General features: G+C 42.0%; 2 protein-coding genes across 2 annotated transcripts in view; both read right to left on the bottom strand.

Annotated features, from left to right (window-relative positions):
- Positions 1-2385: 2385 nt before the first annotated feature.
- On the bottom strand, positions 2386-32828 carry IDO2 (indoleamine 2,3-dioxygenase 2; the record flags this gene model as incomplete). The annotated part of the gene is made up of 9 exons (XM_083368879.1): positions 2386-2741; positions 4584-4732; positions 10761-10812; positions 14118-14415; positions 15973-16072; positions 20418-20536; positions 21132-21251; positions 23965-24060; positions 32730-32828. The coding sequence occupies 9 exons, from the start codon at positions 32826-32828 to the stop codon at positions 2386-2388; spliced, it is 1389 nt and encodes a 462-aa protein (XP_083225005.1).
- Positions 32829-45316: 12488 nt separating this feature from the next.
- LOC310644106 (disintegrin and metalloproteinase domain-containing protein 2-like) overlaps positions 45317-62783 on the bottom strand; it is a gene marked incomplete at its 5' end in the record, with an annotated part of 36623 nt that continues 19156 nt past the window's right edge. Inside the window, 9 exons of the mRNA XM_083368878.1 lie at positions 45317-45373; positions 46845-46883; positions 48326-48509; positions 49804-49915; positions 53760-53840; positions 55147-55330; positions 56972-57077; positions 59481-59679; positions 62251-62346. Of these exons, the coding sequence (XP_083225004.1) occupies positions 45367-45373; positions 46845-46883; positions 48326-48509; positions 49804-49915; positions 53760-53840; positions 55147-55330; positions 56972-57077; positions 59481-59679; positions 62251-62346 (1008 nt within the window). The 3' untranslated portion in view covers positions 45317-45366. The remainder of the gene's footprint in view (positions 45374-46844; positions 46884-48325; positions 48510-49803; positions 49916-53759; positions 53841-55146; positions 55331-56971; positions 57078-59480; positions 59680-62250; positions 62347-62783) is intronic.

Here is a 62783-nt window from a genome sequence, read left to right as displayed (position 1 = left end):
CAAGAGACTGGACAACCATTTGTCTGAAATGGTATAGGGCAGTGATGGTGAACCTTTTAGAGACCGAGTGCCCAAACTGCAACCCAAAACCCACTTATGTATCATCAGGTGCCAGGTGGGCATGGTCCTTTGGGTGGGTGTGGCTACAGTGGTAACGGCAGACTGGGTGGGACTAAAAAGTTCAGTCAATCAATTCCAATTTTGTGAGATTTTTTTTTCCCCACGAGAAGTTGAAATTGATTGATTGAACCTTTTTTTTGTACATGGCGGTGGAGACCTAAAGCAAAAAGGTTTTATAAAACCCAGCTGAAGGCCTAGGCCTAGGACTAGGTGACAATGCATGTACCCACAGAGAGGGCTCTGTGTGCCACCCGTGGCACCCGTGCCATAGGTTCACCACCACGGGTATAGAGTTTCCTGCCTGAGCAGGGAGTTGGACTAGAAGTTCCCTTCCAACTCTGTGATTCTATTCGATTCTATTTTTGATCGCCATTTGTCATCTTCTCAACTGGCTTCCAACAAGCAAATTCAATGGGGAAACTGGAGTTGCTTAACAAACAGGTGATTCCCTAAACAACTGCAGTGATTTCCTTATCTGTCATGGCAAAACAGGTTGCAAAACTGGGCATGATTCAACTTAACCACCACTTGCTTAGCAATGGTAAATTCTGATCCCAATTCTGTTGAGGACTACTGTACATTCCAACACCTGCCCAGCATTATTTTCTGCAACAGAGAATTTGAGATGTGAAAGGTGGGTTACTCCAAGCTGTAGGTATTAAAGCCAAATGCAATTTTAAAATATAAAATTCAATCTAAATGGCAGAAGCGTATCCATGTCAATGGTTTTCCATTTATAGCTATCAAGAAGATTCAAAAGGGAGAATAGGATTTATGGTATGGAGCAAAGTAAGAAGACTTTGAATTGCAATTGGGTGGCAATGACGTATGTATAGTATAAAACGTATAAATGTATAAACTTTCATTGAAATTTGAAATGGAAGAACAGGTTAAAGAGTGTATGATAAAGTTGGCTAAGAATTTTGATTATAATGTACAGATAGATCAATGGGAAAATATGTAGGGTTAAAATTTACATTATGCTATGATCTTAAGTAGAACATTTCCTAAAATAAAGTATCGTTGGCATACAACACCAGAGAAATAATCTAGAATGTATAAAGGCATTCCAAATGTGTAGTGCAAATGTAAAACAACGTGAAGAGATATTTTATCATGCTTGGTGGACAAGTTAAAAAAGCTTTAAAATTGGCTTCAAATACACATATTAATACAGAGGATTTTAAAGATTAATATTCAATCAAAACAGAAGTTTTTCTTTTATGACTGATGGATTAACAATTAGAAAAGAGTCAAGGAAGAGTATTTCAATATATGATTATTGCAGCAAGATTACCATACACAGAAAGATTCGGCATTACCCACAATGAAGGAATGGTTGATGAAATCGATAGAATTTGTTGAGAGGGCTAAACTGACTTCATTAATTAGAGAAAAGACATTACTGATGCTCCAATGACTGGAAACTGCTTATGGATTTTTTTTTGCATAAAAAAGAAAATGATTTTGTGGCTTACTGTTTTGATTATTAAAAAGACTAGGTTATAAAACTGAGGAAAAATTATGCCCTCTTAGAGAGACTGGTTTCATTGGAATTGTATATATAACTGCCAAGAGGAAGAACATTATATGCATTTTTCATGCTTTATGTTATTTGATTTTTATGTTTTATTTTTTCTCTGTCTCTTCATTTCCTTCCTTTTTCTTTTTTTCCAGATTTACTTTTCCATATTGTTTTTGTATTTGAATGCATTTCTTATTATATATGCAAAGTCTTTTAATAGAAACTATTTTTAACAATTGGTGCCTTCTGGCTGAAGATACGTCAATGAAGACTCAATCATCCAGGCCAAAGGGATCTAAAGGTTGAATCATGGCAACTGGATCAAACTTTGTTAATCTGAGACTTTCATCACTCATCCAAGCAACTTGATCAGTCAGAGCAAAGATTAACTGTTAATTTAATGTCTCAGATTAACAAAATTTGGTCCAGTTGCCATGATTCAAAGTTCAAACCCCTTTGGCCTGGATGATTTCACTGCTTTTTGGGGAGAAGTTGGTGTAACAAGAGTTGGTACATTTCAACGACTCTCTAACTCTGCCTAATTGAGATTGCTCTGACTGATGAAGTTGCTTGAACGAGCAACAAAATATCTCAGAATAACAAAGATTGGTCCAGTCGTCATGATTCAACCTTTAGACAGTCTGGGTGAAGAGTTGCTCACTCCTATTATATACACATCAAGAGATGTTGACTGGCTGGCTCCATAATCCTAACTTTACTTGACCAAAAAGGACAGTCTTTTAGAGTTGTACCATAGCTTCTTTTGTTGAGTCCCGGACGCTTTTTAAGAATTTCAGTACCTGTGAGCCCCCAGTTCCTACCCCTTCCAGGAAAGATGGAGGACTTGTGGTTTGAGGAATTTTGTTCAGCTTGTCCTTGGCTTTTTTAGCTGCTATGACAATGTACTTGGTGACCATGGTGATATGATAGGTCCTTAGCTCGGAAAGAGCAGCCACACATTTGTTATACATGGACTGAAGGTCTTTGTTTCCAGAAGATAAGACGTGATCCTTCAGTGGAGGGACAGACTGGATTTCTTCAATGAAGGCTTGATGAGGAGGAGGCATATATTTTCTCATCCTGTGCAAAAATGCAGCTGGTAAAAGATACCAAAGCAATGGATAAGTGGGGTTCAAGGCAATTTAAAATGATTGAGTCAGCCTGCTCAACAAATAGCCCTTTAGATATTTTGAAATCCCTCATCGTTTCTAGCTCACAAAGCTGATGGAAGAGAAGAGCAGGAAGAGCCAGGGTCAGAGTTAAGCAAGTCATCAGCCTAGAACAGGGGTGTCAAACTCAATTTCATTGAGGGCCGCATCAGCATTTCGGTTGCCCTCAAGGGGCCGAGTGGATGTGGCCAGGGTGGGTGTGGCCTACTGGGTGGGTGTGGCTAGAGTGCGTATGGCCTACTGGGTGGGCATGGCCAGCTCTACATCGTTCGCATCAAGGGTGCCTATGGGGGCCTGGGCAGGACAGATCTGAGGGTCTCTGACAGAAGGACGGTCTCTGGGCCAGGGCCAAGGTAGTGGGGGCTGTTCCCCCACTGTTTCCAGGATGGCTTCACGGGCCACATGAAACCACTTCATGGGCTGAATCTGGCCCCCGGGCCTTGTGTTTGACATGTCTGGCCTAGAATCATTATGTTCCCATAAACGTTCTAGGTCCAACTCCTCTTGAGTTCTGTTAACTCTTATCTATTGCCAATTTAGCACTAAACATCAGTTGACTAGATTCTTGTGCATAGGTTTGAGCAATAAATCTTCTTAACACCTTAATGTTAACATTATGGTGTTGAACCCTAACTATATGGTGTGGATTCTTTGCACCTAAAACTGCAACTGGCTGAGAGCTACAGAAATAGGCATATGGCTAAGGAAAGCTCTCCTACCTTATCAGCAGCTGAGTCACTATAGAGAAGCCAATACTGTACACGACGGGATTGTTGTTCAAACTCTTTCCCTCTCTCTTTGTTTGTCATTTTGCGTAGCCTCTTTGATCTTTGTCAACATTCATCCTGAGCGCCAAAACTAACTTGGGCCAAGGAAGAGCTAGATGGGAACTCTTCTCCCTGACTTCTGATTTTCAACTTTTGAGGGGTTGTACAAGAATTTCAATTAGAAGCATGGAGAAAACATCTGCAATTTATCTCCTGACGGTCCTCATTCATTTTGAAGAGAAAAACCTTGCTTCTAACCTACAGTGGTACCTCAGTATTCAACTGCTTCAAAACTCTTTGAATTTGATACTCAATGCATTTTAATGCAAAATTGTTGTCCCGGTACTCGTAGTTTCTTTGGTATTCAGTGTGCTGCAAAAGGAAAAGGGAGGACAGCCGCAGAGGGTGGACAGGAAGTCAGCCATGCTGGGAAGGTCACTGACATAGGAAAAAGGACAGTTTTTCCCGGCAGGAACAAAGGGTCACGTGGCAAGTCACCTGGTTTGTTTGGCACTCGTAGTTTTTAGTGCCTGTTGTGCCTTCCAGAACAAATGAACGTTGAGTAGCAAGATACCACTGTACCTTCAAATTCTCATGGATGAAATGCATATACAGTATATGTTCATTTTGTTAACTAGGTGGCCAAGGAATCGATATAAATACTCTGGCTTTGATGGTCTCTTCTGCAGTTCACAATCTTTCTGGCTTCCCACATTTCCATTCCATCACAATGGAACGTATCAGGAGGAAAACATTCCCAGTGGGGTAAAAGCCCCACTGGGAATGTTTTCCTCCTTTCTGTATCAATAGAAGCTTCACTGTGATTCCAAAGGGGGGGGTGGGGGAAATCCTTCTTTCTTCTCCCAGAGAAACCGTGAGAAATCATACCGCCGGTTCCTCCGTCCACATGTTTAAGGGAAGATTTGGAAAAACCCACTGGTGTTTTATCCTAGTTTTGACGTACAATGGCGGATCTAAATGCAAGCAAAAGACAGCTCTTACCACTTTCTTTCCGATGTTGGATACCAAGCAGCTCATCGAAGGAATGCAGGGTGGAGCTTTGGGCTGCGCTGCCCCCAGAATACTCCAGAGGCTGTTCACAAAGGCCTTCATACAGCAGCCCTTCTGGTAATACGGGATTGTCTTTCCAACTGAAAAAGAGGAAAGGATGGCACAAAAGAGGACCAGTAGACAACCTTCTGCAGCAAATAATAATAATAATAATAATAATAATAATAATAATAATAATAATAATAATAATAATAATAATAATAATAATAATAATAATTTTATTTATATACCGCCCTTCTCCCGAAGGACTCAGGGCGGTGAACAGGGCAGACATATAAAAAATACAAAAATACAAGAGTTAAAAAAAAATTAAACATATGCCCAAGCTAAAAACAGTAAATACATATATTAAAATGACAATAAAAAACCCAACCCATCACCCGTCAGGCCAAGCCAGCTTGTTCAAATAAATGTGTCTTCAGATCACGACGGAAGGAGCGAAGGTCAGGCGCCATCCGGAGCTCAACCGGCAACCGATTCCATAGTTCCGGGGCGCCCACAGAGAAGGACCTCCCCCTGGGGGCCACCAACCGACATTCTCTGATCGGTGGCACCCTGAGGAGGCCCTCTCTGTGGGAGCGCACAGGGCGGAGGGAATTTGATGCTCCCTAAGGTGCTCCCTAAGGTGCTCCCTAAGGTACTCCGGACCCATGCCATGTAGGGCCTTAAACACCATTACCAGTACCTTGAATCTCACCCGGAAGACAACTGGTAACCAATGCAGCTCACGGAGCAGAGGTGTAACATGGGAGTATCGGGAGACTCCCAACACAACTCTCGCGGCTGCATTCTGTACCAGTTGGATCCTCCAGGTGGTCCTCAAGGGCAGCCCCATGTAGAGAGCGTTGCAGTAGTCCAGGCGAGAGGTCACGAGCACATGAGTGACCGTACATAGGGCATCCCGGTCTAGATAGGGCCGCAACTGGCGGACCAGGCGGACCTGGGCGAAGGCCCCCCTAGTCACGGCCACCATGTGGTCTTCCAAAGTAAGCCGTGAATCTAGGAGGACTCCCAAATGCCCAAGTAAGCAGAAACAGCACCAGCTAATCAATAATGGTGAAACCTTAGCCTAATCGAGGAACTGTCAAGGAAGAAACTGAAGACTGGTAAGGCAAGCTATGTGTCAGGATCCATTTATTTTTCATTTCTAACCATCTTTTCTGTGCAAACCCAAATCTCACCCACCCCCCTGGATTCTGCCATTCCCAAGGAGGAGAGGGAACAAGAATGGGTTTTTATTGCTTTCACTTCCTTCCTCAAATGTAACCTTTTGTTTATTCCGCCTGCCTGCTATCCCTCACAATAAGACCAGTTACTCTCTCACTAGGCATTTTCCCTCTCCTCTTACAGGCAACTAAGAAAGGGGGTGGAAAGGGGCAGGAATAACACCCTCCGGAATCTGGTTTGTTTCTCCAGATGGAATGGGATGGGGTGGAAATAATCCTGCTACGAATGGACTGATGTCTCTCCTCTTCCCACGAGGGCCTTGCCACCTGGAACTTGGCTGATCCGGCACTGACTGAACAAACTGTGGGGTGGGGCTTGCTTGGGAGCATTTAAAAATATCGATCTGTGTAGGGATTTTTTTAAAAAATTCCATTTATATCCCGCCCTTCTCCGAAGACTCAGGGCAGCTTACAAGCTTAGCAGTAGCCTTCATTCTATGTATATGCCTGCTTATTAGGGCTTTCACACACACCCCAAGAGGCATTATTACAAAGTCAGCTTAATTGCCCCCAACAATCTGGGTCCTCATTTTACCTACCTCGGAAGGATGGAAGGCTGAGTCAACTTCGAGCCTGGTGGGACTCGAACCTGCACTAATTGCAGGCAGCTGGTGTTACTTAAGGAGGCATCAGCCCACTGCTCCACCAAGGCTCTCTCAGATCCTGTCTATTATGCCCACTATTTTCTATTTCTTAGTAAAAGTTCCTGCTTGGACAACCTTGTCTCCAAGAGTTCAGCTTTCTTAAGGTGTGGATTGAAGTGGGTTCTTATCAACAACCAGCAAAGTCCACTGGTCTATGCATGAATGATAGTAACTAATCTGATAATGAAATATCTCTGGAAAAACAACCAAGTTCAGAGAACACCAAGAACCCAACAGTGTGTGTGAGAGAGAGAAAGAGGGAGAGGTAGAGGGGGAATGGGGGAAGGGGAGGGGGAGAAGGGGAGGGGGAAGGGGAGAGGGAGGGATCCTGTATATTTTCTAATACTGAAAACTTTTCTACACTCAGGTTTCAGAAATGTCTTACTTTTCAGCAGAGGTGGGTAGCATCAGGTAGCCCTTAACCTGATTCCTCTACAACGAGAAGAAAGCTGTAACTTTCTTTTGGACTCTGCCCATTTTCATGGTCTGCTTCCACCTTAGCTACAATCACCTTACTTTCCCTGGTCAAGGATAATGGCTCTTGATGAGAAAGAAAAATATTCTCATTTGCTATTTTGTTGGTCACTTGGCCTAAAATATCAATAATTCAAGCTTTTTCCGAGCCATATGCATTCCAAATAAATGCCACTTGTTGAACGCAATTGGGTTTTCAGATGTTCAGCAGAAGTCCAGGTTGGGAACAAGAAGAGCCAACTCATTGACACCCAACCTTAACTTCAATTAGGTGTAATGTTCCCAATTCAGCTGCTTTCATACATAAAACTTAAACTGGTTCCTGAAATTACCCCATGTTCTGTTTTTGACAGCATGTGGAATTCTAGATGTATTAAAACAGGCTATACACACACACACACACACACACACAAACACACAAAATGAAGGTAAGGCTAGCCAAGCTTAGCAAATTGCACTCTCAGATTTTAACCCAGGGGTCTTCAAACTTGGCCCTTTTATGACTTGTGGACTTCAACTCCCAGAATTCTGGGAGTTGAAGTCCACAAGTCATAAAAGGGCCAAGTTTGAAGACCCCTGATTTAACTTGATCTAGTTAAGGATGGTTTGTGGCCACAGTTTATTTGCAACTACAAGTATCTTCCCTCCCCCACTGTTCTGAACCTTTTGAATCTGGGAGGAGGAGGAGGAGGAGGAGGAGGAGGAGGAGGAGGAGGAGGAGGAGGAGGAGGAGGAGGAGGAGGATGGTGGCAGCTTCACAGCCTCCAATTCCTCTGCCAAGTGATGCATTGCAAGAGCCACAGATCAACTGAGGGAGGCTGGCGCTCACACAGAGACTCAGGCTGTGTGTGCAGCTCATTAGCTGACCTGTGCCATCTGCCCTTCCTGCCAGACGTTACAGAAGCACCAGGGAGCGATCGGATTTATTTTTAGGCTGCTCTTTTATTAAAATGCTCACACAGAGCAAAACATAAGCTGAGAAGCCCGCTTCCTAGCAGCTGCTCAGAAGACCCAAGTTGTATGGAGGCATTTCTCCAAGCAACAGGGAGTTTTTAAGAGGTGGCGAGATTGTATTTTGGTATGCGGCAGCCTCTTTGCCCAGCAACAGGTGACCGTGGAGGAGTCCTGCCAGGTACTGTGAATGCACAGCCTCCGTTCAGACCTTTTTCTCATCAGAGTCAGAAGAAGCCCCCTGGGGCCCTGTGTTCTCCATCTCCCCAAAGCCATCAGCGATCATAATAAAGTTAGCAGATGAGCCAAAGCCATTCTTTATATTTCTGAGGCTCAGAGGTGAATTTCTTTGCTATTTAAATCTAAGGCAGCGATTAACAGCTCCAGGCTGGTGGGCTTTTGTGGCCACCCAAACTCTGAGCACCTAGAACAGAAATGGAGAAGACAAAAGTCAACCTTTTGCCCTGCTTTGTTGGTCTAGGTCAGGGGTAGGCAACCTTGGCTCTTTTATGACTCGTGGACTTCAACTCCCAGAATTCCTGAGCCAGCATGGGGGAACTATGGCCTCTTCATGACTGGTGGACTTCAACTCCCAGAATTCCTGAGCCAGCTTGGCTCAGCTTGGAAACCTCTTTCTTTCCCCTCAGCATGGCTGGCTCAGGAATTCTGGGAGTTGAAGTCCACGAGTCATAAAAGAGCCAAGGTTGGCTACCCCTGGTATAGGCGGTTGATAGTGCTTTGCAGAGTTTGGTGACACTCGAGGCATGCATTTTATCCCATTCATTTTACAACATCTTCAAATTTGGGCTATTTCTGGTTGGGGGAAAAGCAACGTGGATACTTTAATCCTCCATAAACTTTAATACACCTATTTCATTTTTTACACACACACACACACACACACACACACCAACACACACACACAAATGGGCCACTATTTTCCTAAGGAAGGGGTTCCCAACCAGGGGTGTGAGATGATATTCCAAGGGGTGCGAAAACTTGGGTTTTCAAAATTATAGTCTATGTGCATAACTCGTTGCTGTTACTTTGAACTTTTGTAAGGGGTGCGACAATATATCAGAAACATTCCAGGGGTGTGGAGTATACAAAAGGTTGGGAGCCGCTGTCCTAAGGATACAACAACTTATCAAAAAGTGCTGTTGAATGCAGGTAACACAATTTTTCAAGTGTGTCCTTACAAAATGTTCAAAAAGTCAAGTTGGTGATAATGGTACGTTCAAAGCTCTGGTCGTATCTTTACGGTTTCCACCTTGACATTTATTTTGGTTTAGACAAAAGAGAATCTGACAACTGAACTCAGCCGGGCTGAAGCACCAATAACAGGCTAATCCATTGTTTTTGCCTAAAATAGATCTTAGGAGACTTTCTCTCATTCGTTCAGTGTTCGGGCTGCTACTGTTAAACCAGAAAGATCGCTCCTGTTTCAGCCTCATCTTGAGTCAGTCACAAAGGGTGCCCCATAACCCACTTTTACACTGGCAATCTAGCAACAAGTTCCCTTTGTAGCCATTTAGGGATTCTGCAATGCCCAAAGGGAGATTTTTGCTTTATAGTCAAGTTTCATTTCCTTATCATTTCTTCCCCTCTCTGCTTCAACACATCCAAATTTTAATGAAGGTTTAATGAGGGACCCTGATTAAGTGAAGGCAACACAATTAGCTAATGTGGCCTTGGGAAACTAAACATTAAGGAAGAGATTAACAAGCCCCCCTGGCATGCTTCGTGCAAGAGAAAGGGTTGTAAAGATTTGGATTGAGGATGTGCTGGTCAGGGGTTGAATTCATCCATTCTCCTCCCTCGTTTCTGATCCAGGAGCTTTCTCAAAGCAACGCTAAGGAGTCAGCGAGATCAGGGGGGTGTATTCATTCAATTCAGATGTTGATGCAAATTCTGCACGGTTAACACATTCCAAACGGAGGGAACAGATGAAAGTGTCCTTTATGCTGAAATCTGTTCTCTCATACCTAATGATGGCAGTTGCAGGGTTGAAAAGCACCGGGTATGAAAATGTACATATTAATAGAAAATGCAGACCAAAAGAAAGAAGGGAGGGAGGGAGGGAGGGAAGGGAGGGAGGGAGGAAGGAAGGAAGGAAGGAAGGAAGGAAGGAAGGAGGGAGGGAGGGAGGGAGGGAGGGAGGGAGGGAGGGAGGGAAGGAGGGAGGGAGGGAGGGAGGGAAGGAAGGAAGGAAGGAGGGAGGGAGGGAGGGAGGGAAGGGAGGGAGGGAGGGAGGGAGGGAAGGAGGGAGGGAGGGGAGGGAGGGAGGGAGGGAGGGAAGGGAGGGAGGGAGGGAGGAAGGGAGGGAGGGAGGGAGGAAGGAAGGAAGGAAGGAAGGAGGGAGGGAGGGAGGGAGGGAGGGAGGGAAGGGAGGGAGGGAGGGAGGGAGGGAGGGAGGGGAGGGAGGGAGGGAGGGAGGGAGGGAAGGGAGGGAGGGAGGGAGGAAGGAAGGAAGGAAGGAAGGAAGGAAGGAAGGAAGGAAGGAAGGAAGGAAGGAAGTAAGGAAGTTTAGTCCCTCTTAAGCAGATGAGAGAGCTTTGTAGCCTTATGTATCACTGGAGAATAAATGTGCTGTGTTTCACAACTTAAGAAAAAGTTGTGAAAAGGAATACTACATCAGAAAGGAAAATGATAGAAGGAACCCTTGTTTGCTTAATGCCATGTCCTAATCGGTCCAGAAAGCCCCCAGTTCAGTTGGCAGGGTGGTTTCTTCCTTCTCAATATCAGCAGTTGCTTCTCCCTGGGGTCCTCTTTGGAAAACGCTTCTCAAACCAAAGGAACATAGCTGTACTTACCCGGAGAAAAATATTCTTGTCACTCCGTAAAATACTGAAGGATCAACACAATCTAGAAGTTAGAGCACATAAAGATCAGATCAGTTTGCTAGGTATGCTTAATAACTGTAAGGTTAAATATAAATGTCAGGTATTACACTTAGGCAAGAAAAGCCAAATGGACGAGTCCCTGGCTCAACAGCAGTAACTGTGAGAGGGATGATTTAGAATAGAATGGAGCTGGAAGGCACCTTGGAGGTCTCCTAGTCCAGCCCCCTGCTCAAGCAGAAGAGCAACAGAGACAGGACTGGAGGTCAAAGCATATGATGAACGGTTGCAAGAATCCTCAGCGTCTAGTCTAACAAAGAGAAGGACGAGGGATGACATGATAGCAGCGTTCCAATATTTGAGGGGGGGGTCTCACAGAGAAGAAGGGGTCCACCTATTCTCCAAAGCAACTGAGGCCAGGATGGAAGATCATTAAAGAGAGACCCAACTTGGAACTAAGGAGAAATTTCCTGACAATGAGAACAATTAATCAGTTTTTAAGAAGAGACTGGACAGGCACTTGTCCGGAATGATATAGGCTCTCCTGCTCTAGCAGAGAGTCGGACTAGAAGATCTCCAAGGTCCCTTCCAGCTCTGTTATTTTGTAATTCTGTATGCCTGCTCTATGGACCATCAAATATGGCTGCTATTTGTTTTCTATGGAAGACAGAGAGGATATTTGTCCTAACCCAGGGGTAGGCAACCTTGGCTCTTTTATGACTCATGGACTTCAACTCCCAGAATTCCTGAGCCAGCCTGGCTCAGCTTGGAAACCTCTCCCTTTCCCCTCAGCGTGGCTGGCTCAGGAATTCTGGGAGTTGAAGTCCACGAGTCATAAAAGAGCCAAGATTGCCTACCCCTGTTTAACCAAATCAATTATTATATTATATTATATTATATTATATTATATTATATTATATTATATTATATTATATTATATTATATTATATTATATTATATTATATTATATTATATTATATTATATTATATTATATTATATTATATTGTATTGTATTGTATTGTATTGTATTGTATTGTATTGTATTGTATTGTATTGTATTGTATTGTATTGTATTGTATTGTATTGTATTGTATTGTATTGTATTGTATTGTATTGTGTTGTATTATATTATATTATATTATATTATATTATATTATATTATATTATATTATATCATATTATATTATTATATTATATTATATTATATTATATTATATTATATTATATTATATTATATTATATTATATTATATTATATTATTATATTATATTATATTATATTATATTATATTATATTATATTATATTATATTATATTATATTATATTATTATATTATATTATATTATTATATTATATTTATTATATTATGTTTATTATATTATGTTTATTATATTATATTATATTTATTATATTATATTATATTTATTATATTATATTATATTATATTTATTATATTATTATATCATATCATATCATATCATATTATTCAATGCAATCTGTTGTTCATTTTCTATGCAGGATACAAGTATGACTTGTTTCTGGTTCTGCTCCCAAGCAGTCTGGCTTTTTAAGATCTCTCTCTTCCTTTTTTTTTTTCCTATTGACCTTGAGGTGTGAACCAAATGCAGTACTGAGATTGGAGGCAGGACTGTCTAGGATAGAGGCCAACATTTGGAAATCAATTTTGTTCCTTTGGCTAAGCCTCAATCTAGCCCCAATGGGGTTGCTTTCACTAATCGCAAGAGATAATTACAGAACTAAATGGTGGGTAAATCTTACAACATCAAAGGCTTTGTTAATGCCAAGGCTGCAAAAGGCCAAGAAAATAACCAAGCAATGAATCAAGAATATTGAGCAACAATACTCGGTTTCAGAAGCTGCTGAGATCTGTCAAGCACTGAGGGAAACTCCAAGGCTCATTGCAGCATTAAAGATTTACGCTCTTTCCTATCGCAGCTACTGATGCTTTTCGTCTGGAGTTCTTTTTAATGTTCTCCCCTGAGCAACCCTTGAGGGCAGATTCAGCAAAATGATTTTATTACTAAAATTATCCCTGTGCAGTTCAGGTGCAATTGGAATCCATGGGCTATATTTTTTCCCCTCTTAGGTATTTTATTGCAGTTTGAAATTAAGACAACTTTGACTGCATCTTTTTTTTCAAAAATAAAAAATCAAACACAGGGATCTTACATATGTAAACCATGGTGGTGCAGTGGTTAGAATGCAGTATTTGCAGGTCAATTCTGCTGACTGCCAGGAGTTTGATCCTCAATCAAAATAGAGCTGGTAGGGATTTTGGAGGTCTTCTAGTCCAACCCCCTGCTCAAGCAGGAAATCCTATACCATTCCAGACAGGAAGCTGTCCAGTCTCTTCTTAAAAGCCTCCAGTGATGAAGCACCCATAAGTTCTGGAGCCAAGCTGTTCCACTGGTTAATTGTTCTCACTGTTAGGGAGTTTCTCCTTAATTCCAGGTTGCTTCTCACCTTAATTAGTTTCCATCCATTGTTTCTTGTCTTGCCTTCTGGTGCCTTGGAGAATAGGTTGAACCCCTCTCCTTTGGGGTAGCCCCTCAGATATTAGAACACTGCTATCATGTCTCCCCCAGTCTTTCTTTTCTCTAGATTAGCCACACCCAATCCCGCAAATGTTCCTCATATGTTTTAGTCTCCAGGCCTTTAATCATCTTAGATGTTCTTCTTTGCACTTTTCCCAAAGTCTCAACATCTTTTTTGTAATGTGGGAGACTGGCTCATCCTTCCGAGGTCAGTAAAATTATGACCCAGATTATTGGAGGCAATATGCTGACTCTGTAAACCACGTAGAGAGGGCTGTAGAGTACTGTGAAGCAGTATATAAATCTAAGTGCTATTGCTATATAAGTACATATCAGAGGGGACACATTCTACTGAAGACATGAACAAACAAATCATTGATAAAGAAAGGGCCGCAGGAACAATGGAGAATCCTAGTTTGCAGGAGGTTGTGGACCAGTGTGTGCTGGACCCCAACTGACCTGGAATATCTACCTGTTTTGTATCAACTTCTTTATAACATTACCTTGAATTTAATGCTAAAAAAATTTTTGTACCTCTTATATACAGTATTTTTAAAGAATCATTTTGAAAGCATCCAATCAATTTCAAAGAAGAACGAGAAGACCTAATCAATCTCATATGAGCTGTAAAGAATAAAACATTAATATTCTCTTAAAGTTGATGTTTTTAAATATGAATATTTTTTGTTGCCAGCTCATGAAGAAGAGTTGGAATGGTAAGGTCTCCTGCTCATGCAGGGGTTGAACTAGAAGACCTCTAAGGACCCTTCCAACTCTTCATTCTATGTCCATGCCTTAAGTGTATGTGGATCACAAGCTTACCATGTATTTTCTTCAGAGTTTGGGTCATTTCTTGTAATGTGTTTGTCACTTCTTGTAATGCTTCAGCCAGGATTTTGTCATCTGGTTGAAGAAGTCCATTCACAGCCTTGGCAATTGCCTGCATGAAATGGGAAAAGTGTTTAAATTTATATGCCACCCTGCTTCCCAGTGACTCTGGATCGCTTTGCAGGAATCCATTGGCTGCATATCCCCAGCTTTCTAACTCATAGGCCAAAGAGCCAACAGGTGTTCAGTTTATTAACTGATTAACAATCACATCAAAAAATAAAATAACAAAATAAAATAATAAAATAGATTAATAATAAAATAAATTAATAATAAAATGAAATGAAATAATAAAATAAAATAATAATAAAATAAAATAAAAAAGATCTGCTAAAAAGTGCACGTTTTCCTAGCTCAAAGAATACCTTTCAAAATTTCACTTTAAATATTCAATTTATGTTTAGTTTGACCCTGAAAGTCATTCTAATGAGCACAGTATGTATAGCAGGCATTCCAATTTAATTAGTGAATTTGCTCTCACACTATCGTGTTGTTTTTTCTCGTTGTTTCCCTCTTCATTCCCTTTTCTTTCATTCTTTTTTTTAATTTAATTGTCATTTAAAGTTTTTTCAAGCAGATTCTTCTCATTAAAAAAGTAAAGCTAGATTTTGATTCTGATAGTTACTTGGATCTTTCCAGGAAGCACCACAAAAGAAGGAAAGATAGCTCAGCCTTTCTGGGGGCTTTTTAAAATTTAATAAGCACTCTGGCTGACCCTCAGGCATCCCACATGCATTAAAAGAAAGTTCAACCTTTCAGCAGATCCCTTTTTGGAAGGAAAAAAAAAACCAGAAGATCAACCAGAGATTGCCTTGTCTTCCTGCAAACCATGAATTCTTCTGGAGATAAATTCCCAAATTCACTTCCCAAAAAGCCATTGCAAGAATTCTTCTGCATCCCAACACACACACACACACACACACGAGCATCCATGTGTACGTCTCAAAACATCCCAAGATTTATTTATTTTTTTACAATCCTGTAATCCCTTGAATCTGGGTGAAGTCAGGGCAAATGAATGGAGCTGAGCATTTACTGGCCAGATGCCCTTCCTGACACCTATGCAGAGTTCACAGCAGATATTTTCTCTTTGCGCCCTGCTAGAGAAACATCTGCCACTGCCTACGATTGACCTCTAGGCCACTGCGCTGCTCCAAAGCACCCTGAGATATTACTGCCAAATCTTGATGCTGAAACGGGCAACTTTTTTTATTATAGAATTTTCTTGTTCATTTTTTCCATACATACAGCATTAATTTTTCAACCAACGTGCTGTCTAAGTTTACATGCTAATACATATTTGATTCCTAATCCTTTCTTCTTTCCTCTAGCCAGTGGTAAAATAAATCCCAGGTTTGGTAATAGTCCATTTCTTCTTTTTCTTTCAGTCTCATAGTCAATCTGACAATCTCTGCGCATTCTAGTATTTTTTTAAATTATTTCTTCATCTGATGGTATTCCTTCATTTTTCCAGTGTTGCGGAAATATAATTCTTGCCGCTGTTGTGACATGCAAAGTCAAGTATAAGCTTTGTTTGTTAGTCTTTTCTGGCATTATACCTAATAAAAATGGGCAACTTTTAGCTAAATTACAGACCTCTTGCTTGTTTTAGCAGAGTCTAGCTTGTTAGGTGAACTCAACATGTTTTCAGAATAGCCAAAATGCTGGGGAATGCTCACCTTGATCCCTCACAAAAACATCCAGAGCAAACATTGATAATTAATTTAAGGGAAGACTATACCTTGAGTCCTGGTGCGGCGGCTTTTTCAGTCAGGAAACTGATGAGGATGAACCCAACTGTGCTTGTTCCTCCAGGCAAGCTAACTATGGGCTCCAGATTCCTGTGAACCACAACAAAATCAACAGTCTGGGAAAGGAAGTACAAGTATTTATTAGTGCTTGCAAGGGAGGGGTTGTTTCTCCTAAAAAGCCCAAGGTGTACAAAACAATTGATCTATAAGCTGTGTACGATCGCTCTTTTATTGCTTTTGTTCACAGTTTGGCAAGTTTTGACAATGCTTCAAAAATCTGCACTAGCAGTTTGATGCAGGAATGTAGAAACAAATGTAGGTTTGTGACATTTATTGTTCACTTTCCAAACTAAAATCTCTACTGATTCATACGTATACCTTCTCAAAGTCTATTTGGCCAATGGAGGCTGGAGGCCCAGAAGAAGTGAGGCAGTGCACAGAACCTCATTCTGTGTGACAGTTCCAAAGGATTTCATTTCCTATTGATTTTTGTAACTTCCAACAAGGCTTGACCACTTCATAATCTTTTGACCAGACTCATCCTGGCAGTTTTCTCATACTTCCTGGAACTCCTCTACTAGAATGCCATTGCTTTAGACCAAGGGTCCCCAACCTCTGGTCTGTGGACCAGTATCAGGCTGCAGCATGCCAGCAACCGGTCCGCACAAACAAGCAAAGCCCCATCTGCGCCATGCAAGCAGCACACAAAACCACACACTCTCCAGTCCATGGAAAAACCTTTCTCTACGGAAGCAGTCCCTGGTGCCCAGAAAGTTGGGGACCTCTGCTTTAGGCAGTTCACATAGGAACCATCTAATGTTCTGAGAACCATCTTTTGTTGTGAGAAAACAAAAGATATCTTTATTCTGGTCCTTTGCCACATTCTGCATTAGTTAAAATCATCCTGAGCAAATCTTCAAATCTCCTTGACTTATATCTCATTATTCAAACAAACGCATTGCCTTTAACTACATGTCAGTATATCCTGACATTACATATTAATTGTATCAAACACTAAGGACAATGTAAGGTAAAGCTAAAGGTTTCCCTGTCCAATCGTGTCTGACTCTAGGGCATGGTGCTCATTTCCGTTTCTTGGCCGAGGGAGCCAGTGTTGTCCGAAGACAATTTCCATGATCATGTGGTCAGCATGGCTATATGACAAAGGCACATGGAACACTGTTACTATCTCACCAAAGTGGTCCCTATTTATCTACTCGCATTTGTATGCTTTCAAACTGCTAGGTGGGCAGGAGCTGGAGCAAGTAATGGGAGCTCACCCATTGCTTGGGGCTCAGGTCTCAAACCTGGGCTGTCAGTCCTCCAGCTGACAATGTAGAGGCACTAATATACTGATATAGAGTCCTCTCATTAATAAAGCTATACATCAGACATGTCAAACACAAGGCCCGGGGGCCGGATCCGGCCCACAAAGTGGTTTCATGCGGCCCGCAAAGCCATCCTGGAAACAGTGAGGGAACGGCCCCCACTGCCTTGGCCCTGGCCCAGAGACCCTCCTCCTGCCAGAGACCCTCAGATCTGTCCCACTCCTGCCCAGGCCCCCATAGGCACCCTTGAGGGGAACGATGTAGAGCTGGCCACGCCCACCCAGTAGGCCATATGCACTCTAGCCATGCCCACCCAGTAGGCCATGCCCACCCTGGCCATACCCACCCGGCCCCCTGAGGGCAACCGCAATGCTGATGCGGCCCTCAATGAAATTGAGTTTGACACCCCTGCTATACATGGTTAACATATTCTAACAACACAACTTGGAAAGGGACTTCTTGGAGATGTGGTGGTCCAAGTGGGTCATTTTGGTGATCAAAATTAGTCCTATAAGTAAGAGAATCCCATTTTTTGCTAATCATTGATGATGAAACCTCTCACATTTTGTATTAAGATTTGGCCATCTGGCCAGTAAAGAGCATCAAACATTTCCTAAGTGTTAAATGATATTCTGTCTTATTATTACAATTAGAGGCAGCTAGAAAAACTGTTAGAAATTCTGTTTATATATAGCGCCACAGAGCAAACAAAAAGTACAGTCACCATGTGTTTTACTACTCAACTATTTTAATTGTAACAGGAAACAAGAAACTCTACTTAGAACAAAAGAGCATAGCGTATATACCAGGCATGTCAAACTTGTGACATCACGTGACGTCGCGTGATGTATTGTGACTTTTTCCCCATTGCCGGCAATGGGGTGGGCACGGTTTCGGTGTGACACATCCGGCCCAAGGTTTGATATGCCTGGTATATACCATAGATACAAACTTGTAAACACTGCCCTCTACTGGCTGAATACTTTTGTAGTTGTTGCATAAAAATACATTCCAACAATGAATTCCAACATAAAAAATATTGTATGTTGTTTGTTAATTGCTAGCTGACCCTGTACAAGTCTATTCACTACATGTGCTCCCTCTCACAAGGCACTCATGCCTGATCCATAACCTTTACTTCTTTCCACCAAGGACCCAGTTTCTTTATAAGTAACTTAAAAAGGGAAGTGTAGCAATGAAAAGTGGCGCTGAAATAAACCAGAACCACTGAAGGCATACCTCAATTTTACATTAGATTAGAATTCCAATCTAATTTTACATTAGATTAGAATTCCAATCTAATTTTACGTTAGATTAGAATTCCAAGGAATCATAAGCCAAGGAAAAATGAAGCTACGTGAAATAAAGCATCAAATACGCCTTGGGGTTCAGTAATGGCCTGTAAAGGGGGCAAGCAATTGCTTGCTAAACAAACCATTTCTGGTTAGTTTGCCATTTGCGCTGGAGAGGAAAGCTGCACCTACCACCAAGCAGCTGTTTGATGGAGAGAGATGATTCTCCTAGATCTCAATTTTCTATTCCGTGGGAGCATAAGTGGCAAAAAGAGGAGCTCGGAACAATGTAAACATAAGCTGTCTTTCTAAAAGTAGCAACTGATTGACTTCAAACAGCCTGAAAATTGACTCCAAGGTGATAAACTAAATCGATCTTGTCCTGCAAAAAGAAAGAGGGATTCTCAAAGACTTACTCAATTTCCAGAGGCCTTGGACAAATTGAGGGGACATCCGCCAACACAAGGAAGCAAAATCAAGAGAAGAAATCAGTTGAAGGGTAAAAGTCCACCGTGGTACAACTGCGCTTTAAACAACAACATTACCCCCAGGTATGCATGTCATGTACAGAGGTTAGAGCAAGCAGATGTAGGCTACAAACATTTGACTAAATCATCCAGATGTGGGCAGCCTAGATCTGCTAGCCCTGCAAAGCCCTTATCCCAGACTGCCTCCCCAACTCAATCCTGAGCCGTGTTGATCATATAACTCACTCCATCGGTTCTGCAACCGCTGGCAATTCAAGTTACTTTAAATCTGGTTTTGAAATTTCTCCCCAAGTATGTTTTTTGCAATTAGGGAACCTAGCTGGTTTCATTTTCTTTACGATTATATTATTATTTTTATTAATGAATATATTAAATATTCATATAATTAAGATTATATTCAATTGTATTTTAATATATATTATTCTTATACGATTATGCTTAAGATTATATTATTCACATAATATAGATTATGTGAAATGGTATAGGTTTTCCTGCCTGAGCAGGGGGTTAACTGTAACAGGGGTCCCCAACCCCCGGTCCGTGGATCGGTGTTGGGCCACGGCATGTCAGAAACTGGGCTGTGCAAACAAGCAAAGCCCCATCCATGTGATGTAGGCAGCTTGTGACACCACAACCCCTCTGGTCCATGGAAAAACCTCTCTCCACAGAACCGGTCCCTGGTGCCCAAAATGTTGGGAGCCGCTGGACTAGAAGATTCCAAGGTCCCTTCCAACTCTGTAATTCTGTTATTCAAGGGACAAAAATTGGGTAAATGGCTTTTTTAAAACCCCTAAAAAGTCCATGATTGTTAAAAATATAATCTTTTAGAATATGGTCTATTAATGGAGCTCTTAAGCTATAATTAAAATATAGCTCTTAAGCTATAATTAAAATATAATTCTTTAGTATTAGAATTTTAATAAACTCTACATTTGTCTGCTTTTTCAAAAAAAGTTACCCTGTCAACAAAAACTGCTCCAGGTAGAAACAACCCAATTAGACAAGTCAACATTTAAGGTGAGAGATGTAGGAGATGACCAGGCTGAGCCCGAGGGAGGGGTCAAGGATGTCATCTGCCTTGAATCCCTTCATGCTCACAATAGTTTCCATTAACTCTTATCTACAGCCCACCTTGAATTCCACTGACTCTTTATCTATCGCCAATTTGCTTTGACCATTAGTAGTTCAGATTCTTGTATTGAACATTAACATGCAATAAACCTATATATTCCTGGATTCCCGATGTCCTGAGCTTGACAATTATATGGCTCCAGCTATGACTGATCTCCAACTAATTAAGCACAGATACTCTTGTCAATAGATTTACCCATGGGGATCTTTTTTCTTCCAGTTCACCAAAACAAAATCTGTATGGACCAGGATAGGAGGCAGACCTAGCATTTCAGAGACTTCTCCAAAAGGGATAGCCAGGTTTCGTGGCAAGATCTGAAAGACAAGACCAGCATGTCAACACCAGCTCTCCTACCGGTAATCTGTGTCCTACTGGGTTTCAGTAGGGTTCCAGATGGTTAGAAGAAGTAGAAAGCTTTGTAAGTCTGTATTACCCAATGTTACCCGTCATTGTTATACTAAAACAGGGGTCTTCAAACTTGGCCCTTTGATGACTTGTGGACTTCAACTCCCAGAATTCCTCAGCCAGGCACACGTGCCTGGCTGATGAATTCTGGGAGTTGAAGTCCACAAGTCATCAAAGGGCCAAGTTTGAAGACCCCTGTACCAAAAGCACTGAAGAAGACTGCAGGTAGTCCTTGACTTAAACCATTCATTTAGCACCCATTCAAAGTTAGAAGAAAAAAGGGACCTTCAACCGTTCCTCGCACCTACGACCGTCGCAGCATTCCCCACAGTCACATGATCAAAATCTGGGCACTTGGCAACTGGCATTATTTGACTGTGGCCTTTGCTTGCTTGCATCATTGCTTGTGGATTGACCCTTTGCATCTTCATGGTTTTCAGCAGATGCTGCTGCAGAGCCATTTCAGGCTTAAGAAAGAGCAGAAGTGTCAAGGTTGGACTATACCTTGGGGACCTCTTTTTCACCTTCTTGCCAGACGTAGCCCATTGTGATGAAACTGAGGACCAGGTGGGCCAAACAGAGTTCTCGGTGACCTTGGAGGTACTGGCAGCTTAGTAGAGGCATCTGTTGAAGCAAACAGAACAACTAGACATAAGGACAGGGGGGTGGTTTTCCCCATGCCTTCACTCTGCTTAACTACTAGTTCCTACTACACTGTCAAAATACTTAGTAAAGCTGTACAATATTACTATGATATTATTATAATATTATAATAATATTATAATATAATATTATAATATTACATCTTTCCTATTACCTCTCCTTATCTTCTTATGACTATAACTTTGCTGCTTGTATCTTACAATTTATATTGGGGGGGGGTTTAGTATCCTAGTATGATTTATGTTGTTTGCTTAACTAGTACGCTATCACTAAGTGTTGCATCTTATGATTTATGATAAAGTGTTGTATTTCACGACTTATGATGAATGTATTTTCATGTTGTATATGATCATGATTATCACTATTACTTCTATGTACACTGAGAGCTTATGCACCGGGGACAAATTCCTTGTGTGTCCAATAAAGAATTCTATTCTAAACAAAAAAACAGTACTGTTATTAATGGGTCTCCTCTCTCTCCCTCTCCCTCTCCCTCTCCCTCTCTCTCTCTCCCTCTCCCCCCCTCTCTCTCTCTCCCTCTCCCTCTCCCTCTCTCTCTCTCCCTCTCCCCCCTCTCTCTCTCTCTCCATCCCTCTCTCTCTCTCTCTCTCCCTCTCTCCCTCCCTCTTAGAACATAGAATAGTAGAGTTGAAAGGGACCTTGGAGGTCTTCTAGTCCAACCCCCTAATCAAGCAGGAGACCCATTTCAGACAAATGGTTATCCAGACTGCTTTTGAAAGTCTCCAGTGATTCCTTCCTTTCCTTTCCTTCCCTCCTTCCTTTTCCTTCCTTCCTTCCCCTTCCTTCCTTCCTTCTTTTCTTCCTCTAAGAATATTCCATTAAGAATAAATACATAAATCTATGAGAAGTAGTAATACAATCTGAACCCTTTTTTAACAGAATTGAATACTTGTCTGAAATCTCCTGTGTAAAATGCACTGCTATACATCATATCAGTAAACTCATTGCATTTTTTATTTAACTTTGATATGTTTTCCTCTTTCATTCCAACATAACTCCTGCAAAACTCCCATCCTGGGAGCCCTGGTGGTGCAGTGGTTAGAATCCAGTGCTGCAAGCTATTTCTGCTGACTGCCGCCTGCCAGCAGTTCGGCAGTTCGAATCTCAAGGGCTCAAGGTTGACTCAGCCTTCCATCCTTCTGAGGTCAATAAAATGAGGACCCAAATTGTTGAGGGGCAGGAGGCTGACTCTATAAACCGCTTGGAGAGGGTTGTAAAGCACCGTGAAGCAGAATATAAGTCTAAGTGCTATTGCTATTGCTCTCCAGCGTATAACAACACAGCAGCTGAGGGCTAGGAAGCCACAAGCTTCCATGTTTAGCACTTGATTTCTGCAGCTCATGTGTAAATCAGCCATCATACATCAGGCACTAGAAAATAAACACTGGTCATACCTCATTATCTCATGCATTGCTTAAAAATAGCTGAAAAGGAAAGAAACAAAGTGGAAGGGAAGCATACAGTAGGGGTTGCTATACAGGCAGTCTCCGATTTAACAATTTAACAATTAACAATTTAACAATTCATTTAGTGACCATTCAGAGTTACAATGGCATGGAAAAAAATGTGACCTATGACTGTATTTCACACTTACGACCATTGCAGCATCCCCATGGTCACATGATCAAATTTCAGATGCCAAGCAACTGGCCTGCATTTATGACCGTTGCAGTGTCCCAGGATCATGTGATTCCCTTTTTGCAACCTTCTGACAAGCAATGTTAATGGGGAAACAAGATTCACGTAACAACTGTGTTACTTCACTTAACAACTATAGCAAGAAAGTTCATCGAATGGGACAAAACTCACTCAGCAACAGAAATTTTTGGCTCAATTGTGGCTGTAAGTCGAGAACTACTTTGCTAAGAAGCATAGGATTTCCTTACTGTTTCTAATCTAGACCATCGCCGTCATATATCACAGGATGCTTGAAAAACCTTCCGGATTAAAACTGCTTTACCCTTCAGTACTACTTACTGGACATGTCTTTCTCTTTTCCTGATAAAATGCAGTTGCAGCATCTGCATGATCTAATATTGGCAAAGAGCCCTTGAAGTGTTTTCCAGGTCTTTTGTGCTTCTAAATAAAAGCTTCCTCTCTCCAGTCTCACCTTTAATCTTAGTAGCAAATAAATTTCAGCCCTAAAGTCCTCCACTCTTACTTTTGGACTTGAGCTGCAAAGTTAGGAGGAATTCAGAATTCTGTGCTTCTCCGGTTACAAATATAGCAATAGCAATAGCACTTAGCTTTATATACTGCTCTACAGCACTCTCCAGGCACTTTACAATGTCAGCCTATTGCCCCCAACAATCTGGGTCCTCATTTTACTGACCTCAGAAAGGATGGAAAGCTAAGTTAACTTTGAGCTGGCCAGAATCGAACTCCTGGCAGTGGGCAAAGTTAGCCTGCAAAACGGCATTCTAACCACTGCCCCACCATGCACATAGCCCATTAAAACATGAATAAGGTAACTTCAAATGTGGCTTCGTTATAGTGATTGCCAATTCAGCTATGTGGATATGAGAGTTATTTTTCACACTAGCATTCACTCCTCCAGCAGTCCATAAGAAAGCAAGACTGGCTTACTAGAGCATCAAGAAACACAATGTGAGATCTCTATGGCTAAGTCATGCATAAAAATGAATTTCAGTACCTTGTTGATCTGGGAACGAAGCTGATGGCTCTCAATCAAGTAAACCAACCTGTGAGCAATCTCCATCCATGAATTATAGAAAGGAGGAAGTTCTTTCTTAAAAAGAGAGGCCAAAAAAGAAATGTGTGATTATATGAATTAAATGTACATAAGTAAGTGGGGTTTCCAGTTCCTGTTTTCAGTGTAGCAGTTGGAGAATTCGATCCTCCGGCTGAAATTTCTTTTTGTTGGGGACCCTAAGGGGCCGGAATCCACCCTGAAGGGGTGGACTGAAGGAAGGAAATCCCAGGGACTTAGGAGAGACAGCAGTCTCTCCAAACAGTCCAGGAGAAGCCTCCCAGAAACCAACAGAAGAAAAGGCTGGCTAACGCCATGTCCAGTCATAGCTGAAACAACAACGGAAGCCATAAGCGATTAAATTAAGCAAATTGAAAACAGCACGTTTGAATCTGGGTAAGAATACTGATTTTCTCTATCCTACCTACTTTCCTGAAGAAGGAAATCCCCAAAATAAGAGATCTCCGAAGAAGGAAAGGGGGAGGGGGACTCCATTCCTTCTCTTTCACTTTGGCAATGGAATTTTCTCTTTAGAGAAAGAAAACACTACAAACACATGAAAAATGAGCAAATGCTGACCTCTGCTGGTGGATGAGGATCTTTTTTCTTTTCTTCCCCCTCCCCCTCCTTTGAACTATTAAGCTTTTAGGAACACACCTGTCTAAACAATAACACAGCTGAAGCAATGAATACTTTACAAAAAGAAACATGTGATGAGCGACAACAATTTCAAAGGACAATGACTTTAAACTACATAGAAATTCAGAATAACTTTGAGAGTATGAATCAACTTAATTTCACTCCAAGAAACTTCTCAGGAAAATACAGTAGAGATGATTGAACAAAATTCTGAAGATAGAGACAAGGAACCTTATAAAATGCTCATTTTACAAAAGGAAACATATGATAAGCAGCAAAATTTCCAAAGGACAATGACCTTAAACTACAAGGAAATGCAGAAAAACCTTGAGAGCATGAATCAACTTATCTTCAACTTAATTTCACTTCAAGAATTTTCTCAGGAAAACATAGCAGAGATGATTAAATATAACTTTGAGGATAGAGACTTGAAGATGGAATTATATAAAATAAAAAACTATGATTTAATCCAAATGGGAAATATTTTAATACATCTGAACAATTTTGAAGATAAGGAAAAGAATGAGAAAAAAAATTTTAGGGCAACAAATGATACAGCAAAATATAATGATTATGAAAGACAATGACCAGAGAAAAAAAATCAAAATAAAATTCCAGGAAAGAGATGGAATTTACCAGAAAGAATACTTCAAAAAGAGACATTTGTTTGAATATGGCTAAGAAATGGAAAAATTTTGAAATATATTACTTTTAGAGGGAAATTTTTTCCATTTTTTTTCTCCTCTTAATTAATATAATTGTGTTGGTTTTTTTTCTTTTTGTGTTCTATTCTTCTAAAATGAAATGATTTTAAAAAAAGTAAAATATAAAAAATGTGTTTTGAATGAGTTTTAAAGGATTAGATGATTAGAACCATTGAAGGGAATGCTTAAAGTTTAAATAGTTTAAATACATTTTTAGCTAAGGTTAAAAAAATGAGAAATTGAGGGAATAAATATATATTAAATTAGGAGAAATATATATCTTCATATGTTATTTTTTGTAGTTTAGTATTTTTGTCTTTTTTTCTTTTCCCTTCTTTTTTGATCCTCTTTTCTCTCTACTTATATAGTTGAATGTTGAAATGATTGTTATTTGTAAGAACAATAGAGCCTTGGTGGAGCAGTAGGCTAATGCCTCCTTCAGTAACACCAGCTGCCTGCAATTAGTGCAGGTTCGCATCCCACCAGGCTCAAGGTTGACTCAGCCTTCCATCCTTCCGAGGTAGGTAAAATGAGGACCCAGATTGTTGGGGGCAATAGGCTGACTTTGTAATAATGCCGCTGGGGCCCCCCCGAAAGCCCTAATAAGCAGGCATATACATAGAATGAAGGCTATTGCTAAGCACATTGGTTTGTGCTTAAATTGTAAGCCGCCCTGAGTCTTCGGAGAAGGGCGGGATATAAATGGGATTAAAAAAAACATGTTGTATGGGTGGTGGCACTAAAGAACAATCACTTCAAGGCAAAATAACTGAAGCCTCAAAGATACAGCATCTTAACAACCTCCCGGGTATATCACATCACTCTTACTTTTTGAATTACTGTGAAAGGGATCTAGGTGTCTTAGTGGACCACCATTTAAATATCAGCAATCAATCAAGAGCCCTGGTGGAGCAGTGGGCTAATGCCTCCTTAAGTAATACCAGCTGCCTGCAATTAGTGCAGGTTCGCATCCCACCAGGCTCAAGGTTGACTCAGCCTTCCATCCTTCCGAGGTAGGTAAAATGAGGACCCAGATTGTTGGGGGCAATAAGCTGACTTTGTAATAATGCTGCTTGGGGGGGGGGGTGAAAGCCCTAATAAGCAGGCATATACATAGAATGAAGGCTACTGCTAAGCTTGTAAGCCGCCCTGAGTCTTCGGAGAAGGGCGGGATATAAATGGAATTAAAATAAATAAATAAATAAATTTAGAATTTGGAGGGAGAAATAAGCTGTTCTTTTTTGTTGTTTCTTTTTACTTTTTTACTTATTGATTGGGAAATATAAAAGCATGAGAGGGTTTGTATGGAAAAAACCAGAATGAAATTCACCAATGTAAATATAGTTAAGTGTTAAAAAAGATTGTCACTTGTAAAAATAATTAGAATTGGGGGGAGAAATAAGCTGAAATAAATATGGTGACAGGATTCATGATAAGACAACTAAAACGATACACAGGACTACTGAAACTATATATTTAACAGTTGTTAAGCAAAAAAAACCTGTCTTAATCTAATGTTTTGCAAAGAAAGATACGTTGGGAAAAGGGGAAATTACGTAAATGAAATTAACATATAGAATATAGATTATAGAAATTAATTGTTAAGGACTGTGTTATAAATGTTACCCAGACAACATTCTGTTTTATAATGATTTATCTTATGTTAAAAAATTCCAATAAAATATTTACAAAAAAATGTACATAAGTATTGTACAGATTAGGTTGGATATGGAGAACCCATGATCCTGCAGCCATTGTGAGATTACAATTCCCAGCATTTGATGCCTACTGTGAACACTGGCTTAGGGTTAGGGTTCAGTGCAGTTTTCCCACCCTTTTATTGAAAAAAAAACATCTAAAAGGAATTGTCCTCTTCAAAGTGGAGAAATTGAGAACTTGGAGTTCTCCAGTAGTTCCTTACTCCCAACTGCACCATCTAGAAAGACCAGTACCATTGACAGGTGAAGTTCAGCAAAGTCAAGGACCTCCTATTAAAGATTAGCCAACCACTAGATGTGATTATCCATGAAGGACATGGCTGATCTCCACATTTTATTATCTGTCTGAAGCAACTGTCAGCCTCTAATTTATGTCTGATGGGTTGCAATCAGTTCTGTAGATCATAACCAATCAGAAAGATCAAGAAGCATTTGATCTGTTTACTTTCTTACTTGGGAAACAGGTCACCTTTGGGGTCAATGAAGAAACTAAAATTTTGAGAACCCCCAAAACAGGCTGACAAATCACTTTATCATGTGGAGGGCTAAACTCTTCACAAAATGGCTGCTTCAGTGCTGTGGCCAATTATAAACCATTTAATCATCATAACTGACTGGATATGGAAATGTCTGCAAAAAAAGGGGTAAATTTTTATTGTAACAAAAGGACACAACCAGAAATTCCCTGTTCTTCCAGCTTCTTGGCTGCATCAGCATTTAATACATTCTGATCCACTGAGAATTTTCCCTGGAGACGAAAGAACTTGCTATTTTAATTATATTCTGACAAGGGATGGGAAACAAAATTCTTTGCTGGAGACAGTCAAATAGGAAAGGCTGTAGAAAAGTTAGCAACAGTTAGGAAGAATCTGCTTTGCAGATTCTCTTTGTCCAGTTTTTCATTCTGGGGACGGTTGCCATGGCTTTGAATTTTCCCTGACAATTGCTTAATCTCACATCGGTCTTTTCTTCTGATTCAAAATGGGAGATGCAGAGAAGAGCCAAAAAGATGATTAAGGGACTGGAGGCTAAAGCATATGAAGAACCGTTGCAGGAATTGGGTATGGCTAGTCTGGTGAAAAGAAGGACTGGGAAGACATGATAGTGGTGTTCCAATATCTGGGGGGCTGCCACAAAGAAGAGGGGGCCAACCTTTTCTCCAAAGCACCAGAAGGCAACACAAGAAGCAATAGATGGAAACTGTTCAAGGAGAGATCTTACCTTGAACTAAGAAGAAATGTCCTGACATTTAGAACAATTGATCAGTGGAACTGCTTGCCTCCAGAAGTTGTGGGTGCTCCACCACTGGAAGAGATTGGACAGCTATTTGTCCAAAATGATATAGGGTCTCCTGCTTGAGCAGGGGGTTGGACTAGAAGACCTCCAAGGTCCCTTTCAACTCTTACTTTGTTAAGATGTATTTCTCTCTTCTAGTAAGTGGAGGGGGGGCAAGGAGATTTGTCACTATTAGGACTGTTATCATCAGTAACTGAGTTCAAGCATGCTTGGGATAAACAGTTGTCCATCATCCAACAAAAATTAATAAATAAATGAAACGAAAATAAGTAAAAGTAATAATTAAAAATAAGAAATACATCCATTAAAAAGATTTCATTCTGCGGATGGTTGCCATGGCTTTGAATTTTCCCTGATAATTGCTTAACCTGATCCAAAATGTGAGATGCAGAGAAGAGCAAAAAAGATGATTAAGGGAGTGAAGGCTAAAACATATGAAGAACCATTGCAGGAATTGGGTATGGCTGGTCTGGTGAAAATAAGGATTGGGGTGACATGATAGCAAAAAAGCTTGTAAGCCGCTAAGCGGCTAAGCTTGTAAGCCGCCCTGAGTCTTCAGAGAAGGGCGGGATATAAATGGAATAATAATAATTAAAAAAAACACCCCTCAAAGGGGAGACTCAATGGATCACTAAGACTTTTTCTGCTGTCAGTTTTCTATGTTTCTATGACTGGTAATGTTCCTGAGGTAAAGCGGGCTCTTTTTTCTAAAATTACCCTCAAGTAGAGGGTAAATAGGGAATAGGGACGCGGTGGCTCAGTGGGTTAGGACGCTGAGCTTGTCGATCAGAAGGTCGGCAGTTTGGCGGGTCGAATCCCGAGTGCCGCGTAACAGAGTGAGCGCCTGTTACTCGTCCCAGCTTCTGCCAACCTAGCAGTTCGAAAGCACGTAAAAAATGCAAGTAGAAAAATAGGGACCACTACGGTGGGAAGGTAACAGCATTCCGTGCGCCTTTGGCGTCTAGTCATACCGGCCACATGACCACGGAGACGTCCTCGGACAAGCGCTGGCTCTTTGGCTTTGAAACGGAGATGAGCACCGGCCCCTAGAGTCAGAAACGACTAGCACGCATGTGCGGGGGAACCTTTACCTTTACCTTTAGATATTTGTGACACTTTCCCATGCTGATGAAAAGTATCTCTCCAAAACACTTAAATTGGTTCTTTTCCTCTTGAAAAATCAATCTTTCAGAACTGGACATCTTTCCTGGCAGAGAAAGCCTTCTCTATTTTCCCCCCACATCTTCTTTAATCTGATGAAAGAAAATTTACTTGGGAAATCCTTACTAAGGAGAAAATATATTCCCTTGAATGGTGGTGAAGTTCTCTCATTTATTTAGGGATAACGTATAACCAATGTGTGAAAAACCTGACTTGTTCAACTATCTCCCTGATAGCTGCTGGTTTCCACATTTCCACATTTAGGTATCAGCAGGGGGAAAAAAAACATCCATGAGATATTGCACAACTCTGCTCTGGTTCCTCTTGAAACGAAGTCTTGCCTTTCAGAAATTGTTGGAGAAATTCTTTTGTTCATGCAGAAATGCTAAGGAACATAGAATAACAGGGTTGGAAGAGACCTTGCAGCAGTGATGGGATTCAGCCGGTTCGCAACATTTCAGCAGAACCGGTAGCTACTTTTTTTTGTTGCCCAAGCCCAGAATGGACCTCCGGAAGCAGCATCCACTCAGAGAACCAGTTTTTTCCACATATTTGAATCCCACCATTGCCTTGGAGGTCTTTGCGTCCAACGCCCTGCTTGAGCAGGAGATCCTGTACTATTCCATAAAAATCGTTGTGCAATCGCTTCTCAAAAACCTCCGCTGGTTAATTGTTCTCACTGTCAGGAAATTTCTCCTCGATTCTGGGTTGGATCCCTCTTTAATGATCTTCCACCCGTTACTTATTGTCCTGCCCTTCGGTGCTTTGGAGAATGGGTTGACCTCTTCTCCTTGACAGCCCCTCAAGTACCGGAAGACATATACCACGTCTCTCTCTTCAACACATACCTAGTTCCCTCTACTATTTATCATATGATTTAGCCTCCAGATCCCTTATCATCTTTGTTGCTCTTCTCTGCATTCTCTAGAATCTCTGCATCTTTTTTTTTGTATCAGGATGACTGCAACTGGATACAGTGTTCCAGGTGTGGTCTTACCAGGAATCATCCACTCAATTTCTCTACCCACCGATCTGGTTCATTTTAAAAGGTCGTTAGTGCTGAGCTCTAATGAAGGGAAAAGAATTCAGACCTGGGTCGATAGAGATGCTCTGAACCAGCCAGGCAGCCTCGTCTCCAAAAAAACCTCCTGGAGCAACTGCCCGCTGAACTTTTATTCACCTCCAACATTACAAAAACTCCATCAACCTCATACAACATAGGATACATAGAGATAATTGGATACATAGTGAGAACTTCTCAGGTGCCTATGAGATCTTTACAAAAACAAGATACTAAAGATATACCGTATTTTCCGGCGTATAAGATGACTTTTTAACCCATGAAAATCACCTCAAAAGTTGGGGGGTCGTCTTATACGCCCAGTCGTCTTATACACTGGAAAATCAGCGGCTGGCGGCTGGCGTCAGGGAAGAGCGTCGGACGGGAGCCGGCAGGGAAGTCCTGCACACACACGCGCACGCAGGACTTCCCTGCCGGCTCCCATCCGACGTCAGCCTGCCCTGCTTCCTCCACAGTGAGAGGGGAGGGCGTGCCTTCCCGGGCTCGCTGATTTTCCGGCGTATAAGACGAAAAATCTTGAAAATCATCTCAAAAGTTGGGGGGGGTCGTCTTATATGCCCAGTCGTCTTATATGCCGGAAAATACGGTATGTGAAAGCTCTATCATAGCGTTTCCCAAACCTCCCACATGCCAGCCTGCCTGTGAGCCAGGAGAGTATGCTCTTCACTGTAACTTCACGTGGAGGCCCTTAAGGGGGTTTGGGACAGCTGAAGGCTGAGAGACCAAATTCTTGGGAGGCCAAATTCTGGCCGTTCCCACACTCTAACTAAGAAGATTTCAGATGTTCTGAACGAGTTGTCCCAATTCTTCCACTGGTGCTTTGCTGGACCACGCACCCATCCATTAGGGACACTCATCCTGTGGTGCCCACAGAAGAAGAGAGCAAAGAAGATGGTGTCACATACCTCCTTCTAATGGGAGCAGGACAAGCTGCAGCCACATCCTAATCTTCCAAATTCTGAGCTTCCCTTGCAGAAGCTACTGGCCAAGCTACTAGCCTCAGTCCTTCTCCCCCTAAAACACCCAAAAGGCACAGCACGACTTTTCCCTAGAACTAAAACTGGATCACTAAGCAAAAGTGCACAGTTTGGGGAGATTTGGGCTAGGACTGGAGTACCCAAGCAGACAAGACAAAGGTTATTTCAGATTAAATTAATGAAACACAGTTAATAAAATTACTCTTTATGTAATTTAATAATGTTTAACTGTGAAGTTAAACATTACAGCTGGGTAGTAATTTTTGAAGGAGATAAAGCATAAGGACACATCAAAGAGTTTGGGAAGGCATGGAAAGAATTTTTCTAGCATGTGGACAGGGAATATATTCATAACTGACATTAAGGTAATTGATTTTATTTATTCATTTAGCCACCCATCCCACCTAACGAGCTACTCTGGCCAACGTACTACTATGTAAAACAGACTTAATTCTCATTTACATTATATCAATTATATTCTTTTTCCTGCTAGCTTCAATCAGTCTCTCTCCTGAGATCTTTTGGCCCAAAAGGTTGTGCATTTGATTGAAAAATGACCTATGAAAAAGACGCTTTCTGCTCCCAGCAAAGCTTATCTGATGTCCTTCCATGGATCACTACCACAATGGGAAGCTATCTTCAGGTCTCTACTCATTCAGAGACAAAAGCTATTTATTATCTGTCTTTCTTAGATTAGGGAAAAAATGATCCTCACATTTGTTGGTACCTGACCCCATTCGCCATTCTCATTCTTACAGCTATGCAGGGCTTTTTTTGTCATAGAACGGAGTTCCGGCACCTTTTTTGGATGGACCCTTGTAGGGTAGGCAAGGCAGGTTGTATGACATGTGTGAGTTCCGACACCTTTTTCTTTTACAAAAAAAGCACTGCAGCTATATAAGGAAATCAGAACCAAAATCAGTCCTCCTTCTCCCTATCTGAAAGCTTATTTAGTCTCTGAAATATTTAAACACCAAACGCCAAAATGATCCCAGATCATTCTGCAAGCCCAAATCCATCAGCTGAAGTAGACCACCTTGGGAAAGATCCAACTGCCTTCCTTGCTCCCTGCCTTCTGAACACTTTCCCCTTCCTCCCACAACTTTAGTTTTTAGCAAAAGGCTGCACCTACCAATGGGTTTGGAAGAAGGAAACCATAATCTTCAGAAATATGAAATCTCTTCAGTGTGAAGGCCGGCTTCTGTTTCACATGATCGGTAGCGTTCTCCATTCTTATGAGACTTGGCAGCCAGACTTGTGAATTTGCCCTAGGATTAAGTAGCCTGTTCAATTCGGGATGAAGTGAAGCTCAGAACCTCACAGTGGCTACTGACCAAGACAACCTTACTAGTAACTATTAGTAGATCTTGATTAGGCAAAGTCTTTTCCCTGTTCCTCCTAATCCCAGACCTTTGGCCTGTTAAATGCCACTGACCAATGATCAGTGGAGCTGGATAAACATCAGGGAGGTATATTGATAATACCTCATCCATAGACCAAATTCAAAAACAGAAAAGAGAATCTACAAAGTGAATCATTAAAGGCAGCTCATTTGATAAGAATAAAAAACAAAAGGAATACAGAATAATAGAGTTGGAAGTGACATAGTCGCTTTTCTAGGCCTGCCTGCCCCATCCAAGCAGAAGACTCTATACGGCATGCAGGACAAATGGCTGTCCAATCTCTTCTTTTTTTATTGAAAAGTTTTACAATACATTTTATCCCTCCCCCCCTCCCTCCCCCCAACCCTTCCTAACCCTCCCTATCCCTCCCCCCTCCCCTTCCCCCCTCCCCCCTCCCCGACTTCCCAGAGCTAAATACAAGGTAAAAACAATCATAAACAACCATATGTTAACAACAATAAACTATTAAGTCTATCGCACTCTAGCTCATATAAAATGACTACAAGCAATACTAATATCATATCAAAACTTATACAAATGCTAAATGAAACTTTTTAGTCCCATATTTGTTCTGGATATAATCAATCCACTTTTTCCACTCCATAATATAACGTTGTTGCGAATGGTCTTTCAAATAAGCCGAAATCTTTGCCATTTCCGCCAGGTCAGAAACTTTTAGAGTCCATTCTTCTCTTCTTAAAAACCTCCAGTGATGGAGCACCCACAACTTCTGGAGGCAAAGCTGTTCCAATGATTAATAGTTCTCACTGTCAGGAAATTTCTCCTTAATTTCCCTCTTTAATGATCTTCCACCCATCACTTCTTGTCCTGCCCTCAGGTGCTTTGGAGACGAGGTCGACCCCCTCTTCTCTACGACAGCCCATAGATATTGGAAGACTGATATCGTGTCCTCTTTTTTTTTTGTTGTTAAACTAGACATATCTAGTTACCTCTATTGTTCATCGTATGCTTTATCCTCCAGTCCCCTAATTCTGTGAACCGGCACCAGGCCATGGCATGCCATAAACTGGGCAGTGCAAACAAGAGAAGCCCCATCGATGGGATGCAGGCAGCATGGGAAACGACGCCCCCCTCTCCAGTCCCTAGGAAAACCTCTCTCCACAGAACCGGTCCCTGGTGCTCAAAAGGTTGGGGTCCCCTGCTCTAATCACCTTTGTTAGGAGCATTTAGAGGTGCTGTTATGGCTCCCCAAACTCTTAAAAAAGATTAGAACAAAAGTTAGCAGCTTTTTCAGGCACTATATCAATGCTTCAAAAATTATTATTTTGAATTAATGCTAAATTCTGGAATGCCATCTGGAGCTGTTGTGGGCATCTTTGGTTTTCTGAGTGCGTACTTAGGGAAGGTATCACATTAGGGCAATGCGGCATTTGGATACAAAAATAGAAAGTGTCTCAGAGCAGGCTGGGATGCTCATGCAACAGATTTTGTAACTCATTAAAGCAGCTGCTTCCATGGTAAGTGCAGGAGACAAGCAGGTGTTAAATGACAAAGCATGCATGTAAACCTCATCATTGCAACTTATGAACCTGAATAAGTCAATCTGCATTTTGAATATGGTCTTGGCGTGATGATCTTATCATACTTTGGCCACCATTTGGCATCATCAAAGATGCTGCTGCTGCATCTTTTCCCTGGGTCATATCCTTGCCCTGCACGGTAGTTGCAGAATCTGGGGAATAGAAGCGTTAAGAGCCCTGGTGGTTCTATGGGGTTTAGAATGCAGTACTGCAGGCTAATTCTGCCAACTGCCAGGTGTTCGATCCTGACTGGCTCAAGATTGATTCAGCCTTCCATCCTTCCGAGGTCAGTAAAATGAGGACCCAGATTGTTGGGGGAAATATGCATACTCTGTAGACCACTTAGAGAGGGCTGTAAAGCACTATGAAGGGGTATATAAGTTGAACTGCTATTGCTATTAGTTTAAAAACTTACAGAGAGATATCATCAATGATTTGGATGAGGGGATAGATGGGGAACTCATCAAATTTGCAGATGACACCAAGCTGGCAGGAATAGCCAACACTCCAGAAGACAGGCTTAAGATACAGGAGAATCTGGACAGACTTGAACACTGGGCGCTATCTAACAAAAAATTCAATGGTGAAAAAAGCTTCTACATTTAGTCAAAAAAAACCAAATGCACAAGTATAGCATAGGTGGTACCTTGCTCAATAGTATTAACTGTGAGAGGGATCTCGGAGTCCTAGTGGACAATCACTTAAACATGAGCCAGCAGTGTGCTGCACCTGCCAAAAAAGCCAACACAGTGTTAGGGGTGCATTAACAGAGGGATAGAATCAACATCACATGAAGTGTTAATACCACTTTACAATGCCTTGGTAAGGCCACACTTAGAACACTGCATCCAGTTTTGGTCACCACGATGTAAAAAAGATGTTGAGACTCTAGAAAGAATACAAAGAAGAGCAACAAAGATGATTAGGAGACTGGAGGCTAAAACATATAAGGAACGATTGCTGGAATTGGGTTTCTCTAGTTTAATGAAGAGAAGGATGAGGGGTGACATGAAAGCAGTCTTCCAATATCTCAGGGGCTGCCACAAAGAAGAGGGAGGCAAGCTATTTTCCAAAGCGCCTGAGGGTAGGACAAGAAGCAATGGATGGAAACTAACCAAAGAGAGAAGCAACCTAGAACTAAGGAGAAACTTCCTGACAGTTAGAACAATTAATCAGTGGAACAACCTGCCTCCAGAAGCTGTGAATGCTCCAACACTGGAAGTTTTTGAAAAGACTGGACAGCCATTTGTCTGAAATGGTATAGGGTTTCCTGCCTGAGCAGGGGGTTGGACTAGATGACCTCCAATAATAATAATAATAATAATAATAATAATAATAATAATAATAATAATAATAATAATAATAATAATAATAATAATAACAACAACAACAACAACAACAACAACAACGAACATAGAATAATAGAGTTGGAAGGGACATTGGAGGTCTTCCAGTCCAACCCCCTGCTCGAGCAGGAGACCCTACACCAGGGGTAGACAACCTTGGTTCTTTTATGACTCATGGACTTCAACTCCCAGAATTCCTGAGTCAACTATGCTGACTCAGGAATTCTGGGAGTTGAAGTCCATGAGTCATAAAAGAGCCGAGGTTGCCTAAGGTTCCCCTGCACAGGCGTGCTAGTCGTTTCCGACTCTAGGGTCCGGTGCTCATCTCCGTTTCAAAGCCGAAGAGCCAGCGCTTGTCCGAGGACGTCTCCGTGGTCATGTGGCCGGCATGTCTAGATTCCAAAGACGCACGGAACGCTGTTACCTTCCCACCGTAGTGGTCCCTATTTTTCTACTTGCATTTTTATGTGCTTTCGAACTGCTAGGTTGGCAGAAGCTGGGACGAGTAACAGGCGCTCATTCTGCTACGCGGCACTCGGGATTCGACCCGCCAAACTGCCGACCTTCTGATCGACAAGCTCAGCGTCCTAACCCACTGAGCCACCGTGTCCCTTAAGGTTGCCTACCCCTGCCCTATACCATTTCAGATAAATATTTGTCCAGTCTCTGTTTGAAAGCCTCCTGTGATGGAGCACCCACAACGTCTGAAGGCAAGCTATTCCATTAGTTAATTGCGATCACCATTAGAATATTTCTCCTTAGTTGTAATGATGCTTTTTCACAAGGCAACTGGACATTCTTGTTTTTCCCTTGAAGAAGTTTTGCTTCTCATCCAAGAAGCTTCTTCATTTCTAACTGAAGAATGGATGAGAAGTGAAACATCTTCAAAGGAAAAAAAAAGAAAGTCCAATTGCCTTGTGAAAAAGCATCTTTGGGACAACTATGTCCTGGATGACTGACAATCTTGCCTTTTGGTGCTTTGGAAAATAGTTTGACCCTCGAATATTGGAACACTTCTGTCATGACAGCAGTTTATTAGAAGCTTGCTTTTATATCTGTAAAACATTTGTTTTAATAATGATATTTAATCATATTAATCAATTTATTCATTTAATTGCAGTTTATTTATTGGAAGCTTGCTTTTATATCTGTAAAACATTTGTTTTAATAATGATATTTAATATTAATCAATTTATTCATTTAATTGTAGTTTATTTATTGGAAGCTTGCTTTTATATCTGTAAAACGTTTGTTTTAATAATGATATTTAATCATATTAATCAATTTATTCATTTAATTGCAGTTTATTTATTGGAAGCGGTCTTTTATATCTGTAAAACATTTGTTTTAATAATGATATTTAATCATATTAATCAATTTATTCATTTAATTGTAGTTTATTTATTGGAAGCGGTCTTTTATATCTGTAAAACATTTGTTTTAATAATGATATTTAATCATATTAATCAATTTATTCATTTAATTGTAGTTTATTTATTGGAAGTGGTCTTTTATATCTGTAAAACATTTGTTTTAATAATGATATTTAATAATATTAATCAACTTATTCATTTAATTGTAGTTTATTTATTGGAAGCGGTCTTTTATATCTGTAAAACTTTTTTTTTAATAATGATATTTAATAATATTAATCAACTTATTCATTTAATTGTAGTTTATTTATTGGAAGCTTGCTTTTATATCTGTAAAACATTTGTTTTAATAATGATATTTAATAATATTAATCAACTTATTCATTTAATTGTAGTTTATTTATTGGAAGCGGTCTTTTATATCTGTAAAACATTTGTTTTAATAATGATATTTAATCATATTAATCAATTTATTCATTTAATTGTAGTTTATTTATTGGAAGCAGTCTTTTATATCTGTAAAACATTTGTTTTAATAATGATATTTAATAATATTAATCAACTTATTCATTTAATTGTAGTTTATTTATTGGAAGCGGTCTTTTATATCTGTAAAACATTTGTTTTAATAATGATATTTAATATTAATCAATTTATTCATTTAATTGTAGTTTATTTATTGGAAGCGGTCTTTTATATCTGTAAAACATTTGTTTTAATAAGATTATTTCCAGTGCTTGTTCCTACTGCCTATACCACTGTTGGTGTTTTATTAATTATTTTTTTAAATTTAACAGTATTCTCACATTACAAAGGCGCTTTTTGTTTTGGTCTGAATTGCATTACGTAGCCCTCACCTGTAGTGGAGAAATGAAGATGCTATAATTGAGAGAGTTTCTGCCCATTTCACCATGTTGATAGAAAAAAAGGGTGGGGTTTGTGTCGGGATACCAGGATGTTGTTCTCCTCAGTGACCACCCTCACTCTCATTCTACTGACTTCTCTGCATGCTATTCAGTTCTTGGCTGGGAGGCCTAGGGCCGGTTGACAAAGCAAGAAAACAGAAGAGTTATGCAATAAAAGATTCTTTAAGGTAAACAATGCCTTGAAGTTCTTTGAAGTACTGCATTTATTTATTATTTATTTATTTATTTTAATTCCATTTATATCCCGCCCTTCTCCGAAGACTCAGGGCAGCTTACAAACTTAGCAGTAGCCTTCATTCTATGTATATGCCTGCTTATTAGGGCTTTCACACACACCCCAAGCGGCATTATTACAAAGTCAGCTTGATTGCCCCCAACAATCTGGGTCCTCATTTTACCTACCTCGTAAGGATGGAAGGCTGAGTCAACCTTGAGCCTGGTGGGACGCGAACCTGCACTAATTGCAGGCAGCTGGTGTTACTTAAGGAGGCATTAGCCCACTGCTCCACCAAGGCTCATTTATTTGTCGGAACCATGACATTGCCATTCAGGAAAGTTGATGAGATGCTAAGCAACAGCAATTGAGGACAGCTTGAACAAGAACAAACTCACACCAGATGAGAGTGTAGGGGGAAAAAAATCCTAGTGCCTAAATCAGATCCACCCTTGCAATAAGGTGAGAACCCTTGATTGTAGGTGACGAATTCCTTTCTGAGCATCTTTTAACTTAAAGCAACAGCAAATGCTTAGAATAGTATAAAATGATGGTAAACGGAATAAAAAGACAGCCCTTTTTGAGCTAGGAAGAAATTTGCCAAGCGCCTAAAAATTCAAGGATAAGGGAGAATCCTAGCACCACCTTATCACAACAGCTCCTACCAACAAATTAGATGGCCACATTTTGTTCTAATAACTAGCTGTTTAAAAATTCAGAAATCTCACTTTCCTATCTTCGCCCTGGTTGCTAAATAACTGCCCATATATAAATGCCCTCTGAAGTGGAGTACATGTGTCTTAAAGCATTAAAGTGTTTGCAACCTGTATATACTCCTGAAACTTTTATGCTCGCTCCCGAGTTTAGATTGTCGGGATCAGAGCACACATCCAGATGTTTACAGAGTTTCTTCTTCCTGAACCATTGTTTACAATCTTTAAGAATTCTTGGATATAAGACTAGGAGCCTAAAGAAACCTGGAGATTGGTAAATATCGTCCCTGTCTTTAAAAGACACCAAACAGATGAATCAAGAATCTACCTACTTACTGATAAGACCTACAGGCAAAGTTCTATATTAGTCTGTTGAGCAGCCCTTCCTGATGTCAGTGTTTTTATAAATGACGTGGATCGAAGTGATGCTTGTCAAAACTTTTGAGGGAAGATAGATAAGAGTTTGGGAACAAACTGTTCATGACGGTCTCTGATGCTGGTCCCACATGAACACATTCAGCCTTGCATTTCATAGTAGCCTTGCATTTGCCTTCCAGCAAAATATGAGACAAATATAGGTTGGAGAAAATCTGGCTAGGAAGCAACACACAGCTATTGAGCAGCACACTGAGTTAAATCTTGCACACTTAGCACATTAACCTACCTCGGAAGGATGGAAGGCTGAGTCAACCTTGAACCTGGTGGGACTCGAACCTGCATTAATTGCAGGCAGCTGGTGATCAGTGTTGGTGGGAATGGTCTTGGAGATTCTTTGGTTGGGCTGTTTAATGTTAGCTTGTTTGGCAGTTCCTTGATTGTAGGAAATCAGAAATTCTGGAGAGGTTCAGCTGAACTTCTAGTTCAGCTATCAAACTGGACAAATCCCTATCATCTGATGTCTGCCCTGGGTAATCACCCTCTCATCTCTGTTTACCTGGGGAGAATGCTGGATTAAACATTTGTTAGTCTGAATTGCAGAAACGCTCTTTCTCCAACACTCAGGTTCTTCTTGTTCTGCAAGTTTACAAGGAGGTTGTCGGTAGGCCGAGGTGAGCCAAGCCTCAGCAGCAGAGCCCGGAGTTTGCATAGGGATGTCCAAAGTTCAATGCTTGGTTGCTTCCAGTAGAAAGGTTGGATATGAAGAGATGATGGGAAATAATCCCTTCTTGAGACTTTGGAATTCCATTGCTCCCATCAGTAGATCTCAGTGACTTGCTGGACACTTAATCTAGGGTGGTTATTTGCATATTGTCGAAGGGGCTGATCCAAGAACATTTTGCATACGCTGATGTAAACATTGAAATGTCAATTCAGAATTAAGGGCTAGCGTTTAACTAGATGTATTTCACAACAGTCAGGAAGGGAATGATCAGCAAACTGTTATCCTCAGCCATTCTGATTGCAGTTGTATGTGGGAAACACTGACATTTTAAAAAGTTGTACCATTTTAGGATTCTGACTCTCTCTCTTCAAGCCTTCCTTCTAATGCAAGATAATAATAATAATAATAATAATAATAATAATAATAATAATAATAATAATAATAATAATAATAAGTAGTAGTTGGAAGGGACCTTGGAGGTCATCTAGTCCAACCCCCTGCTAAGGCAGGAAACCCTATACCATTTCAAAAATCAAGTGAAGTGTTGGTACCACTTTGGACTGCACTGGTAAGACCACATTTGGAATATTGCATCCAGTTTTGTCACCACAATGCAAAAAAAAAAAAGAGGTTGAGCCAGGAGTAGACTAGAAGACCTCCAAGGTCCCGTCCAACTCCATTTTTCTGTATTCAGTATTCTAAATAAGGAGTACAGTGTTTGTCAACCTTGGCAGCTTTAAAATACAATCATATGGCTTCCAATCTTCTTTACACCAGTTTATAAGTACAATTATAAATTTACTTCTTGCTAAGCCTACAACTTGACTCTCTTCTTTCTATAAATGACCTATATGACCTTCTTTCTTTATATGACCTATAAAGCCCTAAATGGCTTGGGTCCAGGATATTTGAGGGAACACCTGCTGCCGGCATCAAGTTCCCTTCGTCCTGTGTGCTCCCACAGGGAGGGCCTTCTCAGGGTACCGCCAGTAAAAGACTGCCGGAGGACAATACCCAGGGGGAGGGCCTTCTCTGTGGGTGTGCCTGCCCTCTGGAATCAGCTGTCTGTAGAGCTTAGGACTGCCCCTGACCTTCGTTCATTCCGCCGGGACCTGAAGACCTGGCTCTTCGAGCTCTCTGGCCTGGTCTGAGCATATTAATTGGGATTTTAACTGTTTTTTTAACTGGGGTTTTATTGCAAGGTCTATATAATCTTTTTAATTGATTTTAAGTTTAGTAATTGTTGTATTGTTTTCTTTTTAAAAAAAAAACCTTGTGAACCGCCCTGAGTCCTACGGGAGAAGGGCGGTATATAAATTCAATATACTTAAACTTAAACTTATAATCTATCCCATGTAATAATCCACATCATAAGTTCACATTTTTCCATTTTATGCAAAAAGTCCATGGTGAAAGGCGCTGGTAGTTAGTAATATGTAGTAAGTCTCCGGCTACGCAGCCTTGCTTTAACTCAGGGGCAACCAACCTTGGCAACTTTAAGACCTGTGGGCTTCAACTCCCAGAATTCCCCAGCCATGTTAAAGTACAAAAGTCTTAAAGTTACCAAGGCTGGACAACCCTGCTTTATTTAACGGGGTAATAAAAGGGGAGGTATTACCCAACAAAAAGGGACACAGTGGCTCAGTGGGTTAGGACGCTGAGCCTGTCGATCAGAAGGTCAGCAGTTTGGCGGGTCAAATCCCGAGTGCCACGTAGCAGAGTGAGCGCCTGTTACTTGTCCCAGCTTCTGCCAACCTAGCAGTTCGAAAGCACGTAAAAATGCAAGTAGAAAAATAGGGACCGCTACGGTGGGAAGGTAACAGCGTTCCGTGCGCCTTTGGCATCTAGTCATGCCGGCCACATGACCACGGAGACGTCTTCGGACAAGCGCTGGCTCTTTGGCTTTGAAACGGAGTTGAGCACTGGCCCCGAGAGTCGGAAACGACTAGCATGCATCTGCGGGGGAACCTTTATCTTTACCATTACCCAACACCAACCATCTTAACTAATATTGAAAAGCGATTTCCATAATACTACTTAACCAGGGTTGTTTTTATCAGTTTTAGAGGCATTTCCTTGGGATTGTTTTACTCAGCATTGTAAACTGAAGAATGAAAAATCTGGAAAGGATTCTAAAGCTTTCCTAGATAAGCCATGTTAACCAACCTACTAAACCCCAGCACCTTTTTCATTTTTCCAATATTGAAAAAAATTGTACTAAAGGGGCAAAGATAGACCAAGACAATATTTTGTGGTATCTGGATGAAGGCATTGAACCAGTTTTGGAATGAAATTGTCTGCATAAGAAGGACAAAATATGCTTTAATCCTCAGCATAATCCAAAAATTGTGCAGAAGACAGGCTTCCAAATGTATAGAAACTCATCATCAAGCAATTTTTAAAGCAGCCATGGTGTTTTTTTAATGGTTTCATGAGTCTGAAAAAGGATGCAGCTGCTTTAAGAAGCTGCTCTTCTCTGCACTCTGGAAAGAGTGCAGAGAAGAGCAACAAGAATGATTAGGGCAGGGGTCTTCAAACTTGGCCCTTTTATGACTTGTGGACTTCAACTCCCAGAATTCCTCAGCCAGGCACACGTGCCTGTCTGAGGAATTCTGGCAGTTGAAGTCCACAAGTCATAAAAGGGCCAAGTTTGAAGACCCCTGGATTAGGGGGCTGGAGGCTCAAACATATGATGAATAGTTGCACAGAGTGGGTATGTCTACTCTAATAAAAGAAAGGGCTAAGGGTCACATGAAAGTCCTGTTCCAACATTTGTGGAACAGCCACAAAGAAGAGGGGGATCAAGTTATTTCCAAAGCACCAGAAGGCAGGGCAAGAAGCAATGAATGGAAACTAGCCAAGGAGAGAAGCAACCTAGAATTACGGAGAAATTTCCTGACAGTGAGAACAATCAAGCAGTGGAACAACTTGCCTTCAAAACTCATGGGTGCTCTATCACTGGAGTCTTTTAAGGACAAACAGTTCTCTGAAATGGTATGGGGTCTCCTGCTCAAGCAGAGGGCTGGATTAGAAGACCTCTGACGTCACTTTCAACTCTGAAGTTCTTTGTTCTATGTTCTAAGGAACAGACTCATTGAAATAGCCACATTCTTTTAGGTTTTCATGAATTCGTCCTATTGCATATTCTACATTTCCACGACAAGAAGTTTTTTTTTACTGCTCAGAACTGATGGGTGATCCTGGCAATTACTAAGGTTATGGTTCAGAACAGAAAAATCAAAATGGACTCTGCTCTTCCTGTGTAGATAGAAACCTGTTTGCAGCTACTCTCATACTAGATAAGTTGCTGCTTTTTCAAATTCTTTCCTATGGAGAAGTTAAAAATTCACGAGGGAGAGTCACATGCATTCTACATGCAGCTCGCAAAAGAACATGTGTAAACGGCAGCAAAAGCCAAGGAGATGTCTACATGTATGTCCTTCGGGAAAGGGCGGTATATAAATGCAATAAAATAAATAAAATAAATAAATAAAGAATCATAGGGCCATAAGGGACCATGGAGATCTTCTAGTTCTTCTTCCTAGACAGTTCTTGCTAGTGTGACTGAGTTTCTAAAACGTAAATTTAAACTTATATTTTAGTTGAGGTTGATTGGTTGATCTTAGTTCTCCATGTGCATCTTTTCTGGTCTGTTGATGGGGTTTGGTGAACATGACCAACAGGATTTCTTTCCTGAGGCTTGCATTTACAGAACCTTTTCTCCAACTAACTCAGGCTTTTAAACTCTGAAGGTGAATTTGGATGTTTGCTTTCATTCGCTGGACAATTCTATTTGCCTGAAATGGTATAGGGTTTCCTCCCTGAGCAGGGGCTTGGACTAGAAGATCTCTAAGGTCCCTTCCAGCTCCGTTATTCTATATTCTTTTATTATTTATTATCTGTCCATAAGAATGCACATAGCTCATCTGCCTGCTTTTTTCCATTGTGTTTGCATTTCTACTTTGTGAGCCTAACGTCATATCTGCTATATAATATTTGTCTTTGGGAAGGGGAGTGTAATGATATGTGGGGAAAACATTGGAAGGATGTGGGGAGGAGATGTTGCTGAGGGAACAATCAGATAAGAGGCAGAACAGTCCTCAGCTGGATAATAGGAGGGACAAGAGGCCCAGAAGGGACCAGGAGGAGAAAGAGAAGAGGGAGAATTGCACGCTCAGGTTTGCAAGACTCTTTTAACTTAGCTGAACAATCAACTAGAATTAGCAAATCTGGTTACGTTTCCCATCTGGTCTAGCTAATAAGGGTGACAGGGAGATGCATTGTCCTAAAAAAAATGATTTATAAAGGTAATACTTTATACAGGTAATCCTCGATTTACCACCACAATTCAGCCCAACACTGTTAAGCAAGACAGTTGTTAAGTGAGTTTTATCTCACTTTACGACTTTGCTTGTCACCGTTGTTAAGGGAATTGCAACACTTCTAAAGTTAATAACACAGCTGTTAAGCGCTTTTGCCTGTCAGGAGGTCACAAAAGGGGATCAGGTGACCCCGGGACATTGCGACCGTCATAAATATGAGCCAGTGGCCAGAAGTCCCAATTCTGATCACGTGGCCATGCGGATGCTGCAATGGTTGTAAATATGAGGACTGCTCATACGCCACTTTTCTCAAACGGTCACTAAACAGTTGTAAATCGAGGATACCCTGTAAACTCATTCCTTCCTCCCAGTTGTGACATTTCACTGGTAATTGTTCTCCAATCTTTAGAAACTCCGGCACACACTTCAAGGCGCTGGCAGGCTGCTGGGATTTTTAACTAGGCTGGGTCTCAACTCCGTGCTGGTGGGCTAAATAAAATCCATTTTAAAATTATTCTCAAACTCTGCCAGTCAGAAGCACGCCTTTTGGGGGGCAGATTCACCGCACTCGTAACTCGCCCCATCTTTCCTCTGGCCCACGTACTCCGCCCAGGGCAAACATTTTAGGTCAAAGTAGTATAGCACAAATGCATTTTATTGTAGATACTGAAATGTTTGAATAATTATATTACGGTATAAAGAAAGAGATGGAGCGAAGGGCTCCGACAGAAGGGAAATAAATTGCTTTGCATTTCCTGATGAGGAGAAGTGATCTTTTTGCAGCCCTTTGGAAATTGGGTCAGCTTCTGGCAACGTCTGTGGTCACTGCCTATACACTGTAAGGAAGAATATAAACAGAGGAGAGAGTTAGTGGAAATAAGACACTGAGTGGAAAATTTGTGCAGAGTGGTTGCTGTTCCTTCTTTCCAACATACAGCACCCTTCCTGTGCTATTTCAAATATTACAAATTAGCTCCTTGGGTCTCACAAGGGAGGTGTTCAAAACCATAAATCTAAGCTATGAGGCCTCTCTTCCCAGCTTAGATCCCTGTGGGCCGTCACCAAAATTAGGGATGGAGTGATTTTCACTGCTGATCAGTCAAGAGCAGAGGGCGATAAAATTTAAAAACACATCTAGCTGATGCAGAACAGCCTTCTGCCTGCCTAATCACTGGAGGGACAGGATTGGATTGAATTGAATTGAATTGATTAAATTTATATGCCGCCCTTCTCCCTAAGGACTCGGGGCGGCTCACAACATGACCCCGGGACACTGTGACCATCATAAATATGAGCCAGTGGTTAAGCATCCGAATTTTTGACCCTGTGACTATGAGGATGCTGCAACGTCATAAATAGGAGTCAGATGCCCAAGTGTCTGGATGTTGATCCCGTGAGCCTGGGCATGCTGCAACGGTCGTGTGAAAAATGGTCTTACGCCACTTTTTCCAGGGCCGTTGTAACTTCCACAGTCACTAAATGAGCTGTTGTAAGTCAAGGATGACCTGTATTCCCAGATAGGTTGGGCGGTCACATCTCCAAATTTCTCAGCGTGGATATTGAGCTGAGCGTTCTCTCCGGGGCTCAGAATTCCTCGGCATGGCCACTGAGCTTAGAATTGTCCCGATGGACAGATGACGATGTCAGAACCCGTATGATTAAGTGGGGGGGACCTTTTTCCTATTTCTAATTCTTCCACTACTCTGGGTTCTGCGGGCTGTCTCTTTGTTTCTCTCTATCGCTGCAGTGCATCTCTTTCGCTGTCTCTGCATACTTGTTCTTTGAAGTGCCTCTCCCTTGATGTTACCTTGGGGTGAGAAAAGCATGCGCCTCCAGCCATCTGGCTTATGTCCCGTTTTGGAAGGGAAGGTGCAAAGACCCAACAACATCGCTAGGAGCCTGGGAACGACCAGTGTTATCAGCTCTTTTCCCACAACGGACTTAACACCTGAGGATTGGTCTGTTTGAACCGACCAGATGAACTACTGGGGTGGAGTTTGCTTGGGACTCTTTTAACCTATTGATCTGGGGGGGGGTTAGAAACCCTCAGATCCTGTCTATTATGCCTGCTATCAGCTTCTCCTAATAAAAGTTCCTTTTGGAAGAAACCACTTCCTCGAGTTCTGCTTTCTTAGGATGAGGTTTTGAAGTGGGCCCTGAGAGATGGTTTTCTTAAGTTTCAGAGGTGGGTTTCGCCAGAGGCACCTGGAATCCCTGGCCGTGTGAATGGACTCAGCCGTGGTGTTCCCTCTTATCCAAGCAAAAAGAAAAGAGGGGCAGGCGTAGAATTAAGGATCAGAAATCTACCTTTCACTCTCTGGCTGATGGGATTCCTGAAACTTGGACCTGAAAAAAGGAGAAAAGATACACATTTTTAAAATAATCCTTTGGGAAACAATGTGAAACTTAGCGGCATTCTAAGCTGGGCATTGCCTGCTTCTCCAGTCCAACTATTGCAGAAAATCCAGGCTGAAGAACATCGAGCCATTTTAACCTTTGAGTGGGGTAGGAAGCAAAATTTTACTCCCCATGGAGAAAATGTTCTTCCCGTTTTCCAAACTATCATCCGTTTGGGAAACTATGGCATGGGAGGTCAGGAAAGGCAAGAAGGTGGAATTAGTGTGGTGATACATGTATGACGAATGTTTGGGGGGGCTAGTTATGTCTAGCTCTAATCCCCCTAGGATTGGGGGGGCACATAATAACTGTCTTCCAGTACTTGAGAGGCTGTCACAGAGAAGAGGGGATAGATTCATTCCACAAAGCACCAGAGGGCAGGACAAGAAATATGGGAGGGAAGCTTGTTAAAAGGAAGATCCAACTTAGAAGTAAGGAGAAATTTTCTGATACAGGGAATCCTCAAGGTATGACCACAATTGAGCCCCAAATTTCTGTGGCTAGGTGGGACAATTGTTAAGTGAGCTTTGCCCTTTAAGTGAGCTTATGACCTTTCTTGACACAGTTGTTAAGTGAATCACTGTGGTCATTAAATTAGAAATATGGTGGCTAAGCGAAGCTGGCTTCTACCTTGACTTTATTTGTCGGAAGATGATAAAAGGGGATCACATCACACACACACACACATACACAGAGAGAGAGAGAGAGGACATGGCAAATGTCGTTAAGTATGACCCAGTTGCCAAAAGTGGCCATGTGAATTCTGACCATGTGACCATGGGGATGTGGCAATGGTTGTAAGTGTGAAAAACAGTCAGAAGTCACTTTTTTCCAGTGCTGTTGTAATTGTGAACGGTCACTAAATGAACTGCTGTAAGTTGAGGACTCCCTTTAGTGCGAACAATTAATTGATGGAATAGCTTGCCTCCTGGAGTTGTGAGTGCTGCATCACAGGAGGTTTTCAAAAAGAGACTGGGCATTTGGCCAGGATGATATAAGCAGGGGTAGGCAACCTTGGCTCTTTTATGACTCGTGGACTACAACGTTCAGGAATTCTGGGAGTTGAAGTCCACGAGTCATAAAAGAGCCAAGGTTGCCTACCCCTGGCCTGGAGTCGCCTCTAAGACTAAGCATATAAGACTAATAAATAAATCAATAAAAATAACAATGGCCGCAGTTGGAGAACGCTCCATTAAATGGTCTACAAGTGCTCCCCGGAACAGCCCATCTGGTTTGCAAAAGCAAAATATTCTTCCAATTTCATCTCCCCTCCCCCAAAAGAAGACTGTTAAGCGGGGGGCTGGACGAGAAGACCCCCAAGGTCCCTCCCAACTCTGTTATTCTCTTATCCTGAAAAGGTTGCACTGAGGATTCCAGTCTCGTTATTTTACCCTTCTGTATCATATTCTTCCTCCTCATCTTTTTCCTCCTCCACACTGGGATGTAATAAAGCTTGTCTCAGTTTGATGGCCAGAAGGATGGCGCCAATCACCACAGGCAGAAAGACAAAGAAACCCACAAGAAGCCAGTTTCTTGTTGAAAACTTTTTGGGCTGATGATCGATCCGGACTAAACCTAGCAAGGGAAGAACTACAATGTAAAATTCTTCTAGCGAAAATACGTAACTTATCCCTAAAATTCCTTATTCCTTCAGATAATCAAGTCTTATCGAGCACCTAAAAGGGTCAATTGTTTCAACTGACTCCAGAAGGCAATTAATAACCTTTCTGCACATCTTTCAATAGCAAATACGATGCAACGTCGAACGGCTTTCCAAACCAAGATAAATTGCGATTACAGTTTTATATGAAAACCCTACATTTACGGACAAAACTCCTTAAAGTCACGCATAGCTGTGTGGGATCTGTGATAGGAACAGCTGACTTGGGGATGAATCCTGCCACGTCTGTGAAAATATTGAGACAAGGTCTTGAACTCTTGAATCAGGCAAAATCTGGGCTTGGGAAAACACTCAAGCCAAAAGTGGAACTTCAAGCATGGTAATAAAATTATACTCCCAATAGTTCTAATTGAAGCGTAAAGGTAAAGGTAAAGTTAAGGTTCCCCTGCACATGCCTGCTAGTCGTTTGCAACTCTAGGGGCCGGTGCTTATCTCCGTTTCAAAGCCGAAGAGCCAGCGCTTGTCCGAGGACGTCTCCGTGGTCATGTGGCCGGCATGACTAGACGCCAAAGGCGCACAGAACGCTGTTACCTTCCCACCGTAGTGGTCCCTATTCTTCTACTTGCATTTTTACGTGCTTTCAAACTGCTAGGTTTGCAGAAGCTGGGATGTGTAACAGGCGCTCACTCTGTTACGCGGCACTCGGGATTCGACCCGCCAAACTGCCGACCTTCTGATTGACAAGCTCAGTGTCCTAACCCACTGAGCCACCGCGTCCCTGTTTGAAGCGTACGCCCCTCCAAAAAAAAAAACCCTTGTAAAATGGAAAAGGGAAAGGAGGGAGGGGAGGGGAGGGGAGGGAAGGGAAGGGAAGAAAAAAGAGGGAGGGAGGGAGGGAGGGAGGGAGGGAGGGAGGAATGTGTGACAGAAATCTTCCTGCAGCTGTGATGGGGGTCATCTGCATTATAGCAGTTCAACTTAATTATTTAAAATAATTTTAAAAAAAATATTTTAATTGTTTGGCCATTCACATTTCATTTTGTCCCTCCTCTGGCATCCTTTCTTTAATGATTCTATTGCAGTAATTTCTTCGGCACTAGTGTAACTCTGGTCCTGAGGTGATTTGTCCCATGGCGAATTGTCATAGATCCCCTGCGGACACCCCTGTCTGCGACACGCGTGTTAAGCACAACTTCTTCTTCTTCTTAACCAGCCTGGTTTAAAATATGTAGAAGTGAAGAAACCCACCGCTTCGGAAAGTGCTATCGATGCTTCCACCTAAGCCTCCTTCGTCCGCTACGTTGCAGTCAGGGGGAGCCCAGCCTACGTCGCAGTGACAATTGCCTCTGTTGTTGCACTTCTGGATTGTAGCCAAGGAGGAGGAAGGGAAGAAAAACCTCATTATTTCCCTGATTACTCTTCCCCTCCAGCATTTCCCACCCACTCTTCCAATCCTGGGGAACACAGGAACCCTTGATAGTTTTGCATCGGAGGTTCCCACAGGGCACCCTCACAAAATGGCTGTCAATTTACTGGTACCACCATCCCTTTAAGCCTCCCAGGATCCTCTCTGCTGACTTCCATTTTGCAGGGTTTGATTCCTCTGGAATATTCCTTTGCACATGTACAATGAAAGCACTGGCCATGTCCCCCCATGATTATCATGTCCTAAGAATGCCTCTGGGTATGTGTTGGAAATGTGCCTGAGGCCCCCTGAGGCCACGTTCCGTTTGCCTCCCTTGTCTTCAGGAGCAAAGCCGTGCACATTTTTAGCAGCCCCGTGAAAATGATTCACTGTTGCCTTGTAGATTTTTTTTTCTCAGCGTTCCATCTAGAACTTCCCCAAGAAGTAACGGGCGGAAGCTCATTAAAGAGGGATCCAACCTGGAACTAAGGAGAAATTCCCTGACACTGAGAGCAATTAATCAGTGAAACAGCCTGCCTCCAGAAGTTGTGGGTGCTCCATTACTGGAGGTTTTTAAGAAGACATTGGGCATCTACTTGTCTGGAATGGTAGATGGTCTCCTGCTCAAGTAGGGTGTTGGACTAGAAGACCTCTAAGGTCCCTTCCAAGCCTATGATTCCACAATTCTATGATCTACCTTACTGCCCTAATCAAGTTCTATTCAACTGAACTCTGCTTAATGTTTTCAGTATCACCCAAAGTTAGCAAAAAGCTGCATGTCGGTTTCCTATCTCGTTTTTTTTAAAAAAACGTAAATAAAATATAAATAAAAATATGTATGTCTGAGGAGATTCTCAGTCATCCAGGCCATGGCTGTCCCAAAGTTACTTTGTCCTTGAAGACATTTCGCTTCTCATCCAAGAAGCTTCTTCAGTTCTGACTGAATGGCGGAGGATGGAATAATTTATATTCTTGCAGTCGTCTGGTTGTTAGCACTCTTTCGGGAGGGGGGAAGGGATACGACACCAACTATCTCCTGTTTACAACCCCATCCGTTCAGCTGGCTCCACACACATCTGCACTATTCAGGGGGACTCTGAGGGCCCAGATAAACCTCCAAGTGGCCTCAGTGGCCCCCCAAAAGAGTGCTAACAATAACCAGATGACGGCGAGGAATAGGTAAGTCATTCCATCCTCCAATTTCAGCCAGAACCGAAGAAGCTTCTTGGATGAGAAGCAAAACATCTTCAAGGAAAAACAAAGCCCCCAGCTGCCTTTCAAAAAAGCACCTTTGGATCAGGGCTGTGTATTTTAAAGCGCCCGTTGAAATGCGGGATGACTGCTCCACAGCTTTTCATATGACATTGTTCTGTGTGATTTGTCCTTTTCTTGAGCGTTTGCTTGCTTTGCTCGCCCAACTTCTGTGTCAAAGATTATAGGCTTCTCTCTAACTCAGCAGTTAAATTGTGTTTGGCGTGAGTACTACTGTACCACATCCATGCTAACTGTGGTTTGTTTGTTTTTTGTCCGCTGGGAGGATTGAGATGGTTTAGTACAGGGTTAGGCAACCTCAAGCTATGCTGACTCAGGAATTCTGGGAGTCAAAGTCCATGAGTTATAAAAGAGCCGAGGTTGCCTAACCCTGATCTTTATGGAGCTGCTGTACCTTCTGTCATAAGGAAGAAGATCTAATTGTCGATATTGTACATTTGCAAGATCCAGTCTGGGTTGATCACTCTTCTGGAGTTTATCCTAGAACATGTATATTTGTCTTCACTGTGGTACATTTCTTTGCTTCTAATTAGTTATTTCAATTGTTCTGAATGGCATGACTAGGATTGGAAAGAGGCTTAAGCTGCTTGGCATACTCAGCATTAAAATTTAGTCCTTCCTGGAGCTATATTCTGAAGTAGTTTTCTGCCTAAACTGCCATGCAACAAAGATTCAGCTCTCTATCATCCACAATCGCCTCAAGGCTAGAACGTTAATTTTGTTATCTGCTTTGGTCTCGTTAGGAATCTATCAGGTACCATTTTCTTGAGAGCTTTCCAGATCCCACATCCCCACAGCCACTTTTTCTACTGCCGAGAACTTTGGGGGGGTCGAAGTCTACACAGTCAAAGGAGTCAAAATTAACTACTTTGATGGGAGGGGGAGGACCAATTCTGACCCCCCCCTTTTTTTTTTCTTCTTCTAGGGACAGCATTTTCATCCATCTTGTTCAAATTCCAAAAAAAGTGGTCTGATGTGTTTTCACTGAATGAAAAAAAAATCCTGCCTGTTTAACATTTACAGGACATGTTTATACTGGATTTTTTTATCCAATTTCTGTTTAATTGCAGAATACAAATTAGCAGAGTTGGAAGGGACCTTGCAGGTCTTCCAGTCCAACCCCCAGCTCAAGAAGGAGACCTTACACCAGGGGTGTCAAACTCAATTTCATTGAGGGCCGCATCAGCATTGCGGTTGCCCTCAGGGGGCCGGGTGGGTGTGGCCTGGGTGGGCGTGGCCTACTGGGTGGGCATGGCTAGAGTGCATATGGCCTACTGGGTGGGCGTGGCCAGCTCTACATCGTTCGCCTCAAGGGTACCTATGGGGGCCTGGGCAGGAGTGGGAGAGATCTGAGGGTCTCTGGCAGAAGGAGGGTCTCTGGGCCAGGGCCAAGGCAGTGGGGGCCGTTCCCTCACTGTTTCCAGGATGGCTTCGCGGGCCACATGAAACCACTTGGCGGGCCGGATCTGGCCCCCGGGCCTTGTGTTTGACATGTCTGCCTTACACCATTTCTGATAATTGAATATCCAGACTCTTCTTGAAAGCCTCCGGTGTTTGAACATTCCCAAATTCTGGAGGTAAGTCGTTCCACTGGCTGATTGTTTCACTGTCCGAAAATTTCTGCTTATTTCTAGGCTGAACCCTCTCCTTGATCAGTTTCCATCCGTTGTTCCTTGTCTGGCCTTCGGGTCCTTTGGGAAATAAGATTGTCCCCCGCCTCTCTGGGGCAGCCTCTCAAATATGGGAGCACTGCTAGTCATGTCACCCAGCCCAAATTTATTTATTTATTTTATTTTATTGAATTTATATACCGCCCTTTCCCGAAGGACTCAGGGCGGTTTACAGGGTACTTAAAACATTGATACGGATAATTTACAGGGTACTTAAAACATTGATACAAAAATTAAAAACGATTAAAAAAATTAAATTTAATCCCTGGAAAAAAAATATAAAAAACCCTGATTAAAACTCTCAGCCTGGGCCGGAAAGCTCAAAGAGCCAGGTCTTCAGGTCCCGGCGGAATGAGCGTAGGTCAGGGGCAGTCCTGAGATCCACGGGCAGCTGATTCCAGAGGGCAGGCGCACCCACAGAGAAGGCCCTCCCCCTGGGTATTGTCCGCCGGCAATCTTTTACCGCCGGCACCCTGAGAAGGCCCTCCCTGTGGGAGCGCACTGGACGAAGGGAACTTGATGCCGGCAGCAGGTGTTCCCTCAGATATCCCAGACCCAAGCCATTTAGGGCTTTATAGGTCATCACCAGCACCTTGAAACTCACCTGGAGGGCAACCGGGAGCCAATGCAGCTTGCGGAGTAGAGGTGTTACATAGGAGTGTCGGGAAACCCCCATCACAACTCGCGCGGCTGCATTCTGCACCAGCTGAAGCCTTACCCTCCACCCCAAAGGAGTGATCATTTTCCACTCCTCAAAAGGGACACATCTTATAATTCCCCCAGGAGTACAAGGGACAGTTAAATGTGTGCAATAGTGAACAATCCCTTCGACACTCCAGATTTTATTTTTAACTCACTCCTTTCCCGTGACACTTTCTTTCTGCATCACAGGCCATTCTTATTACAGCTCGATCTACGCACTTCTGATTCATGCAAACCTTAGAGAAGGGGAAAAAAGGGGGGGTTAGTTCAAATTAAAAAATAAATAGAAAGCAATTACTTGACAAAATTAGAGAGTGAAGCTTATGTTTGATGGAAATGAGTAGGATTAAACGGCTGAATTAAGAACCATTTTGGATGACCTGGCTTTTGGAAACATAGGAAACTGACGGTAGCAAAGACCCAGTGGGGCATCACGTCTGCCCTTTGAGGTTTGGTTTGCTTTTCTTTTTCATTCATTCATTCATTTATTTATGTTTTGGCCCCTTCCACAGTCAGCCGGATGTTCAGAATGGATTTAGCACTTTGTCTGCCTATCAAGGACCTGGTATAGGCAGATGCGGATGTTTGCCAGTGTTTCGAGTATAGGTTTTTATTTATTTTATTTTATTTATTTTTAATTTATTATTGTTGTTGTTGTTGATTTATTTTTTTGTTTAATTTTCCCCCAATGATAGACATATGCTCATTCAAAGCATGATTAAACTCAAAGTGGGACAATTCGCCAGGGCCAACTGTAAGAAAACAAACCAACTCACAGAGCACCAAGGACCCCACATAAAGGATTTAGCTAAATACAACCTACACAATCAGAACTAGAATATCATTCAATACTAGTGGCCAGGGAAGTAATGTGCTTGTGTGTGAGAGAGAGAGAGGGAGGGAGACAGGGAGAGAGATGGTGGGGGGGAGAGGCCAAATTTATTTATTTTTCCTTTGCTCAACCAAGGCCAAGCGCTATTTTGACTTTTTGGATCCCCTTGGGGTAGAGGAGAAATATTGGAAGAAAAATATTCATTGACCCACTAGCTCAGGGGTCTTCAGACTTGGCCCTTTTGTGACTTGTGGACTTCAGCTCCCAGAATTCCTCAGCCAGGCACGCGTGCCTGGTTGAGGAATTCTGGGAGTTGAAGTCCACAAGTCATAAAAGGGCCAGGTTTGAAGACCCCTGCACTAGCTAGCTAGTAGATCCATTCTGACAGGCCCCTAGGACAGACCCCATATCAGATAAATAAATATTTAATATTTATTTGTTATGTATATGTAAGGGTGTGGGTCTAATACATGTGTCTATAGTATGGTTAGGTGTGTGTCATGTCTGTGTTCCACTCTGAGAGCGGGCAACTAAATTTCATTTTTGTTGTTTTTGTAAAAAAAATGACAATAAAGGTTATCTTATCTTATCTTATCTTATCTTATCTTATCTTATCTTATCTTATCTCATCTCATCTCATCTCATCTCATCTCATTTCATCATCTCATCTCATATCAGATGGCTCTTGTAACCCAAATGCAAGCTTTTACCTTGTTGTCTCCACAGACGGTGCCATCGTGAATCAGAAATGGGTCTCTTATTCCTGGCCCCTTCAAATAATCTAAAGTGACACATAAGCGATTCTGCACTTTGGCGTAAATGATGGCGGCGTTTTCCAGAAAGAAAGGAACCCTGTTCGGATAGTCGCAGACCAGCTTGCCACACCTCAAGTCTCTGCAAGTGGCATATAAAGACAGAGAGTGGAGCAGAGTTTCACAGTCAAGTGATGACCCCGGATGTCCCAAAGAACAAATGCTCTAATCTCGGCCAGCATATGGTGGATTTGTTTGAGGACAGGGGAACATCTGTTTGTTTGTTCCCTTTTTTGTTAAGCCAGGCTTGTTTCAGAATAGAAGACTGTGCCTTTTAGGGTGAGGGGAAGTTAATTTTAATTTTTTTTTATTTTAATCCCATTTATATCCCGCCCTTCTCCGAAGACTCAGGCCGGCTTACAATCTAAAGCACAAATCAATGTGCTTAGCAATGTGCTTAACTCGGGAGTTAAGGAGGTTAAGAGAAGAAACAGCTTGCCGTCCTGAGGTTTGGATAACTCCCATGTTGGGGGGTTTTAAGAAAAGTTTGGACAAACGTTTGTCCAGAATGGAATAAGGACTCCTGCCCCGGGAAGGGGGTTGGACTAGAAGACCTCCAGGGCCCCTCCCAGCCCTATGATTCTATTTCTATTGTTATATGAAAAGGAAAGATGAAGTATCAAAATGTCTGCTCCCAAATCTTAGCAATATGATTTAGGAGACGTTTGTGAGGGCTTATTGTGGTTCTTGGCTGGATTTTATGTCCATAAAGGTAACCCACATGGCTTTTGCTTATCCCCAAAATGCTAGAACTCACCGTGAAAAGAACATCATAAACCTCCACTAGCTAGCTACTACTTGCACTCATCTAATTTGCGACAACTGCTTTCCTTCCAGGTTCATATGAACTTCCTGCCCAAAATTAAGGCACCAGACCAAAAGACGGTGTCAAATGGGCTGGATTCACACAACACTTTGTATAGGTGAAGTCATGTCATACCTTCACATAACTTTCGAATCCAGCGATAAATGTATTATATATACAGTATAATATCTACAACATGCTTGACATCAAGTCTTGTGAGGGGGATGAGAGGCTATGTCATTCTGAGGCAGGGGTCTTCAAACTTGGCCCTTTTATGACTTGTGGACTTCAACTCCCAGAATTCCTCTGGGAGTTGAAGTCCACAAGTCATAAAAGGGCCAAGTTTGAAGGCCCCTGTTCTGAGGGCGATGGGAGCTGCTGTCAAAGACTAGGGGACTCTGCTTGATAACTGCTATCAAGGACCAGGGGTGAGATGACAGTAGAGTTCTAATATTTAAAGGGCTGCCACAAAGAAGAGAGGGTGTCAATCTATTCTCCAAAGCACCCGAGGGCAGGACAAGAAGCAATGGGTGGAAAATCATTAAAGAGGTCCTGGGGATCATGTCATCCCCTTTTACGACTTTCTGACTAGCAAAGTCAATGGGGAAGCCAGATTCACCTAACAACTGCGGCAAGAAAGGTCATAAAATGGGAAAAAAACTCACTTAACGTCTCATTTGGCAACACACAAATGTTGTGGTCGTAAGTTGAGGACTGCGTGTACTATTAGCCTTATTTTGGGATTGGACGAATTCTGACTTCTAACAAATACATTCTCCACCCTGGCAACCCAGCAGCCTGATTTCACTACTGTGCAACTATCCACAGCATAACCCTTGGGAGAGAGTTCAAGAGAACGACAGCAGCCTCAGAGCAGCGCCTTGGCGTCTAGTTAGTTGTGCTTGTGTTGCGACATACTGCCACTGACAGTCCTGGTATCCTCTTGCAGTCGAACCACAGTGGCCCATCCTGTCCTTTTGACTGTTAATTTCTTCATAGCATTGAAGAGATCCACTTTTGGATTCTGCAAAACACAGGACAGGTCCAAAACTTACTAGAGAGTTCAAAATATGCGAAGAAGAAGAAGAAGAAGAAGAAGAAGAAGAAGAAGAAGAAGAAGAAGAAGAAGAAGAAGAAGAAGAAGAAGAAGAAGAAGAAGAAGAAGAAGAAGAAGAAGAAGAAGAAGAAGAAGAAGAAGAAGAAGAAGAAGAAGAAGAAGACGACCCTGTTGGAAATCTTCATCAGGGTCCAGTCCAAGCTGGGAATAAAAAACAACCTTCTTTCTAAAGCAGTCACCTTGTTGTTTATTCTAGTTTATTCCCGGCTTGGACTGGATGCCGATGAAGATTTTTTCCCCCTTCAACAACCCATTCTGGCTATTTTGAGGGCGGGGGGTCTGCTGAGAGTACTGCCCCTCCCCAAGAAATAAATGGGGGTGGATTTGATAGCACAATGTCACAATGTTTGTAGCACTCTGCTACTCTGCCCCAGGTTGGGGCAGCCCCTGCCGTGTTTGCCTTCCATAAACAGCTGAAAGCTGATTAAATTCAGCAAGGCTTTAGCGCCAGCTGATGGAGGGTGAGCGCCCTCTATGGAGTTGCTCCTAATATTTTTTTCTGGGAAGTAAATGCGTGAGAAAATTTCTTCTTCCCCAGGATAAATTCCGATCAATGTTCCATCCACCAATCCGCCCCCCCCACCTCTCTCTCTCTCTCTCTCTCTCCTCTCTCTCTCTCTCTCTCTCTTTCTCTCTCTCTCTCTCTCTCTCTCTCTCTCTCTCTCTCTCTCTCTCTCTCTCTCTCTCTCTCTCTCTGCAAATTAATGAGAAATAATAATAGCACCATGGTGTTAGAAGGGGAGAATTAAATAATTCTATCTGCCCTTTGTTCATCCCATGAAGCCAAATTATTAGAAGTTTCTCTGGCAGATGACTTTTAGAAACCTTTTAGAGGAAACGTTTTGTAGGTCAAGGTTGAATGAGGGGACTTTGGTGCTCTCTGAGCTTGGCTGTTTTCTTGCAGAGCTTCGCTGATGATGTTCCATCCATCCTCCCCCCCCCCCCTCTCTCTCTCTTCTCTCCACAAATCTGGTAGGTTTCAAGACGTCATTGGTGCCCAACTTCAAAGAAAAGAGATCTTTCCAAATGAAGTGGGCCCCTTATTCTCTCAACCATGTTCAATCCAGAAGCTTCAGAAAGCAAACAGGAGCAGTTTTTGGACGTTTATCCTCCTCTCATAAAATCAGGGTTGTAACACACATTTGTAAAGGCAGGGCTTTGATTGCACCGTCACAGAGATCTTGACTTTTTCTACCATAATCTTCAGACATTCCTGGTTGGATTAACCCAAATGGAGAAGAACATGCTCCTCCGTGATTTGTCAGTTTCCCAACCCTGACAAATGAGAACGCAAAGGGGCAAGCAGGAAAGACAGGAACATCTTATTTCTCATCCTCCGCTGAAGGGAGGGAGGGTTAAGGAATGGGAACAGTGGAATGTAAGGAAGACAGGGCCAGGGGAAGAAGGAAGGGAGGAAGGGAGGAAGGAAGGAAGGAAGGAAGGAAGGAAGGAAGGAAGGAAGGAAGGAAGGAAGGAAAAGAGAAAGAAAAAATCCTCTTAATGTAAGGATATATTATAATAAATGCATATAAACTTTATTATGGAAAAGGATATACATATACAACTATTAGGAAGAGCTATGAGCAACCAGGAAAATGTTAACTCAAAAAATCTTTTCCCCCCCTCTCTCCCCCCCCCTCTCTCTCTCTCTCTGACGCACACACACACATACACACAGAGAGAGAGACATGTTTGGCTTATTCCCCACTTCCAGGTTTGAATTGGGGGGGGAAGCCTGGAAACTGCACGACGTCAAGAGGAGTGGAGAGGGGGGGAAATGAGAACGCAAAGGGATGTGCAGCTGACCATGGTGATAGAGAAGGAAGGAGAGAAAGCCAACAAAGGTGTCCGGGAGTTGTCTTGGGAGACTTTTAGAAATGACCTCCCAGGGCTGGGAAAGAGGGAATCGTGAGAAAGAAAATCAAAACAGCCCTGCTTGATTTGATAACAGAGAGCAGAGAAAAACTGGGAGAGGCTTTCAAGATTGATGTTGAGGTCCATCGTACTAAGACACAGGGTTGGATGGCAGATAGTCCATGAATGTCTTTTATTGTAAGAAGACAGAAAGTCTGCCCATGTTTCTCCCTGTCTCTTACTGAACAAAAGGAACAAAAGGAAGGTGGGGTTACTTTGAGTTTCTTTCTGCCCCTTTCCCTTTAACTCAGGACTGAGTAATCTGCAAGTCCCTCTCCATGGCTTGTTTATTCCTTCTCTATCCCAAGAACAGTTCCACGCCCCGTTTACAAAAGCACAGTGGAAAAGAACAAAGATGGAAAGCAAAGAGGTTAAATGGAGAGAAACATTTATTACGTGATCCAAATATTTTTCGGCACCATCGATCTGCACTTTGGCACCTTCCTCTCATGCAAACTCCAGTTTGGTGTTCGCACCAGTGTCCATCCTCGACGTAATGGTTTTCCGAGCATTCTGCAGAGGTACCATTGCAAAACTCTTTGAGATCACATTCCGAGTCCTCCAGTTCTCTGCATAAGGTTCCTTTTGCCTTCAACTGCAAGACAAGAAAGAACAAAGCAAAGACTGCAGCAAACCTCCTGCAATTAACTATAACCAGGAATTACCGCTTTATAAAAGCCTACTGAGACCACACCTGGAATACTGCAGCCAATTTCGGTCACCATATCACAAAAAAGAGGTTGAGAGTTTGGAAAAAAATCAGAGAAGAGCAACTAAGATGATCAAAGGTCTGGAGACTAAAACATACGAAGAATGGCTGCGGGACCTGGGCTCCCACAAGGCAGAGGGGGCCAGGTTGTTCAACAAAGCACCAGAGGGAAGGACGAGTAACAATGGTTGGAAACTGATCAAGGAGAGAAGCAACCTGGAATTAAGGAGAAGCTTCCTGACAGTGAGGACAATTAACCAGTGGAACAGCTTGTCTCCAGAAATTGTGGGTGCTCCATCACTGGAGATTTTTAAGGCTAGACAGTCACTTGTCTATAACGGTATAGGTTTTCCTACTTGAGCAGGGGGCTGGACTAGAAGACCTCCAAGGTCTATTCTATTCTATTCTATTCTATTCTATTCTATTCTATTCTATTCTATTCTATTCTATTCTATTCTATTCTATTCTATTCTATTCTATTCATTTAGTTGACCGTTCAAAGTTACAACTTCAACAATTGACTTATGATCATTTTTCACACGTACAACTGTTGCAGCATCCCCGTAGTCATGCAATCAAAATTCAGACACTGGGCAACTGACTCATATTTATGATGGTCACAGTGTCCCAGGGTCACGTGATCCCCTTATACAACCTTCTTACAAGCAAAGTCAACGGGGAAGCCAGATTCGCTTAACAACCGTGATAGTAACTTAACAATTGCAGTGATTCACTTAACATCTGTGGCAAGAAAGGTTGTAAAATGGGGCAAAACTCACTGAACAACTGTCTCACATAGCAACAGAAACATTGGGCTCAGTTGTGGTCCTAAGTCAAGGACTACCTGTATTATATTAGAAGAAGTGGGGCGCCAAAGTATTGGGAAGCGGAGTCCTGCAGTTCTTCTTTAAAATGTTTCATTATCCACATCAAGCACAGAAATGAAAGCAATAATTATACAAACAGCCAGTTTGGTCTAGTGGTAAAGGCATCAGGCTAGCAACCAGGAGATCATGAGTTCTAGTTCTGCTTTAGGAATGAAAGCCAACTATGTGACTTTAGGCCAATCACCAGGAAACAGGAAGTTCTAGTTCCGCCTTGGGCAGGAAAGCCAGCTGGGTGACCTTGCGCCAATCACCAGGAGATAGTGAGTTCTAGTCCTGCATTTTCTATGAAAGCTGACTGGGTGACTTTGGGCCAATCACCAGGAGTCGGTGAGTTCTAGTCCCACCTTAGGCATGAAAGCTGGCTGAGGAACTTTGGGCCAGTCACTGTCTCTCAGACCAACCCACTTCATAGGGATTTTGTTGTGGGGAAAATAGGAGGAAGAAAGAGTATTAGCTATGTTTAAACTTGTAAGTCACCAAGAAGTATCTGTGTTTAAGTTGGGTGACCACATAAATTTGTTGAATAAATAACAAATAAATAAAATGCTCACCGCTTTGATTTGTTTATAAAAATAATAAATGTGAGATCATAAAAAAGGTTTTGAAAAGGAAAAAAATAAGCACCGATTTACAGAGGAGCAAGGGGACAAGTAATATCATGGGAATTATCATGAGAGTGACATCAGTCATGTATTTCACCCTAGTTACATAATGCGAGACCACCTGCTGCCATTGTCAACCTCCCATCGCCCGGTTCGCTCCCACAGAGTCGGCCTTCTCAGGGTGCCGTCGGTTAAGCAATGCCGGCTGGCGACCCCCAGGGGGAGAGCCTTCTCTGTGGGTGCCCACCCTCTGGAATGAGCTGCCTCCAGAGCTGCGGATGGCCCCTGACCTTCGATCCTTTCGCCGGGACCTGAAGACATGGATGTTTCAACAATCGGGCCTGGACTGACCATGGTTTTAAATTTGGTTTTATCGAACATATCTACTGTTTAATTCTTTTTTAAATTTTCTATTTTCATGTTCTTTTTTAGTTTTTATTGTTGTGAGCCGCCCTGAGTCCTTAGGGAGAAGGGCGGCATATAAATATAATCAATCAATCAATAAACATAATTTATTCAACAACTTCTTGATATCCATGATGGCACGGTAGCTTGTCTATAGACACTTCCACAATATAAACTCGTGTGAAATAGGAAAGGTGGACGGAGGGAAGTTTTGCTCTGCCACAAACTGGGTATGTCTAATCTAATGAAGAGAAGGACTGGTGTGTGTGTGTTTGTGTGTTTGAAGAACTGTCACAAAGAAGAGAAGATTCAACAATTCTCCAAAAAGCCTCTGAAGACAGGACGAGAAGTAACAGATGGAAACCTATCAAGGAGAGATCCAATCTAGAACTAAGGAGAAATTTCCTTTCAGTGAGAACAATTAATCCCTTCCAACTCTGTTATTCTATATTTGGCAGAGGGGTCAAAAAAAAGTCAAGATGGCAGCCGTGCAGTGGAGGCCCCAGGATGCAGGTGAAAAAGGAGAATGCTTTCCCTTCCGTTCCATCTTGGCTGGCACTTACCCTGCAGCTTCCCAGCAAACAACAGTCTCCTTGGGCACACTTCATTCCTGCTTTCAAAGTGCAATCCGATCCACAGCAGGGATTGTTTTCACATTCCTGCAAACGAAAGGAATATATGGGGGAGCTGAGCATCATAGAACACAGAGTCATATATGGATGGAAGGGACCTCGGAGGTTTTCTAGTTCAACCCTTTGCTCCTAGACATCCTTCACTAAATAGATGTCAAATCTTTTCTTGACGACCTCCAACAATGGAGCACCCACAGCTCTGTTCCATTTGATTAATTGTCCAACACACAGCATGTTTGGAACGTGGATGGAGAGAGGGAACACCAGTCCCATAAGCTGAAGTAGAAGGTCATGAGACACCATAGGCAGACGTTCAAACTCCCCTACCCACCCAGGGTCTATGGGAAACAAAGCACCGAGGCTGTGTAACCCCTTTTTTAATCCAGCTTCTGAATTAACCCTTTTTTCTAGAAGTGCACAAGAGATTGTCACATAGTCTAAACCAGGGCTCAGGAATTCTGGGA

The sequence above is a fragment of the Vipera ursinii genome (genome assembly GCF_947247035.1).
Source record: "Vipera ursinii genome assembly, chromosome: 8".
Classification (NCBI taxonomy): Eukaryota; Metazoa; Chordata; class Lepidosauria; order Squamata; family Viperidae; genus Vipera; species Vipera ursinii.
This window is presented reverse-complemented; position numbering and strand designations above follow the sequence as displayed.